The following is a 72,089-nucleotide window of genomic DNA, read 5'->3' on the forward strand; positions in this document are numbered from 1 at the left end:
CTATGTCCCCTCTAGTGTGCCTGATTCTGGAGTCACTCCTGCTTACACATAGGCCTTTATTCTGATTCACTCGCAAAGGAAAATTCCTTCTGAAATGGACAAAACAATGGCCTTTATTGTAGTTGAATCGGACGGTAGTTGAATTGGATGCGTATTCCGGACAGGAACCGAGTGTTCTTAGCCCCGCCTATTGTACGGATCGCTCACACCGTCCGAATGCGGTAAAACGTTGACCGAACGGATACCTCCCCCATCTGTGGGAACCTCCCCCATCCTCCGATGGTCGCCGACCATCGAATGATGGACCGAGTGGTCAGACAGCACCGAGTGCTCCAGACCTCTAGGACATTTCTCCGTATGAAAGCAGGGATATGGGCAGGCAGCAGACTTCCGGCTATTTCAGCTGTCCGCCCCGCCAATGAAACGCGGGGCGTACGCATATCGTAATGAGCCCAAACAGCCCTTCACACCCCTCTCCACGAATGGTTCCATACGATCATTTTCTGCACTGACCTCACGCCGTGTTTGTACGTGTGAGGCGTTCACACATGCATGGATATGCCTCTGCACATGGGCAAACACCAACCATCGGATGTCCGCCCGCACTCAGCGCCATCCGACTCAATCAGAATAAGGGCCAATGTGCTCTGCGGGGGGGGGGGGGGGGGGCAGATATAACATGTGCAGAGAGAGTTAGACTTGGGTGAGTTATTTTGTTTCGGTGCTGGGAAAATACTGACTGCGTTATTTTTGCACTACAATATAAATCTCACTTTGAAGTAAAACCCCACCCAAATCTAATTCTCTCTGCACGTTACATCTGCCCCACCTGCAGTGCACATGGTTTTGTCCATTTAAGAAGGAATTTGCCTTTGAGAATGAATCAGAATAAACCCCATAGTACAATTTGTCCATACTAGAAATAGCTCATACTAGATTGTACACTAGTCAAAACTGAGCTGCCTACAGTCTATTTTTTCTTACTTATATTGACCCTGCGGTGATGCGCATCACAAGCTGTATACACTCGTGTGATGTGTACTATGCTTTCTACCAATATGGACTATATAGTGCATATCAGTAGTTCATATCGCACCATGTGTATGCGAATTAAGGTGGGTGGGTGGGTGGATGAGTGAGAATTTAAGTTTACAAAATTATTAACTTACAAGTAAGGACCTTTTTAGAAAATTACTTAATTGGAAGACAACACTTTGTTCACTATATTTACTGTACAGTATTTGGCATACTGTACCATATAGACCACAGTCTAGCAGCAAAACATGTAGATTAATGTTAAAAATTTTAATAATTGTGCATTTTTCTAACTTGTCTGTTGGTCAACATAAAGCATGACAAAAGTTGATATTTTCCTTAATACTCGACTGATTTTTTTTTATTTTTTATTCTGGGTAAAATTAAACATAATTGATGGAATAAGTTGCTGTTGTGAGTAAGGGACAACAAATATGGGTACTTGTGTATTATCACGGCGCCCATCGCATCGCATACCACTAATTAAGGTATGCGATGAGACCTGATTTTTCGAGTCCAAAGACCCACACTGTACAATAAAATATTGCATCGCATGCCATTAAAATGGCATTGCTAGTGGGGGTGGCGTTAAAAATGGGGGTGCATTTAACATAGTAAATCACCCATCAGGGTGCCTGTACAATTAAAAATTGTGTCAAATCGCATCACATGCAGTGCGATCAATACGATGCCCTACGATGGAAATCTTAGGCGCCGTGATAATACACAAGTACCCAAATATGAATTTGGGTTACAATGATTGTCATGTTAAGAAACATGCTTAATAGGAGCCACTAGTTTTGGGCCCCAGAAGATTTAGCATACACATACTTGGGGTTTTCACTGAACAAAGGATAAACACAATTTTTTTTTTTATTTTTTTTTTAAACATTGCAAACCCAGTATTTTAAATATATATTTGAGAAACATAAAAAAAAATTGATAAAATGGAGTGTGAATAAAAACCAACCAATCAGCTCCTGCCTGATATTTTTCGAGCACAGTCTGTGATATGGCGGTTAGGTCCTGATTGACTGGCTGTTTATCCATCTCCACTTTGTGATGCTTAGTGCATCTGGCCCATAGTATTTTATCCTTAGTCCTTCAGAGTCCTGATATTTATTATCCACACTTAACACCTCTAAACAATCCATTGTGTGGATAAAGCAAAATAGGAGTAAAAAAATGATCCATAATCATATAGGCCCATATACAGTATAAGATTATTTTTCTAATCTGGCTGGTTGGAATGAAAATCTGGAAATGTTTGGGAGCAAAAAATTACAAAAAAATGGTCAGACAAATTGGTTAAATCAATTTATGCAGATAACTGCTTTGGTCTATTTTCCACCTTTTTTGAATAAATGATTGTAATTTGTTCCCAAAAATTTCCAGATTTTAATTCCAACCAGTCAGATTGGAAAGATAATCTTACAGTGTGTGTATGGGCATATACAGAAAATATTATCACCACCATGTAAATGTCTTTATTTTAAGCTATAAAAAATATCTGTAACTTGTCCATTCTGCCCAGATCCTGGAATACTTGTTATGTATACTTTAACCTTAAAGCAGGGCCCTCCTACCTCCATTCCTTTCTGTTGTTACCCACACTATTCTCTCATTATCTACAATTGTAAAGCACAATGGAATTTGCGGCGCTATATAAAGATACTGTAAATAAACGAAGTGATACTTTTAAACTTTATCCTCACCTTAACTAAAGGGTCATTTGTTGTGGACCACAAAATGCATAAACGGTTTGGATGTCATTTGAATATGAAAGGTTTGTGTACTAAAAGGCCTAGCATCCCTGCTCTTACCTACAGTACATTGTGTTCTTCCTTTTTGTGCCACTCACAACAGAAACGCTGCAGCTGGATGCATCCATAGCACCATCTAATACCATTTAACCCCTTTGTGTTGCAGGCTGTCACGGAATTCCATCCAAACTGACTTTAAAGTACAGTTCTTATTTATTGCCCCATTTATATGACACTTTGTTATTGTGTATTGAAAGTTTGCCATTTGTTTAATACTACTTACTGTTTGTATAAAGGCCAAAATGATTATGAAACACAACATACAGAACTGTAATCGAAACATGTATTTGTTTCTGCACTATAGTGATATTTATGTTCAAACTAGAACATGCAGTCTTTGAACGATCTGGTACAATTGTGCAGGAACCAAGCTCATGCAAAAGCGGTATACAAATCAGGGATTTTCCTGGAAATCTGGCACTAAAGGAACACAACTGCTTCTGCAGACACCAAGGTCAGCCTTCGATGACAAATCGTTTCTGAAGCGTCTAAGGGTGAAAAGGGGTGGAGCTTGATACTTTTCTCTGATTGGTGGAACTTAAATCATCCTTGTTTTGAATCTCTTCTACCAGGATGGCTTGTACGAGACAATTAACCTCTTCAGCTGTTTTGCTTGATATAAGTGTATAACATCATAGAACACATCTCTTTAGTGCAGTATATTATAACAGCTTCCTAGTATATTTAAATATATCTTATTAACCCTGTCCTGGCACCAGTGGCATACTTCAACTTGCATAATATATGTTGCAGCAGTAGAAACGTCGATTTATAGACTCCTAATAAAAATGAATGGACAAAAATCATTTGAAAGCCATTAATGTATTTTTTTATACATAAACTATGAAATTATAATCATAATGTTATATAGATAAATACTGGTATATAGAAAAGACAATAAAATAAAAATATGTAAGTTGTGTTCCTTAGTTAAAAATGTGGTGCCTATATTATATACACACACACATGTGAGAAAACTATATATAATATACATACACCCCTTATTGTACATCCATAGTGATTTTTATCGAAGGCGTTATCACTTTACATAAAGGTATTCTTAGAAAATTTCCTAGACAGCAGAACATGCTGTGACATTCACACATTACCTGGAAGAATGGCCTGCCAAGATTTTATTTCCCTACTTGCACTGTACGTGCTCAGAATGGCAGTTACAATGTTATGATTTTTTTTTCCCCCTCTTCCAAATACAAGGACCAATACTGTTAATTTGAGTTCATAGCTCCTCCCCTGCAACAAACCCATCCCTGGGAGAAGACTCAGCAGCTCACACACAATAATGACAAAACCAATCAAATTTAAGGGTTCAGTTCCAGCTGATTTTATTTCCTTTAAAAAAAAAAAAAAAGTTATTTACAGAAGTATATCAACAATCTGACAGGCAGTGAAAGAAACATGGTTAGCTGGCATGAATGAATGCCTCAAATCTTTGTTTTGTGGCTTGATGGTAAGACAAAATTATTCTGTACGGCATATTGCACAGTATGGATTACAAAAAAGGTTTTAAAAAATATGTTAAAACAAAGCTACCTCATTCGGCAGACGTTCTAGTGCCTGTCATGTAATACATAAACACACAATCTTTTTTTTTTTGTCATTTTTTGCTTATTATAGACTTAAATGTACAAAGATGTTTTCACTTTCTTGTTTTTCATCTTAAAACACAATAGCTAGAAACCTGAATACATATGCTATCATCATGCCCAAAAGAGACTAAAACAATCATAGTTTAGCGACAAGTATAAAAAGGATTAAATAGTCAAATACGAGAATGAAAACGCAGTACATAGTGTCGCGAACTCAAATCGGCATTTAGATAGGTCCAGTGGTTTAAACGGCACGGTTTGTTTTTGTATTATAAAAAAAGTGCAAAAATGTGGTCTAGAAGTTAAAGCTACAGGATCCCTTTTTTGCTAATAATGTGCACTGGTTGCTTTAAAGCATTTCAATAAAGACTAGCTTAGTTAACCCTTTCGAGCTAAAAGGGACAACCATATTACAAGTTCCCCAGCAGTAAAAGGGTTATAAAAAGCAAGCATCTGAGAATACAAAAGACCGGGGATTAGCATTATAAAAAAAAATACAAGTGTGTGGCTCAATGTTTTAACCCTGCATTTACCTACTTGGAAATAGGCAACTAACATTGTTCCCCCTTCTCCTTGAGGCATAACAGTGCCAAACACAACGTGCTGCCATTTATTCTATCAGTGACATGGCTGCACAATAAAAAATAAAGGAAAAATCCTTTTAAGGTAAAAAGCGCTATATAAATACTACACAATTAATACAAAAAATTATTTTTTGTAATTTTCAACGAATGTACAGTGTATTAAGAATACTTTGGAGGTGTGATTGCGGAGTGCACTAGGCTGGAAGGGATGCTGTCACTTTAAGAAGCCTGCAGATTGAAATGTGTAAACATGGAGTAATAGGCTGGTTACACTTTTTATTATTATTTGTTTGAGATATCAACCAGCCTCCCTGTTTGTAGTATTGTCAGGAAATTCAAAACTGCATTTGACACCGGTTAAAACACCCCCTTTATAGATTTTTTACAAAAATACACTGAGAAAATAATCAAACGTTTTTATCTCTCTTCTTTCTTTTTAAAAGTGTCAAAAGTCTACATTTAAATATAAAAAATTAAAAGTTAAAACTCTAGCCCTTCAGTGAAGGAGACATAAAAAATGGTGTGGATAGGGAAAGGGGAAGCTACTTAACAAAAGGAAAAAATAAAAAAAGTTTGGCCAGTATAAATATGCCCACATATAAAATGGTATCTGTATACATGTACAAGAGGGGGGTGGGGGCAATATGAATCACCAATGAGAAAGAAAACCCAAAAGAGAAAGTCTTTCCATTTACATCTATTGAGTAATAACGCATACATACTGTACTCTGAGAAAACATTTGGTCCTGAATTATTGGTTTAGTCCAGCACAGATTTGAGTTGCGTTTGAATCCTTAAGAGTTAAGAATGAGAAAAAAGCTGGTGATTTTCTTAGGAATCAAACATAGCGCCATCTATCTGCTTTATATTATCCTAACACTAAAACTGTTCAACAGTCTTACAGAAACCTTAAAAAGATAGACAGGATAACATGCTATATTAACCCACCAGTGAAATAATCCAACACCATCACGATTCTGAGCAAGAGAAACACATTTTTAAAAGAATCGCCCTCCCCCCTCCCCAGGTACCACATATAAATATGTAACTCGGTGCAGTCCAGAAGATCGCTCTTCATCCTCAAAAGTAGTGTCCTTAACTTTTTATTTTTTAATATATAAAAAAGTCCATCTTTTCACGGATGGTTAAAGAAAAAGCTGGGTTACCCCAAAGGGTGCCATCCTTCTCCAAGCGTGCAAATCCATTACATCTATAACGAGCCTCCCCGCATCCACCGACTGCGCTGCTTCCAGGGTACAGAGGGCGTTGGGGAGGTTATTTCGGGGGACTGGTGACCCCTGTAAAAGGTGTAAGTTTGTATATCTTTGTGCTCCTTCCTCTCCTCTCCGTCTGGAAGGTAAAAGCTGCACTGGCGTTGGAAGGGAGAGTCCCATTGCTCCCTACTACAGGGGAATGAGAGGACTGGATCAGAGCACTGCTCTCCCCCATGACTTGGCTGGGAGCTCTCCGCAGATCTCTCCTGTACACAACAGCGTGTGCAGCCGGATAAGTGCCTTCATCACTGGGAGCTGCTGCATTAGAGGCGCCCACACCCCCCTGCCTGCAGTCTGTACAGAGGGGGCTCTCTCCCTGCTGGGGTCAGAGAAGGGCGCTCTCCGCCTGGGCTGCTAAAACAACAATCCCTTATATCAGTCCCTTGTCCCCGGTATGAGCCATAAAGCAGAGGTGCAGTCTCTTTCCGGGTGCTGGGGGCCTCGTATCATCTGGCTGGCTGACTGGCTGGCTGGCGGCGGCTCAGTAGGTGAAGACCAGGTTGGAGATGCTGGACTCCAGCCAGTCCCCGGAAATCATCTCACTCACCTCCGGAGTGCAGTAGTCCGGGAACTCGAAGTGGGAGCCGGAGCCGGGCTCAAAGTTAAAGTCCAGGTCTCTGTCCAGCGCAGAGGAGCTGAAGCTGCCCAGGGACATGCTCTCAAAGCCGGGGGTAGGGCTGAGCTCCAGCAGCTCGTCCTCCAGCTCTTCGTCCGAGGAAGAAGCCGATGAAGAGGAGGAGGATGCAGAGGAGGGGGAGGATGCAGCCGAAGAGGAGGAGTGAGAGGAGGACGGGGCCGGGGAGGACGCCCTCGGGTAGCCGTCGTGCTCGGACGGGGAGTCGGGGGAGTTGTGCATGGAGCCGGCCCCATCGTCATACAAGCTGAGCGGGTCGCTGGCCTCGCCGGAGCTGCTGCTGAGAGTAGGGCTGGCGGGCACGGCCATAGGAGAGGAGCCCTGGTAGCCCGGGGCGCCAAAGATGTACAGCCGGTGCTTGGGCTTCTTGTCCGAGGCGGCCTGCCGGCTGGAGGTGGCCGCGATCCGGGACTTGTACAGAGAGTGGTGGTCCAGGATGCACGGCTGCTCTGGGAAGGCTTTGCCACCCAGGACGAGCTTGGTGTGCGGCTTGCTGCACAACTTGGCACCGCTGCTCTTCTTCACCGGAGGCTTGGAGGAGCTGCTCCCATTACTAGAGTTGCCGCCCCCCGGGCTGCTGCAGCCCTTCTCCCCGGGCTTAGAGGTGCCCGACTTCACCTTCTTCCGCGGCCGGTACTTGTAGTCCGGGTAGTCTGCCATGTGCTTGAGCCGCAGCCGCTCGGCCTCCCGGATGAAGGGGATCTTGTCGCTGTCCTTCAGCTGCTTCCAGCGTTTGCCCAGACGCTTGGAGATCTCGGCGTTGTGCATGTCCGGCGACTGCTCCATGATCTTCCTGCGCTCGATCTGCGACCACACCATGAAGGCGTTCATCGGTCTCTTGATGTGCCCACTGGGCGTCTTGCACCAGCTCGGGTCGTCAGCCTTGCCCCCGGTGGAAGCGGTGGAGCCCGGGGTCGGGGAAGATGCCATATCCAGCTCGATGTCCACCCCGGACTCCGAGCTCTCTCCTGCGAGCAGTGCCTCAGTGTTCTCGGCGTTGCTACTCTGTTGAACCATGGTGATGCGCGGAGCGTCCCGGCTGCGGTGTCCCGGAGTGTTCCAGGCGCTGGAGCATCCAATGCAGCCTGTGCACCGATCAGCCCGGGTCAGGCGCTAGAGCCACGTTGTGCGGTGTTACTGGCGGCTCCAACCACTGGCGGGCATCGCTCTGGCTTTATTACTGTGTGATGGTGATTATTACTGGTGTGATTATTGTACGGCTCCAGTCCAGGAGGCGGCTGCTGGCACCAATCACCAGGAGGATCTGCCGGGCACTGATAGGAAAATGTTCATAAGCAGAGTACAATCCCAGGAAGCAGCGGCGGGCTGCGAGAGGTGTGTGCAGTCCTGAGTGAGAATGCGGGGTGCTTACACACATACAGATGTATAGTAGTATATAGGTATACACAGGAGGTAGGCAGCCGCTGCCGTGCACTACTGCTGCTCATACAACTCAGAGCGCTGCTCAATTCCGCCTCGCGTCCCTTTATCCCTTCCCCGAGCGCGCCTCCACCAATCCCGTGCTGTTTCCAACGCTTCCTCGTGCCAAGCCCCGCCCATCCGACGCCCATTGGTTGGGAACGCGATGCAATAATAATCACCGCGTGCAATGAGAAGCTCCAGCGCTGACCTCATTCCGATTCTCACAGCAAACTTTCCTGCGAGGCGGCCGGGGGAGAGGGAGAGACAGAGCCCCATGCCTGTCTGTGTGTGTGTGTGTGTGTGTGTGTGTGTGTGTGTGTGTGTGTGTGTGTGTGTGTGTGTGTGTGTGTACTGACTGTATGTATGTATGTATGTAGGTGTATATATTTTTGTGAGAGTATACTGATAGATCAGTCTATCCTCTAACATATATATTAATATACGTGCTGTATATATACACCATACATGATTACTGTCTGCATATACATGTCGCTGCATGTGTCCTATACACATACAGCTCCCTAACTGTATATCCAATTCAGCAACCATACAACTGCATATACGCTATCTGCATTGCATCCCCTACACTCCTCTGCCCCTTCACAATATCCGATCCATTCATCAATCCTAGTAGAGGAGAGGGTGTCATACACACAGAAGAATGTGCACACAACAGGACAGTGCTTTCAGCTGTCAAAACAATATAAGCCCAAAACTGTGCTGTACACATACCAGGGTGATCTATGTAGTAATAGGTTACATCAGTAACACAAGGCGATGCATTGCCATAAGTGCCAGCAAACAGAAGACATGCTGCATAGTATGCAATATGCTTCTGTACATAATTGATTTAAAACAGTAAATATGGATAACTCAGCCTCTGTCTGCATACTATCCAAGAATACCTCAGTACCATGGAGACTGCCTGCACCCCCCCTTTGGTGAGTGGTGGTGAGGCACCTTTCCGAGTCAGGTGTACTGTCAGATAACGCATGGCAATGATGATTCCATTCTCGTAGTATGCTGCCTACGCCTTCATTCATAAACACCAGTGTGCCGGGCTTGTTCATGCTGCATGACATCTTGCACAGAAAGCTCACTGGGTGCGTGTGTGATTGTACAATATAGTGTTGAGGTACTGTGTGCAGTGTCTCACCTATGTCACATTATATTCCTGCGGTAATATTCTGCAGCACGGTACAGGAGAAGACACAGCGCGGTGCCAATGCCTGTCACGCCCCCCTCTATATCCTTACTGCACACATGGCAGCAACAGCCTGGCACCGTGTTAAACGATCTGACTATGACTAGAAGGCTCTCGCCCTGTCACACATTTATGCTTGCATAGTGTTGGCTACATTACTGGTTTTATATATATATATATATATATATATATATATATATATATATATATATATATATATATATATATATATATATATATATATATATAGCAATAGGCAGGTGTTTTAGCATTACTGTACGGTGCTCTCTCCGGCTGGATGGGGCACTGGGGGGGTGTGTCTGCCAGGCTGGTGCCCTGGATGTGGCACAGGCACTGTAGAGAGCACAGCGCCTCATGTCTGCTCTATTCTAGGCACAGCCAGCACACGTGTTCCTCCATAGAAGTCTCCCCCAGGCCGAGAGCCGGAGAAGGAGGCGGAGGATGGGGGAGGCGGCACGGAGCGGCAGCTGCAGCACAGAGGAGGCGGGCATAACTACAGTTACAAGCCGGTGAGATAGATAGATAGATGGGCGGGCCTGTCTCCTCCATCAGCCTATGGGCGCCGGGCCGGCCTTGTGTACACAATGAGGAGACACCTCCGGGAGCAGGGGGTGTGTGCCGTCTGGCTGGATGTCTGAGATGGGGGAAGGGCGGCAAGATTGCTGCTGCTGAACCCGAGGCGGCTGAGGTCAGCTGCAGAGTCTGCACTGACTGCGAGGCCTGCTTGTCACTATTCATAGCACGGTGCGTGTCTGGGAGGGAGCACCGAGACATTAACCCCTGCCGCCCGGCTGCTGTCACTCTCCCTCCCAGCTCTGCCCTGCAACAGCCAAGCGCCCCACCGCCAGCGCACAGGGGAGGGCATGCGGCGGCTGCTAGCGAGGCTTCTGTCACTTCACTGTGCATGGTAACAGGCTTTCCAGGATCGTATTACACGCCCACCTCCCAGCACATTACATGAGGGGTAGGCGATGATCAGATCCCTATTCCCAATCCCTGGCTCCTATATACTGGCTGCATGTATGTGTGCGTGACGGCAGCCCCCGTTCCTGCACAGAGACAAGGCTATGATTTGCTGCCGCATGTAACCGGGCAGCTCAGCGCCGAAGGGGTCAGATCTTGTTTGGTGACATCATAGTTACTGCAATATCTATATATATATATATATATATATATATATATATATATATATATATATATATATATATATATAAAATCATGGATTTACACAGGTAGGGCAGATGGTAATGTCAGTGACATCAGCTGCCGGTGTCCCCGGGTGAGTGCCAGGGAGGTGTGACCGGCACTTTGTGGCGGCTGCGGGAGATTGTTATATCTCCGCAGCTGTTTTGTATAGAGGGATTATTGGCCCCTGTTGCCAGTTCTTAAATATAATCAGCAGCATTGCTTGTCAGTGCGGTGGTGTGCTCTGCAAGGGCAGCCCCGCACACTTACAGAGGTCACCGGTCCCTAGGTAGGCACAGTATACGGTGCACGTGATGGGGCAGCAGTATGCAGCACTTATGGGGACGTGCCCGCAGTGACAGAGCCGTCCTCACTCACCGCTGTGTATCTCTGTTCTGATTGCTATTTTAGCAGATTACTGCTGTTTGTCCCGGGCGTGGGTAAGAGTTCACCCGAGGTTGCTCCCAGTCAGTATCCCAGCTCTGGGCGGCTGTGGAAGACATAACGCTCGCTTGGTGGCAGCGGTGAGCTTCCTCCTCCGGCTGCAGGAGCAGCAGCAGTGAGCACACGTGTGGCAGAGGGAAAGGAGACCTACAGAATGGGATGCGATCGACAGTCATTAGGTCGACCAGTATATGTGGACATTCACAAGGTCGACACATGAAATAGGTTTACATGAGTATTTCATGTTTATTTATTTTTTATTTTTTTAAAGGTGGTTTTTCATGCTTTATCTTTTACTATCCAAGTAGGCATAGAGTGAGAATATAATAGTGTCCTTAAAGCAGGGCCGGTGCTAGGGTGTCTGGCGCCCTCCTGCAAACCATACATTTTGCGCCCTTTCACATTGCCATTGCAACAAGTTGCAGCCCGATTGTGGGAGTGTATGCAACATGCGATCCTATGGAGGATCTCGGGTGCATCTCAGTGCTGTGTCCGCAAAATGTTGCAGGTACTAAAGGTGCCCATACACGCTGCGAGAATCGCATATGTTATGGCAGGGGTCTTCAACCTTTACGACAGTGTGGGCCACATTAAAAAATTCAACGAAGCCCGAGGGCCACTAATCTCTACTGTGGTATTTAGCACAGCTCTTCCTAGACAGACATCACAGGCCCCATAAAGCACAGCCCTTTATAGATAGACAGCACAGCCCCCGCATACATAGTTGGCACAGCTGCCCATACACATAAACCCCACCTCCAAAATATAGTCAGCACCAGGGCTATTTCTAGACAATTAGGGTCCCAGTGCGAACAGAAAAATAATGCAGCTCCCCCATACATAATATATTGTAGAAATTGCGCGCCCCAAAAAGGTGTGTCCTAATTCTAAGGGGCATTGTCTAATTATAAGAGTGTGAACTAGCAGGAAAACCATTACCTGACATCTCACTTTTGCAACCTGCATGACCAGACATTGGTTACAGCAGGAATGGTTGTTGTCTTTCCTCGCTTAAGTTGGATGGCTAAAGGCCGCACAGTGACATATAAACATGAAGGCCCACACAGTGACCTAGTACGCCTCACAAATCAAGCCCAAACAATGACAGGCTACTTAAATCAATATACACTGTTTATCCGTAATGCCCATTACACATTATGCCACACACCATGATGCCCATTACACATTATGCCACACACCATGATTCACCTCTGGCGTGTCCCACGTGCAAAGGGGATTGGCGCGGAAGGTTTTTTTTTACATGGCAATGACAGGTGGCGGGCCACTCAAAACAACTCAGCGGGCCACTTGTGGCCCGCGGGCCATGGGTTGAAGACCCCTGTGTTATGGGCTACATCGCATCGCACAGCATGCATGCAATGCGTTCAGATCGGAAAGCAGTACAAAAAGTATGTGCAGCACTCGTGACTGAGGGGGAAATGAGGGGAGAAGGAGGAGATGGAAGAAGAGGGGAGGAGATAGAGTGGGCGGAATGTTGAGGAGTGGCACTGGCACAGCACACTGAGAAGAGGGAAGGAAGGGGAGGCAGCGCTGCTGCCTGTTCGTCATTTGATTGACAGCTGACAGGCACAGGGAGCAATGGGTAGGGGGCGGATCCGGACATGACATCCAGGCATTCGCACACATCGCTACATGCCTCAGCGCATGTGTCCATGAGGAAGAGGGGGCAGGTCGCAGGAGGAGGACAGTGTGTGCGCGGTGCAGGGAGCTGCTCAGCCTCTTCATACTGCCGCCCGCTGTCAGACAGGCACTGCGGGCGGTGTGCAGGAGGCAGTGACAGTGAGGGCTGAGGGAGCTTTACCAGAGCAGTGAGGGAGACAGCGCCTTTTCAGCATGGCGCCTCCCTGCTTTGCAGGAGCTGCTGAGTGGGTAGCGCCGGCCCTGCCTCAAAGCTTGGCGAGTGAAGAGGTATACTTATACGGTTTCCGTGTCAACTTATGTCGACATAGACAACAACAAAAACATGAAAAACCTCATGTCAACCATTTCCATGTCAACCTAATGCTTGTGTCGACCAAATCACCATATCAAACTAATGCATATTGACCTATTTCATGTGTTGACCTAGTGACTGTCGACCCATAGTGGTGGATTTAATGACTATCGACCTAAGTTCTGTCAGCCCTATAATAACCTATACCCTGCAGGATATCCTCCTGATACTATGGTCTTTTAGACAAATCTGTCAAATCAGTTTGGTTCAACAAAATGAATGTATGCAGCAGTGACAGCAGCAGGCATCTCTGATTCCTCTATAGGTTGCTATAGGGGTGCAGAGGTGCCAGTCTGATCAATTTCCAAAAAGCAAAGGTGGTGGTAGCTTGTTGTAGTCTTTGTGCTACACATCGCTGATGTAGGTCCAGAGGGCTCCCCCAGAACCCTCCACCAGAAATGAGCACTATGGATGAGCTCAAAAGCACACTGGGCACATTGCAGCCATGAGCTCCCTTCAGAGCCATGTGCATTAACCCAACCAAAATAGCATATTACAATGCGATCTCATACCTCCCAACTTCTGCCCGGAGGAAATGCGAGCGCCCGAAAAGGGGGCGGGGCATATGCAAATGAGGGCGCGTCTTATGCTAATTAGCCGCAACCTCATTTTCATACGAGAATAGACGCTGTGCGCATGCGCACAGCGTCTATTCTACTAGATTGGGGGGTCTCCCAACTGCCACCCCCCGCAGCGGGACAATGCCTGCCGCGGGTGGGACAGCGGGACAGGACCCGAAAATCGGGACTGTCCCTCTAAAATCGTGACAGTTGGGAGGTATGCGATCTTGGGTGCTAATATAGAGCATCAGTCACACCGAATATGTGATTAATAATAAAGTGTTTAATTTCTAGATAAATATATACAAACAATAGTTATAAACTCATCACAAACATACTTAATATTACTGGTGTATGTGTACCAGTCTTTAATCTAGGAAATAACGAAGTTCATTTAGGGGCCTATTTATCAAGGTTTTGCATTTAGTAAAATTATGTAAAATTATGTAAAAACTGCAGTTTCTGCATAATTTTATGAATAGTTTTTTTTTACTGATAGCTTAATGCAGGAGATTTTACAGCAGAACTTGCACCCTTTTCCCAGCCGATTCACTCCTCTAGTCACTCCAAAGTGCTCATTATTTTATGGGATACTGAAAGCTTTAGGGCTATTTCACACGCTCCGGCTCCTGCCGGGCGTCAAAATCCTGCATGGCCAGGAAGCCGTGCCGCACACAGTAGTTTACAATGGAGGGGATGGCCACAGCGGTGACCGTCCCGTGTGAATGGCCACATTTGTGTCCATTACTAACTACGGTGTGCGGCACGGCTTCCTGGCCGTGCGGGGTTTCGCCATCCGGCAGGAGCCGGAGCCTGTGAAATAGCCCTTAGAGTGAGATCCAGCTTCCTGAAAGTGCAAGGGGTGTCGTGCGGATTTGGCCAAGTGAATCTGTTTGCCATCAATTGAATTTTTTCCTATATATAATACGTATACTTCTTTTGGATGCAGTGCAATAGCTGCTGCTGGTTGCTGATGGGGCGGGCCCTTTTCTGATAATGGCAAGCACCTTGCATTCTTGGGTGTGGTATGATGATTCAACAGTCGGGATTCCGATGGTCAGTATACTGACATCGGATTCCTGACCACCGGTTCTTCCAACGGGTGCAAGCACAACAAAGCCCCTTGCGGTCCGCTGCACTCGCCACAGGTTCTATTCTCCTCGATGGGGGTAGTGGACCCCCCACGAGGGAGAATAGCCTCTGTCAAATGGGATCCTGACTGATGGGCATTTAACAGTCGGGATTCCAATGTTATTATACTGATCATCGTAATCCTGATTATTGGAGTGTCATCCGGCATCCGCATTCTTAGGCTAGGTACAAAGTGCTTGACCGGCTGTTGCGCTGACAGTGGCCGATTAGGTAAGCATACACACTTGCCAATCAGTCAATCAATATGAAGTCACATGTCACAACTGTGTAGGCCTTTAAATTTTCTCTCCCATTTTTGATATCAGTCCCTGCAGTCAGTGTACAGGTGTATCAGTAAGTTGCCCATTCACACAGCCAGCCGTGCGATTATATCTGTAAGATATATTGGCATCAGCTGTCCTGCATGGCTGGTGCCATATGTCTGTAAACAGCGTTCTTCACATAAATACCGGTTCACACCCACTAAGCCACTACCAAAATATTTTTCATTGCTCAAGCGAACAATACATTGAATATTGACATTAGAACCTGCCCATTGCAGCTTACAATCTAAGGGCCTGATTCAGACTGCCCCCACTGACCCCTTAATAGGGTCGACCTAATGACCGTATCCCGATCTGGGACTGTAAAGCATCCCTGGCACATTACATGATATGTTGCCCATTGAAGAGTCTGTCACTTCTCAGAAGGGGGAAGTGGCAGCCGATCCCCTGATCTACCCAGTAGCTTCCTGGGCAGCAGGATCATATGGGATATATTGTATGGGTGCCGGACGGCTACCCGACAGTCGGGATTCCGACAGTCAGTACTCCGACGTCGGAATCCCGACTGCTCCCTCGTGGGGGTCCACGACCCCCATAGAGGGAGAATAATTGCGCTTTCCACGCTGTGCAGTCGGGATTCCGACGTCTGACTAATGACTGTCGGAATCCCGACTGTCGGAGTATTATACCACACCCATATTGTATGCGGTTCGTGCATATGATATATAGCATATGATCCTAGCTGCAGCCCCTGTGATCTAGGGCTTGGATGCACACATGACCGATTTATTGGCCCGATGCGTCAAAATATAATGAAATTGGCTAAAAGTATATGGCCATTTTTTTATATTCTTCTCCTTTTCATGAGATTTGGTCATTGCTGTGTAGGTCAATGATAATTTAAACAGCTCTGATGTTGACAGGCAACATTCTAAAAATTACCACCAGGAGCAGAAAAGTCCCCACTGGGTCACAACAAATATTAGGTTGCCATTCTATTATGTTATCATTTTATCAGTGATGACGATGATTGTCATTATTACCATGTTTACATTCTCTTGTGCACATATCATTCCACACCCCTTTTATGTATACATTTACATACATAAGGGGGAATTCAATTAATCCTCCTTTTTTTTTTTTTTGCAATCCGTGTTCAATTTTAAAGTGAAAACACAGAAATTCATAATTTCGTGGGCATTTCTGTTTTTGTGGCCATGACCACAAAGAGACAGGGCTGTTATCTGGCCCCGGGGAGGGGGAGTGTCAATAAATGACTGTAGTTTATTGAATTCCCCCAATAGCTAGCTAAGTTTATTGACATATTATAGTGACATATATCAATGTTATTCAAATAATCTGATCCATCATAAAGCATCACCCTATGGGCCTAATACAGGTTTGCTTGGAAGGGGCCAAATTCGGCGTCCCCATGAAATTGCTGGGTGTTCCCCCTGGGAACGCAAGCATGGCGTTCCCTGCTTGGGATGGGCAGCACCATCTTCGGCAATCAGCGGCGGAAATAAAAGTCAGTTTTCACTGACTTTTATTTCTGCAGGGGAAAGAAATCATTCGATGGTCGGCGACCATCAAATGATTTCTGTCACCTTCATCTGCATGCAAGGTGATGTGGTTGTGGGAGGCCGGGTGCTTACCCACTCGCTAGGCAGCGAGTGCGTCTGAATCAGACCCGTATACACTATGTATTCACTATTGTATGCACCACTATGGCTCTGATCCCTGGGGAAGAGCACTGGGTCAGAGTGAAAACTGAAACCAGTAGAAAGCAATCTGGTGTTTTCTTTTTTCCAAAAAGTCTATTGCATGCTGTCAGGATCAAAGAACCTGTTGAAGGTTTCAGGTTTATGCTTGTTACTACAGGGTAAGGAGGAGATAGGCCAGATGGCAGGTGGGTGAGTAAGCAGGGAGCTTTCACAGTAGTCGCCTGAGGCACATGCTGCAACAAGAGAGTTTCAAAGCTATGCCTGACTTAACTATTACTGAAGAAGATGTAAGTGATCAAAGATCAGTTAATTTTTCCTTGGTTATTATTACTTTAATTTACTCATTGCTTTTATAGACTTCTACCTTGCTGCCAAAGGGAAAGCTAACACAGCAGTATTCAATAAAATGGAAGTTATGTAACGAAAACATTTAACACATTCATATGTTCATCGGGTTTTCTTTCTTATTTATACATTTTGGAAAAAGAGATTAAGTCATATGTCCTAGGTCATTAAGCAGTTGGCGAAAATTCCTGTATACTTACTATGAAAGTTGTGACACCAGACCCAGATGGGACTACTCTCTCAACGGGAAGAGTAGTTATTGTCCTAGGAGACAGTATAGCACCAACTAGATGCAATGCAATCGAGTTAAAAACACACAGAATTTATCGCTCCATGTATGGGCGGCAGAACAGCATAAGACATGGTTGCTGCAATAGATAAGTCGGCAGCCATAATAAAAGGAACGTAAGTACGTATGTAGGAGCATGCAGAAGAACACAGCAGGTGTACCTGTTATATATTAAAGAGTCCTTAAGCCAGTCATAGGAGCGGAATGTCTGCACATCACTTGACTACTGGAACTTCTGGGGAAGACAAAGAACACATGTGAATGGGAGAGTTTTATAAAAATGAAAGTAGAAAGGCTTTACTAATCATTGCTTGAAATGTAGCAAGCATTCTACACAGTTGAGAAGAGACAACGGGACATCAGCTTCTGTAATTTATTTGGCACAGTCTTTGAGATGGTAAACACGCAGGGCTGGATTATAGATGGGGCAGTCATCCCGGGCATGGAAAGATTAAGGTCTGTGGGAGCTCTGGACAACCAATTTGTTGGGGCCCTCTCAATAAAAGTGATATATACGTAACACACTGTGCCAGCTAGAGCCCCTTAGACACACTGTGCCAGAATTACGCACACCGTAAAGCTCATTACATATGCTACACATTGTATTGCCAATTACATATTATGCCACACACCATAATGCCTATCATACATGATGCCACACATAGTAATGCCCAATACATATATTTTACCACACATTGTAATGCCCATTATATATTATGCCACATAAGTGCTGCTAAATGCTTGTTGCCACAGATGGCTACATTCTCCCACCGGCAACGACCATGTAACCCTCTGCGGCAACAAGCATGAAACCCCTCACAAGGATAATGTAACCCCCTGTCAACGAGCATGTAACCCCCTCGTAATGAGTATGTATCCCCCTGGCAATGAGCATGTAACCCCTGTCAATGAGCATGTAACCCCTGGCATCGGGCATGTAGGTAAACAGCACGGTACTTGTGGAGTATCACGGCTCCCACGATGGCCATCGCACATGAAAAAATCGCATCGTATGCGATCGCATGCGATTTTTAACAGAAAAGCATCCAAATATATTGAAATTAGTATGTTCAATGGCCCCCAAATGGCATTTTTGAGGCTGTACCACCCCCACTATCAACGCAAACCCGAAGCGTGGCGAGCGCAGCGGTACGCGTCCTACGACCTTTTCATACCCCCACTATCCACGTCGGCGTGGAGTTGAGAATAGAAAGTGTGGCGAGCCACCGAGCGCACGCGGATACCTTCACAGGTATCCGCGTCCCCTCGCGGGCTTCACAGGTGTCCGCGTCCCCTCGCCACGCTTCGGGCTCGCTGCGCTCGCCACACTTTCTATTCTCAACTCCACGCCGACGTGGATAGTGGGGGTATGAAAAAGTCGTAGGATGCGTACCGCCGCCGCTCGCCACGCTTCGGGTTAACGTTGATAGTGGGGGTGGTACAGCTTCAAAAATGCCATTTGGGGGCCATTGAACATGTTTCATACTAATTTCAATACATTTGGATGCTTCTCTGTTAAAAATCGCATGCAATCAAATCGCATGCGATGCGATTGCATGCGATTTTGTTAAAAACGGCAAAAATCGCATCCCATCGCATGCCACTATATATGGCATGCGATGGCATGCGATGGGAGCCGTGATAATCCACAAGTACCAACAGCACTTATGTGGCATAATATATAACAGGCATCACAGTGTGTGGTATCGGATGTTATGGGCATTACACTATTTGGTATCAGATGTTATGGGCATTACGGTGTGTGCTAAAATATATGTACTGAGCAATACAGTGTGTGGCATAATGTATAATAGGCCTTACTGTGTGTGGCAGGTGTAATGGGCAGTACAGTGTGTGGCATAATGTGTAATTTGCATTATGGTGTGTGTGGAATAATATATTACATAGGCATTACGCTGTGTGGCATAATATGTAATGGGCATTACACTGTGTGCAATAATATGTAATGGGCATTACAGTGTGTGTAATCCTTGCGCAGTGTGTCTAAGTGGCTCTAGGATCAATCCCACCACCAGCACTTATAGGAAATAAATCTACCATACGTTCCTTTCGAAAGAAGGGCGTCTCCATATCTGCTGAAGGATGTTATTTGGGAGAAGAGAAGACGCCCTTCTTCCCAAAGGAACGTATGGTAGATTTATATCCTATAAGCGCTGGTGGTGGGATTGATCCTATTGGTATCTTGAATACCTGACCTTCAATTCTTGTCATTCTGTCGGTGTGGGGATGCCGTCAATCTTGGACCGAACCTACTATTAGCAGCTCCAAGGAATTTTTTATGTTTGCGCAGGACTGTCACTATTTGAATATTTATTTTTGAATTGTCTAAGGGGCTCTAGCTGGAACACTGTGTCACTTATATCACTTTTATTGATAGGGGCCCCCATGTTTGTTGTCCAGGGCCTCCACAGACCTTAAGCCCCAGAGCTTGATACATTTCCCCTTTTTGAGTTGACAAAGTTTGGAAATAGTGGCCCTTATTCAGATCTGATCGCAGTACAAATTTGTTCTCAAAATGGGCAAAACCATGTGCACTGCAGGTGGGGCAGATGTAACATGTGCAGAGAGAGTTAAATTTGGGTGGGGTGTGTTGAATCTAAAATCTAAATTCCAGTGTAAAATTAAAGCAGCCAGTATATACCCTACACAGAAACAAAAAAACTCCCCTAAATCTAACTCTCTCTGCACATGTTACATCTGCCCCACATGCAGTGGGCATGGTTTTGCCCATTTTGAGAACAAATTTGTACTGCGATCAGATCTGAATAAGGGCCAGTATTAGGTGCGCACAAGTAAATTAAGTGCAGCTTAAGATAGAATGCAGTAAAGTGACATCCCGTCCACTCAGAAACATATACAGCAGAGTTGAAAATGCATAGACCCTATAGACAGTCACCAGTCTCATAGAGCATGTACCCTTGTGGGCTCGCTACACTCATTGCTGTTCCACGGACCTTGCTGCTGCCACTGCATATAGTATTTTCCATCGGTCACGTACTCGAAAGCTACATTCACAGCCTGGGAACTAGCTGCTAAAATAATCATAACTACTATAAATCTGTTGAAGAAGGCTGCCAATCTGTTAAGCAGAGCTGCAAGATTGTCAGTGTAGTGTCAATTTCAAAGTGAAGACAACCTGTCAGGGAAGCAGGGGCTAAGGTCATGTCCAGAAACAACCCAGAGATTCAAAGAGAGCACTGAAGTATTCAAGCTGCCTGTCACTTTAACTGTCTCTTTGCTGTTCCAGGATCGCGTTCGCAGCCGTGCACATAGTGGGGAAATCACTCACCACCTTCTCGCAAGCGCAGAGTAAGTCTAGCCTCACTCTGCACTGCGAAGGCCATGGTGAGGAGAACACAGATTATATCAGTGACCCTCCCAATGGCCGTTAACGCCTGCGTTTTCTGGGACACTCCCAGAGAACGCTCCGTTACTGCCCCCAAATGCCCGCATGTTGTCAATCACCCTGTCAGGCTGTGTTTGGACAGATGGCTCATGCATGCGTACTGCATAGCATGTGTATGAGCGGTCACCCAATAATCGCTTGTGAATAGGTCTGAGTTAGGCCCAAACAGTCTAAGCAACGAAAGGGTTACTCAGAGGTTTGAGATGCTGTCAGTGGTTGTCTCTGTACAAATCCCAGCAGCAGCAGCAGCAGCAGCATCATTACCCGATTTTAAAAGATGTGCTGTGCTGTGCTGCCTATACATTTAAAAATTGAGATGAGATTTGCATCCACCTTTGAATCAGGCTTACTAACCTGATAAAGGGACTGGAATCCTTAAGGCCCATACACACTGGGTGACTTTGAGCTAAAAACCGCTCAAAACAGCAGGTTTGAGCATCTTTCAGCTCAAAGCTGCCCAGTGTGTATGCCCCGGCGATAAGCGGTGAGCGCTGCTGCACGCTCCCGCATCATCGTCTGGAAAGCCGTTCATCTGCTGGTATGAGCGGCTTTGAGAACAGCTTTGCATAGCGCTGCGCGGTCCTCTCCACGCTTACGGCTCTGGGCAGGGAGAAAGCCACTCAGTGTGTATGCACAGCCTAGCGATGAGAGCAATCATCGCTGTCCATACACGCTGGGCATAGTCACCCATTGTGTATGGACCTTTAGTATTGTGTCTACTCATTGCAAGGTACCCTCATTGCTTAAGACTGTCCTGTTTAACTATTGCTATTATTGTAATGTATTCTTTGAAATTGCAACATATTTGCTGCAGCCTACTTTTGCTTATTTGTGTTATTCACAATAAAGTTGTCTGGAGAGTGATAAACCACCAGCCAATCAGCTCCTACCTGCCATGGTATAGGCTTGGTTTGAAAAATAACAGGTAGGAGCTGATTGGCTGGTGGTTTACCACTCTCCATTTAAACAATTTTTTAGGCTTAGGCAGGCTTGCCTACCCTCTCAGAATGCCTGGGAGGCTTCAAAAAATCGCAGGTCCGCAGAGGGTGCAGAGCTCAAATGATGCGACAGCGTCATTTTGCATAATTTAAGCCCCGTCCCCTCTCCACGGCCCACGAATCACAGAGTTTTATGGCATGTGGAGTGGGGCCAATTGATGTCAGCCTTGTGACCCCCCCCCCAACGTGTTGCCTCTCTGGGCCTCTCTCGGGGCCTTATTCTGATCGGTGCGGCCGGATCCGAATATGCGGCCAGGACCGTGCGTGCGAAACCCCGCCTTCCATACGGATCACCAACTCCGTCCGTACGCGGTAAGAAGCTTGCCGAACAGACCGCACGTGTATTTTTCATGGAATACGCCTCCTCCATCTCAGGGAACCTCCCCCATTATTCGATGGTCGCAGACCATTGAATGCAGGACCGAGTGGTCCACCAGCTCCCGCAACCTCAGACCACATTTTTCCGTGCAAAAGCAGGGATCTGGGCGAGCAGCTGACATCCAGCGATGTCATATGTCCACCCCCTACACGTGCGTCACGACTGCATTACCATACCTACGCCCAGCGTTTGCATGGGAACGCCCATGAAACGCGGGGCATATGCATATGGTAATGAGCCCAAATAGACCTTCACTACCCCTCTCCACCCCCTGTTCGGAATGTTCACATTTCATGCGGGATTTGGCCATACGCCCCGCTCGCACATGCGCAGAGACGCCTCTGCACATGCGCAGACACAAAACATCGGCGGCACGTACGCACGCGGATATTACCGCACCAACCAGAATAAGGGCCTCGGAGAGGTGAAAAACGAAGTAGGTAATGTAAGTATGGGCCTAGTACATCTGGCCCTTAGTTCTCACCATAAGTAAATTGTGAGTGGTGTATTAGTGTATGGAATGCACACTAGCCACATTTCTACTTGTGTTGTGGTGTGACAGAAAATGCATTAATATTTCTCTATAAGTCAAATACTATGAATGGTAAATCCATAAAAAATTGAGTGTACTGTAAACCCTCTTCATTATTATGTACTGCAGATTCTAGACTATGGGCCTTCCTTTTCTGTTTCCTGAGCTGAGCACATTGCTATACATAAAAAATTATCTACTCATTGCTACAATTATCTTTATATTGTTGTTATAGCTTTGCTATTATTTTACTACTAGGTTGTATGAGATTACCAATTGTATTTGGGGTAATTGTACTAAGATAGGAGTTCTATTGAAGATGGGATTTACAATGCGATCTGGGTGGAATATTACCACCCAGAATCACATTAAATGTATCACCCCCAGGCACGGGGACAGGGCTCTGAAAATAGCCCGTCACTGCGATGTGCTGAGCCGGAAACCTGAGGGTCTTCGCATGCACGGTTAGCACTGACCCCCCCGCTGACTGCACTGCCCCAGTGGCAGTGCATGTGCAGACCCCGGCAACGAGCGGCTTTGCCGGGTTACACACTTCTGGGCCTTTCATGGCAGGGAGGGAGGGCCAGGAAAGGACAGCAGCGGAAACTGGGATTGCCAATTGGAACGGCCAGCATTTTATGGGCATCCCTATATAAATGCTGGGCATCCCAATGGGAACGCACGTCACAGGACGTCAGCACCAGCCCTGTCTTCTGCGATTTGCAGAGGAAATAAAAGTTAGTTTCTACTGACTTTAATTTCTGAAGGTTGGAGAAATCATTTGATGGTCAAGAAGTATATCTGTAAAAGGTGAGGCAATTATAAAGCTGGCCATACATCAGGAAGACATGCTCACAATTATGACTGTCCAGATTTCCCTTCCACTCCCTGGTAGAATTGGTGTAATCTGTACACAAACCATTGTACAATCCAGCTGCTGCATACAACCAAGGGGTCAGTGATTGTTGCAATGGGTTAATGGTCATTGCCATTGGTTAATGCTCTTTGCCAGGGGTTAATGCCTGTTGCAAGGGATTAATGATCATTGCCAGGGCTTAATGCTCCTTGCCAGGGGTCTCGGAGGAGACAGATGCAAGAGGTCATATTTGACCTCTAGCGTCTGACAGGCAGCATGGCGCTGCAGCGATACCCAGAAGTGCTGGGAGTGCATAGCTCTGTGCTCCCTGTCAGACGCTAGAGTTCAAATAAGATCTCTAGCATCTGTATCCTACAAGGCTGAGGAAGGCAGTGGCAGGCGGAGGAGTGCATCGGAAGGCAACGGCGGGGGAAGGCGGCGGACCCGTTAAACGAATGATTGCATATAATTTTAAGCACATGCAATCTGGTCTCAATCACGACTGATCAGACGTGCAGCACATCTGATCTGAGGACCAACCATTCGACCATGGGAACACGCATTGCACGATTGTGTGCAAACGATGTGAACACAATCTGCATGCAATGCCTGTTACAATCCCTCAGGTGTATGGGGGCCTTAAAGTTTAACACTGTTCTCTCCTCTGGGTTAACACGATGTTACTTTAACTTGCAATACAGATACAATATATTGAAAACTCACATTTGTAATCAAGATACTTCACGCTGAATCTTGGCCTCACTCAACTTTTAAAACAACAAAAACAAAGATTGTGTAGGTCTGCTTAGCACATAGTTGAACATTAACTTGTTTCATTTAGAACACCATACAATGAGTGCTGCCTATAGTCTGCTAAATAAAAAGTAGTTAATCTTCAACTGTGAACTGTAGCCCTATGTACTGTTCTTTGTTACGTCAATAAAGTCACTTTACATATAAATGACATTTCTGTAGTTCATATAAAGTTAAAGTTAATATAGGTTCAGTATGTTTTTTGCATTACTGTATGTTAATGTTTTGAATGTTTTCACCTAAATGACATAGCTGAAAGTTTGGTAAATGGTTGGAATTCCAGACAGAGGTGCTTTAAGAGATTCTACTGCGCATGCGTAGGCCCCCAGGAATGTTGTGCCTTTGCCGCATCCCTGAGAACACCTCAATTGCATACTTGCACATTGCCTAAAAATTGCAGCCATTTCCCGAATGATTATTGCCATTGCGCTGTCAGACCGAGGGAGAGGTGAGTATGATTAAATGGTTGCAGGGTGAACAGTGTGGGACACTCATACAAGTGGAGGCTGTGGAGAGCATGGGATAAATACATTCACACAGTAGGGACACAGGAATCCTTTAAGTGGGATGGATCATCTACCAAACTAGAAAAGTTTGGTTACATGCAATTTATGCATATTTTCTGGTACTTGTTTCCTAGCACGGCACCCATCGCATACCGTATTTAGTGGTGTGCGATGCGATCTTCCCGTAAAATTAACAGGAGTGCTTGTACAATGAAATATCCCATAGCATTGCATGCCAGCAAATGGCATGCGATGCGATGAGATTTTTAATTGTACAAGCACCCTGATGGGGTGCATTTAACAATGTTAAATGCACCCCCACAGTGAGCCCGCGAGGGGCGGCGGTACGCGCCCTCCAACCTTTTCATACCCCCACTTTCCACGTCGGCGTGGAGTTGATTATAGATAGTGTGTCGAGCGCAGTGAGCCACCGAGCCCGAAGTGTTGCGAGGGGACGCGGAATACGAGCTCGAAGCGTGGCGAGCAGACGCGGAATACATGTTAAGTAATCCGTGTGCGCTTGCCACGTTTCGGGCTCGCTGCGCTCGCCACACTATCTAAAATCAACTCCATACCGACGTGGATAGTGGGGGTATGAAAAGGTCGGAAGACGCGTACTGCCGCCCCTCGCGGGCTCGCTGCGCTCTCCACGCTTTGGGTTGGCATTGATAGTGGGGGTGGCGTTGACAATGGGGGTGCATTTAACATTGCTTGTACAATAAAAAAATCGAATCCCATGCATCGCATGCCGCTATATTGCATGCGATGCGATTGCATACGGTGCACTTGGATCAAAATCGTGGGCGCCGTGCTAGGAAACAAGTACCTATTTTCTTTACCAGACATCCTATTATTTGCCATATAAATTAACTCATAATACATAAAAATCAAAAACACTGAACCATATAGTAGTTTGTAGAATTGTTAAGTACATGGATATTCACAATAAGAACAAGGAGTTATGCATAGGAAAAATGATTTATCGTCTGCTAGGAGGAGTTGGCCAGTCCTAGCTAAATTTGAGAAATCTCAATTGGGTATATTCTGCTTTCAATAGGAATGTTTTATTTTTTACGACCTAAAATCTTGTTAGTATCCAACTTAAAACACTATTCACACCCAAGTCATAATAAAGACTGTGCTAATAAAGTTTAGGATGTAATCTCTCACAAGCAGGGCCCTTTTCCCTCATACTGTATGCCCTTTCTTCTCTTACATAAATCATCTACTACTCCATACTGTAGCACCAATGGGGGGATAGCACCAATGGGGTGATTCTGGTTGACTTGGTAAGCTGCAAAGCTTTCAGTTTACTGAGTCCTTGTGACGCCGCCCCACCAAACTCAGCAACCCCCCCCCCACCATTTCTCCTAGCAGCCATGCGAGGGGATGTGTCACAAAAAGACACATCCCCTCCCATATGCCCACAGCTAGAAAAATCATTCGATGGTCGGCAACCATCAAATGATTTCCCCTGCCTTCGCAAATATAAGCCAGTGGAGCCTGACTTATTTTTTGCGGGCAGCATGAAGAAGACAGGGCTAGCGGCTGATGCCACCCCCAGCAAACCTTGTCTCGCCCGCAATCCCATGAAACGCTAGGAGCTCCCATGGGCGACATCCGAGGCCGCCCCCACCGCTCCATGTAAACTGCCCGGAGACAATGTAAATCACTGTGGATGTTCTCAGTCGGGGTTTGCGCCATCGGTGCAGGGTCTGATTTTGGTTCACTGCGAGTGAACCACAATTGGCCCCCAAATCCCTTGGTTTTCTGTCACTATAATACTTATTTCAATATTATTTGCTAATACCATGTACCTGTTAAATACTGACTTAAACAGTTAAGCTGTGTACACACGGTGCAATATATTGCTCAGTGTCCAGTTTTCATCAGCGACCAGAGATGGTCGCTGATGAACAGGAGACTCTGCCAGGGGAGCTGCAGAGGGAAACAGCTGATCGCAGGAGCGAGCACAGTGGTCAATATTTCATAGTGGCCAAAATTACAGAGTGGGGAGATGTACTAAGCCTTGGAGAGATATGAGGTGGAAAGAGATAAAGGGGTCTCTTTATAAAGCAGAGAAAAGTCCTGTCTGCTTTGAGCTATTCACCATGGAAAAATTCCTGACTTCTCCAGTAACCTCATTCCGTGCCTGTGTAATTGTATTACCATACTTTAGCGATTCATGAACAGGACGGGAAGCTCAGCTTTTCACCTCTCCAGGGAGTTCTTCATCTCAGGTTTATCCAGTCAATACGCAGTCAACATGCACAAGGTTGGCATAGACAAAATGTCAACACAAGCAAAAGGTTGACACAACATTAGTAAATAGGAACATAGATGTTATGGTAAAGATACCTTTTGGATATAACTCGGTATGCAGACTTTAGGATGACCGTAAAAAGGTCAACAGTCAATAGGTAAGACGACTATTGGTCAACGTGGTCATAAGGTCGATATTACAATGGTCAACACAGCATGTGGTAGACATGAGTTTTCCACAATTTTTTTTTCATTTATAGAACTTTTGGTACTTGTTTCCTAGCACGACGCCCACGATTTTCAATCATATGGCATCTTATGCATTCTATCGCATTGCATGCCATATAGCCGCATGCAATGCGATTTTGCCCCCCCCCCTATACGATTTTTAATTACAATGTTAAATGCACCCCCACTATGAACGCCAATACCACATGCCGGAATTACATTTGCCACATAAGTTTTGCTTACCTACATTCTCGTTGCTATGGGTTTCATGCTTGATGCCAGGGGTAAACATGCTCTGCCAGGGGTAAATGCTTGTTGCTATGTGGTTACCATGGTCTGCCACTATGGGGTTAACTTGGTGTCCCACTATGTGGTTAACTTGGTGTGCCACTATGTGGTTAACTTGGTGTGCCACTATGGGGTTAACTTGGTGTGCCACTATGAGGTGCCACTATGGGGTTAACTTGGTGTGCCACTATGGGGTTAACTTGGTGTGCCACTATGTCTTTCTCCTGCAGGCAGGAGATGCAGGTTGGGCTGAGTGGGGTGATCATGCTGCTGCGCCGGCGGGACTGCCAGGTGGGGGTGGCCACAATGGCTTTTAGCGAGGTGACAGCGTGAGCTCCTACACAGCGGCGGTTCCAGCAACCGCAGCGCTGAACATAGACCGTGGCTACTAGTATGTTAAAGCCCTGTACAGGAAACGGGAGAGCCGGCACCCGAGTAGTGCACAATGAGGAGCATCGGAGCTGGAGACCAGGGCAGGTGAAGGCCCCTGTTCCTCTTATCACAGCAGGTACGGTGTGGCTATGTTAAACGTCGCGCCAGATCAGAACCAATCAGAAGCCGAGCTACCACTGCCACTCCTAATTGGCTCACCGCGACGGACCTGCTCTTGCCCCTCTCTCTGGCTCTTATACAGCCGGTGGGATTGGGTGTTGACAACCGCACCACAGGACACAAGCCCACCCGGCCAAGACCAGATTCTGCTTCCTCCCGCAAAAAATCTGGTCGCCAGGGAGCAGAATCTGGTCGCCCTGGCAACCAGGGTTTGTCGAGCCCTGGCTTATGGTATACGATGCGATGGGCGTCGTGCTATGAAACAAGTACCAAACTTTTTCATACTTTACCATCCATGAAAAGTACAATCGCGGACAGCAAGCTTTTTACTGTCGACCTAATGAACTAAACTAGGAATGGACATCGATGATTAGAAATCATGGTTTATGGCCGTTGTTGAATAGTTTTGCCATTCACTGAAGACAACCAGATGTTTTCCCATCATCGGTGTCAAGCTGAAACTAATAGTTTTGCGTTTTTCCCCAAGGAGCCAGGACATGAGCATAGCTCTGTCCCCTGACACCAAGGAAGCCCCACCCCCATATTTTGATTAGCCCACAGGCCAGTCAATTAAAGAAAATGGATGACCATCGATATGTAAAAACATTGATGGTCATCCGATATATAGTAATACACTATCGATGGCAACCATTGATGCCCATCCCTAAATTAAACCATACAGATCCACAATATTGGTACTGGACCTAACTGTGCGGAGTTTGTATATTCTCCCTGTGCTTGCGTGGGTTTCCTCCCACATTCCAAAAATATACTGTTAGGCTAATTGGCTCCCAACAAAATTAACCCTAGAATGTATGCGTGTGCGTGTACATGTGGTAGGGAATATAGATTGTAAGCTCCACTGGGGCAGGGACTGATGTGAATGTTCAAAATGATCTCTGTAAAGCGCTGCGTAATCTGTGCGCTATATAAGAAACTGTTAATAAATAAATACTGGACAGCTGATTGGCCATCTCTATTACTAAAGGGCTTTTTCTACTTATTTAATTTACTAAGGATGAGAAAAATTATTTAAATAGAATTGACCTTCAGCCAAAATGTTCTCATTTCACACATTACAGGTGTATAAATCCAATACAGCTTTCAGAGAAACCAGTACTTGTGTGTGCAACTCATAACAACGCCTTTCATTTGGCCAGATGTGATTGTGCAGCACCTCAATGCATTGTCACTCATGCCTGCTGCTGAGGTGACCCGTTGCTATGCAAGTGGGGGTACACTGACCAGCAGCAGCAATTTGCAAAGTTTCTAATACAACAAATACCTCGTCGTAACACATTACAATCTGTGCAATAACGCGCCCACCTCTGTAATGTAGACAGTGACACACCTGCCGGCTGTGACTGTCAGGAGAACCATGTTGTTGTTGTTGGGAACTGAAGGGATATCATCTTCCCAATTGTATAGGGCTGGGGGCAGTAATGGGAGGTATGGGAGGACTGGCGAGGGTTAACACAACAGATGAGGCAATTTCACACCGTTTGCAGCGCACGCTCTGTACGGAATGCCACGCGACAGTTGCCGCGGCAACGGGAGGCGGGCGCGCCACGGCGCGAGACTGGCAGGTGGCTAGGAATGGGTGACGTCAGAATGAGACTGAGCAGAGGACAGCGCGGGAGAATTGGCGGTTGGGGAGGAGACCAGGGTGAAACGAGTTTCCACCTCTTCATGCACGCACACTGCTGCGCCGGGTGCGTCCATCATCATATGCTCGGCAAGCCGTACCTTGCAGCAGTCATCGCTTCTCTCTCTGCGGCTGTCTGTACTGTTATACCCGTGCTATTGCCTCTCCTCCTCCCAGTCTCAGCACATGTCTGCAATGAGCTGGGACCACTCTGTCACCTGAGGTAAAAAATGCATTTAAAGTCCAGAGAAAAGGTTCAGCCTTCTGGATGGGAACTATGTGGTGATAAATAGCTATTTCTACTGTATTGTACTTTCATGACAGATAGTTATTTCATGGTAAATTACCATCAGAATGTGGATAATTCATCAGGAAACCCTTGCCTATAGATTTCCCAAGCTGTGTGCACACGGCAGCGATATATCGGTTAGCGATATATTGCTCAGCAGTAGCGCACGCAAGGGGGGTTTCTGAGTACCCAGAAACCCCCCCAGGAGTCTAAGTGCCCTAGGCTGAAAGCTGAGGGTCCCCTCTTTCCATGGGTGCAACGTTTTTAAAAATCGGCCCTTGGGAACAGGAGATATCTGACTTCAAAGCAGTGGTCCCCATCCAAGCCTGTTAATTGCTTTTCCCTGTCAGATATTTCAGGTTCTGTCTGACCTAGAGTTTTTCTGAGGGTATATTCCAAAAGCAGGGACTCTCCCCCTTTGAATGACACTAGTAACTTGTCTTTACTGTGCCCAGAACCAGAGATATCGGCCCTCCAGCAGCTGGTTACTGCTGCAGCTCCACACACTTGGTATGTAGTTTTATATACTCGTTTGCGGATTGCTCTGTCTCCTGAACTCTGATCCCCTAGTCCCCAATACCATTTGGTAGGTGGGATTCTCTAGTTTTTAATTCCATTAAAATCTAAGAAATCTATTTCCGGGAACTGGATATCTGCAGTCATGCAAGCTGTCCTCCCACCAGAAAATTATGAATAATAAGCCCACTCCACTATATATATTTATTATTATTTATATACATTTGTCTATCTATAATACTTTAACTGACCCGGCTTTGCTCCGCCCCTCTGGAAACCCCCTTCTGAAAATCCTGCGTTTGCCCCTGCTCAGTATTCCGTTTGCATCAGCGACCAGAGATGGTCGCTGATGAAAAATAAACTGCCGGGGGAGCCTGGCAGTGGAAATCAGCTGGTCGCAGGAGCATGTTCCTGCGATCACTACGGGGAAAAAACGGGGTGCGCACCCGGCGACATATATTGCCGGTGCACACTACCATCGCGGGCAATATGGTTGCTTAGCGCGACCATATTGCCTGCGATATTAGCAAAAATCGCCCACATGTGTACACACCATTACACTGCGATGAGGCGTGATCATAAACGCTACACTAGTGTGAGTTACCTACAGCCTACGCTATAGGGATGTCCATCGGCGATAGCATAGCTCTGCCCCCAACACCTGAAAGCCCTGCCCCCACGTTCTGCTTGGATTACGGTTATCCATCACATAGTTTATGACTATCGATGGCTAGTTGCAGAATAGCCATCGGTGGAGACTGCACCGATGGCCATCCCTACTACAATAGCAAATTGTTCTGTATGTAGTTATTGGAAGATGTACTTTAATTAAATGTCCTGAATGTACTTGCCTTGAGACCACTAGACTTTTAAATGTCCTGAATGTACTTGCCTTGAGACCACTAGACTTTATGGAGAGGCATCGTGGATAGTGTGTTTCCTAGTGGGTGAAAGGATCATCATGCTCAAATGGACCCTCACAGGCTCTGGAATGGGTCATTGGGTTAACCAATTTAAGGCCCTCCTGTCCATATCATAGGTCTTGTAATAACTAGACATTTTGGTGCTCCCTCTCCCCTATACTTAATATAGGGACAGTGAGCACTTAAGCCATGTGTCCAAAAATGTAGGGATGTGACTTCATGGGGATGGTGCATGTTCACATAATAACACCAATTCACCTTACACTAAACAGAAGTGTCCATTATTCACTCCGCGGCCTGCGTTCTATCAAACTGATACATTCCTTCACCTTGCAACCTGTGCACTGACACTCTCCCTCACTCCACGACCTAGGTTTTCTATCACACTGATGCAATCCCTCACCCTGCACACTGACTCACTCCCTTACCCCACGGTTTATGCCACCTAACCCCTCCACCCCACAGCCTTACCCAAACCTCGCAGCCTAACCCTAACCTCCCTCAAAGGTCTCTTGACACACAGAAGTTCACACTCACTCTTTACAAACACCCGAAGAGTACAGTCTCACTGGTTGGGCAGGCCCTGGAACTGCAGCAGCATCTCCTCTGCCTCCTGCTCTATTTATTAATTTATTTATTTACAGTTTATTATATATCGCAGTAGATTCCGTTGTGCTTTACAATTGTAAACAGAGATAAAACAAACTGGGTAACAACAGACAGACTTAAGAGGGCCCTGCTGCAAGCTTACAATAGGCTCTAGCAGAAACCTGTCCCATTAGCTCTGCCCCCACTGAAGCTTACAATCAGCTCTAGCAGAAACCTGTGTACTTGTGTACATTCACGGCTCCCATCGCATGCCATGCGATGCGATTTTACCGTGTTTTTATGCATTTTTGTTAAAAATCGCATGCGATCTGATGCGATGCGATGTAATTTTTCACTGAAATTATGGACATCAGTTGAAATCATGTAAAATGCACCCCAAATGTAATTTTTCACACTGTACCACCCCCACTATCAACGCCAACCCGAAGCGTGGCGAGCGCAGCGGTACGCGTCCTACGACCTTTTCATACCCCCACTATCCACGTCGGCGTTGAGTTGAGAATAGAAAGTGTAGCGAGCCACCGAGCCCGAATCGTGGCGAGCGGACGCGGATACCTTAACAGGTATCCGTGTCCACTCGCGGGCTTCACAGGTATCCGCGTCCCCTCGCGGGGCTCGCTGCGCTCGCCACACTTTCTATTCTCAACTCCACGTAAACGTGGATAGTTGGGGTATGAAAAGGTCGTAGGACGCGTACCGCTGCGCTCGCCACGCTTCGGGTTGGCGTTGATAGTGGGGGTGGTACAGTGTGAAAAATGACATTTGGGGTGCATTTTACATGATTTCAACTCATGTCCATAATTTCAGTGAAAAATGACATCGCATTGCATCAGATCGCATGCGATGCGATTTTTCCATATACGATGCCCATCGTGGGAGCCGTGATTGTACACAAGTACCGAAACCTGTCCCATTAGCTCTGCCCCCGCTGAAGCACAGACAAGTCCCTGAAGCAGCAGGATGCAGAGTGGGGAAAGTGAGAGTTACGGCCCTGGTACTTGGGTATAAGATGGTATATATGTTGGTGTCATATTTCTTATTAAGCAGTTCTTTGTGTCAGTTAATGAATTAAATTACAATTAAGGTTACATTCACAGAAGTTTGCGTGTTATGGCTGGCCATTTGTGACAGGCTGTTTGCTTCACATGAACTGGTTGTAACAAACTTTTCCAAGCATTCAATCATGAAGTTAAATTTTAAATCAAAACTTTTTCAAATATTGCTTGACATATTGTATTCTTGTCTTTGCCTCTGTTTTTTAAATGTATCCAACACTCATTCCGGTGTACTGGTCCCAGTAGCGCACGCAAGGGGGGTTTCTGAGTACCCAGAAACCCCCCCAGGAGTCTAAGTGCCCTAGGCTGAAAGCTGAGGGTCCCCTCTTTCCATGGGTGCAACGTTTTTAAAAATCGGCCCTTGGGAACAGGAGATATCTGACTTCAAAGCAGTGGTCCCCATCCAAGCCTGTTAATTGCTTTTCCCTGTCAGATATTTCAGGTTCTGTCTGACCTAGAGTTTTTCTGAGGGTATATTCCAAAAGCAGGGACTCTCCCCCTTTGAATAACACTAGTAACTTGTCTTTACTGTGCCCAGAACCAGAGATATCGGCCCTCCAGCAGCTGGTTACTGCTGCAGCTCCACACACTTGGTATGTAGTTTTATATACTCGTTTGCGGATTGCTCTGTCTCCTGAACTCTGATCCCCTAGTCCCCAATACCATTTGGTAGGTGGGATTCTCTAGTTTTTAATTCCATTAAAATCTAAGAAATCTATTTCCGGGAACTGGATATCTGCAGTCATGCAAGCTGTCCTCCCACCAGAAAATTATGAATAATAAGCCCACTCCACTATATATATTTATTATTATTTATATACATTTGTCTATCTATAATACTTTAACTGACCCGGCTTTGCTCCGCCCCTCTGGAAACCCCCTTCTGAAAATCCTGCGTTTGCCCCTGGGTCCATTGTATATAAGTTTTTTTGTCTTATGACTTTATTTGGCAATATCTGTAATACGTTACAATCTAACCTGTGGATGAACTGGTCGCTGTTGTAAATCTTTGATTTTGAAGCAAGAACGGTGAAAGTTTCTTTCAAGGCTTGAAATTGAGAAACTGCCCAAAAAAGTTTGAAAAAAAGGCAAGAAGCAGGTAAAAGAATCAAGAGGTAGCTTATCTTTTGTTGGAGGAGCTGGAGGTGTATATGACACACACATATAATTTAGTAGCACTGGAATTATATTTAATCTATCATTAAGACATTATTATTATTAAGTTATTTATATAGTACACACATTCCGCAGCGCTTTACAGAGAATATCTGAACATTCACATCAGTCCCTGCCAAATGTACACACACACACATTTATTCATTCTAGGGTTAATTTTGTTGGGAGCCATTTAACCTACCAGTATATTTTAGGATTGTAGGAGGATACTGGAGTAAACCCATGCACGCACACGGAGAATATGCAATACAATACACAGTTTAGGGCTATGGTGGGAATCAAACCCATGACCTCATTGCTGTGAGGTAGTAATGCTAACCATTACATCATCCATACACTATCTTGCTCTTTAAACACAACCTCCTGTCATGATATATTTAAAGGGCAAGATATACTTTCTTTAGGATAGCTTAGATACAGTACACCTCCAGTGCTAATAAATACTTCCTCAGAGTTGCCAAAAGGTTCTGGATTTTGTGTGAGACTGCCCATATTTTTTTAAAGCAGCAATCATTCACAAGGCAATACCAGGTTGGTTTTGCCTTGTAAATGATTGCTGCAAAATCATGACCTTCCAGCAACTCGGATACTATTACATTTATCCCGTGGATGTAAAAAAATGGAATGTATTCCTGTGGCAGTGGAATGTGTCATATACTGTAAATATTTTTAAAAGTTATGTGTTCTTTGTGGGTTTGCAGATGCGAAAAGATGGTGCTGTAGAATAGAGAGTGAATGCAATGATTAAAAATAACTAATAACTGCTACTGTATTTAACGTAAATAAAAAATAACTTCCTGACACAGGTGCTGGAGGTAGCCGGGCGTACAGTACCAAAATTGGCTTCAATGGGGATTAAGGTGCTGCATAGGTGGTGGTAAGCAGGTGAATTTTTGCCATGGTTATTGTATGGTCACATTGATGTTTAATGCTGGGTTCACATTTTTGCAATATATTGTTTATTCAGGCAAAGAATGACATATCGCATAGCACATTTGTCAGTGTGTACAAATGATATGTCTGTGAATGATGTCATGCATGAGCCATGCAGCATGACTATTATCTTTATGCCAATAAATCTGTTGCAGGTTATGTAGCCTACAGGCTGACTGATCTGCTGACCTAGAAACATTTATCTTACCTCGGAGAAACTGGGGTGAAGTTACCCCCAAGTGCAGGGGTGGCCAAACTGGTCCTCGAGATCTACCAATGGTCCATGTTTTCTAGATCACCTAGCTGGAGCACAGCTGTAGTCAATACAAACGGTCACATTTTCAAACCTTCTGCATTCTTTCCTACTATACATCCACAGGTTGCCTCGAAAACATGCACCATTGGTAGATGAACGCCCACCCGCCACCCCCTCGAAGTGCGGGTTTGCCCGCACAGGCTGCGAATGGATGTCTTGCATGAAAATCCATTTGCATGCCTCGGGTAACCTCCCACATCTTTGGATGGTCTCCAACCATTGAATGATGTGTTGCGTTGCCGCATATATAAGTAACTTTTAAGTTACTTACATATGCGTGCACGCTGGTGCCCATATGGTGATGGGGCAGCCCGGCAACCCCCGCACGCCGCCATGGGTGCGTGCACCCAGCGAACCAAAAGTTTGCCGTGGGTGCACGCACCATACGTCTGCATATGCGCAGAAACCCGTCTGACGCGCAATATCGGATGCACGCAGGACCGAACAAACGTGAATAACCCCCATAGATGAAAGAAATAAGAAGGAGCGCACAATGAGTAAATCTTGAAACAATTTACTTAAAAAGTGTAATATCTCACATACATAGTAGAAAGAAGCAATCAGCATAAAGATCACCGTGCGGGCACAGCACACTGCACTCTGGAAGCGGGAGAGCGACTCGGGCAGATGGTGACCAGACAGACTCTTAAACGCCACTTTGCTAAGAACAAAATAGATGAAGTTCATGACGGTATAGACGATACACCTGTTAGTAATGGGCCTACTTTAAAACCCAAGTCTAATTTTTATCCTATAGAGTCACGTGGGAGTAATGTTGAAACTTTTTTCAATCTTATAAAAAATGATTTTGACAAATTATGTGAGGACAACCTTAAACAAACATATAAAGATAACCTGAATAGAAATGAAAGAGCTGCAATTAAACACCTTGAAACTAATCATGAAATTGTTATAAAAACTGCTGACAAGGGGGGTGGGATTGTTGTCCTTAACCGCAGTGACTATCTAGAGGAGGCGTATCGCCTCCTTAATGACGATAAGACTTACTGTAGGTTGACGGCTGATCCCACCCCCCTTGTCATCGATAAGATTAAAACTCTTATGAATGATGGCATTAAAAAGGGATGCATTACTGTTAAAGAAATGAAATATATAGTGAATGAAAATCCACCAGTGGCAATTTTTTACTATATGCCCAAAATTCATAAGCGATTAGTCAAACCACCCGGGCGACCGATAGTCGCCGGGATAAATTCTGCTACTTCCTGTCTATCTGAGTTTGTTGATTTGCAAATCCAAAAATATGTGTGTAAATTGGATTCTTACACTAAAGACTCCACACAGATCCTAATGAAACTTAAAAATACTGAATGGAAAGACTCTTATAGGTGGTGTACCATCGATGTTGAGGCTCTTTATACCTCAATACCCCATGATGGGGGATTACGTGCTATCAGGTATTATCTAGACAAAGATCCCACCATAGATGAGAACTTCAGGGACTTTATAATTGAAAGTATAAAAATCGTCATGACTAATAATTTCTTTGTTTTTCAGGGTGAGTTTTTCGCCCAACTATGTGGGGTAGCTATGGGTACGCCATATGCGCCCAGTCTGGCAAACTTATACCTTGGGCAATGGGAGGAATGTAACCCAGAAATTACCCACCAATATAGGAGTAATATTATCGATTATCATCGATATATCGATGATATTATTATCATCTGGGATGGCGAGGAATCACTTTTCAACCAGTTTGTTCAGAGTATTAATGTTAATGAGTATAATTTGCGTTTTACTTCAAAGACTGACAAAAATAAGATAGAGTTTTTGGATCTATTAATAGATACTTCTAATTGGTCAAATGAAAATAAATCGATTGAAACCAGCACCTTTATTAAACAGGTTGATAGCAACAGCTATGTGCATTATAATAGCTGTCACCACAAGAAATGGGTGAATAATATACCTTACTCCCAATTTGTAAGAGTCCGCAGGAATTGTGCTAGTGTCGACCTTTTTAACAAACAAGCAGACATTTATAGCAATAGATTTTTAGAGAAACAATATCCCTGTGAACTTGTTAATAAATGCAAAGAGAGAGCTCTGAAACGTGACAGAACTGAGTTATTGCAATATAAGATCAAACCCAGTAACCAAAATGTTATGGTTCCATTTGTCACTCAATTTAATAGTGAGAGTAATAAGATTCGTCAAATTCTCACTCGTCACTGGAATATTTTACTCTTGGATCCCCTACTCAAACCTCTACTTCCATCGAAACCACAAGTAATATTTAGAAAAGCTGCCTCTCTAAAGAATTCTCTGGCCCCCAGTATGTTAAAAACCGCGCAAGATAAAAATGAAGGTTGGTTGAAAGTCATTAATGGTTTTTTTCCCTGTAATAAATGTAAAGTATGTCAACATGCCGACAGGGAAAGATCGATGTTTTGGAATTATAACCATACAAAATCGTGGAAAATCAAGAGTCGTATGACTTGCCTGACTACACACGTTATATATATGTTAACGTGCAAATGTGGAAAAAGTTATGTCGGGAAAACTAAAAGAGTTTTAAAACTGCGGATTTTAGAACATATGAGAAGTATATAAAAAATAAGGTTCTGGCACATAGTGTTCCCAGACACTTCTCTACCTGTTGCGCATCCAACCTTGAACATTTTTCTTTTAAAGCTTTAGAACATATTACTTTAGATGAAAGGGGCGGTGACATTCTAACCAAGCTTAGTAGAAGGGAGACGTATTGGATATATACGTTAAATACGCTCTCTCCCGGCGGTTTAAATGAAGGAGTGGATATTGTACCGTTTCTTCACTAAATATGCGTCTGGCGGGGGCTTCTACACTGGCACGGCGTTGATGTTGAGTTAATACTCCTTCTCCGTGCTAATAGTGTTTTGGTCTCATGCAATTCGTATGGTGTTGAGCAATATCCATGTCCTATCATTTGCGTCTCATATTACCGAGTACTATGCGACCTGGGTGTTATAAATAAATATTTATGAGTCTTCTATATCAGGGATTGTCCCTATTTGTTATTGCTGCCTATTTTTTATTTGATGCCTATTGATACTATTTTCTCTCTCTCCCAATTTTTATTCCCATTATTTAGGAACTTCCCGGTGTTTCGTATTTTTGTATATTTTATATAGATTTTTATATGTCTTTTTTATGCATAATTATATCGTATATATTTTCTTTTGATTATTTTTGTTTAAATAAAATCAATGTTTTTATTGTAATTGCTGAAATATATTTTCTTTTATTGATGTGACTCTTACATATGTAACTTCGACGTGTGTTCAGATTTTTTTCCACACGTGTGAATTTGTTAAAAATCTTTTGTTCTTTGTACAAATTCTTGTTCAAATGTCAATCAGACTTCAGTGTGCTTGATTAGAGTGACAGCTGATTGGCGTTGCTGCTAATTGGCCTGCTATATATATGTGGTCATACTTACCTGTCTCCACGCCTCCTGACGAAGTCTCCTATGACGAAACGCGTTGGGGCGGGGTCTTCTGACGTACAGGATTGAGTACGCTGTCCCGTCTAAGCTCTCCCGGTGGAATACGCTGACGCCGCTGTCTGTCTGGTCACCATCTGCCCGAGTCGCTCTCCCGCTTCCAGAGTGCAGTGTGCTGTGCCCGCACGGTGATCTTTATGCTGATTGCTTCTTTCTACTATGTATGTGAGATATTACACTTTTTAAGTAAATTGTTTGGTACTCTTTACCTAGAACGGCGCCCGCGATCAGAATCGCGGGCGTCGGGGGAAAAAAATCGCGGGTAAATCGAGGGTACATCAAAATCGGGTACCCGCGATTACCGCGATTTTCCCATAGGGAACAATGTTAAAAAGCCTGATTGACCGCGATTTTACTGTAAAATGCCTCAATGCCCGCGATTTTCCCATAGGAATCAATGTTAAATGGGCTACAGAGCCCAAATAGCCCCAATTAACCCTTAAATGTCCCCCCAATTTTTGTACGCCACCCCACGATCCACGCCAACCCGAAGCGTGGCGAGCGGCGGCGGTACGCGTCCTCCGACCTTTTCATGCCCTACTATCCACGTCGGCGTGGAGTTGAGAATAGAATAGTGTGGCGAGCGCAGCGAGCCACCGCGCCCGAAGCGTGGCGAGCGCACGCGGATACCTTCACAGGTAAACGCGTCCCTTCGCGGGCTTCACAGGTGTCCGCGTCGCCACGGACACCTGTGAAGTCCGCGAGGGGACGCGTATAACTGTGAAGGTATCCGCGTCCCCTCGCGGGGCTCGCTGCGCTCGCCACGCTTCGGGCTCGGTGGCTCGCTGCGCTCGCCACACTATTCTATTCTCAACTCCACGCCGACGTGGATAGTAGGGCATGAAAAGGTCGGAGGACGCGTACCGCCGCCGCTCGCCACGCTTCGGGTTGGCGTGGATCGTGGGGTGGCGTACAAAAATTGGGGGGACATTTAAGGGTTAATTGGGGCTATTTGGGCTCTGTAGCCCATTTAACATTGATTCCTATGGGAAAATCGCGGGCATTGAGGCATTGAATGCAAAATCGCGGTCAATTAGGCTTTTTAACATTGTTCCCTATGGGAAAATCGCGGTGATCGCGGGCATCGCGTCGCGGCCGTTTATGTGCTGCCCGCGATGTCGCGATCACCGCGATGGGCGCCGTTCTAGGTAAAGAGTACCAATTGTTTCAAGATTTACTCATTGTGCGCTCCTTCTTATTTCTTTCTACATGCACCTTACCCTGAGGCTGAGACAAGCCTTTATTGGAGTGAGCAGCACCATACATCTGATGACGGATATCTCTCCTCTAAATTCATAGTAGCTGACTTTGCGCAGATTGAACTTGTATGTATAACCCCCATAGATTGTTAGATTCAACGGGGCTTGATGTAAACAACTAAATATTCTTCATCAAGTGCAGCAGAATATCTGTGTGCTTTGTAAATGCTAAAATGAAGAGTCCTATTATTATGGTCAGTAACACCAATAGTTTGTACTGCTCGGAAATCCAGTAAGTATATATTACCTAACTATTACTAATTGCAACTCAGAATAGCTTGTCCTTTGGCAGAAATTTAGCAAGATGTTGCTTACATACTGTTTCAGAATCTAGCTGTGCTGGCAACTTTCCCTTGAGTCAGGATTAATATGAGCAATATAGTAGAACAGAACATCCTAATCAAGCAGATCTGCAGAGCCACATGAATGCTGTAATACACTCAGATCTTAGGCACAATTTGTATACTTACGAAGTAATTTTGTACAATTCAACCTAAAATAAAACACAGAATGGTTTTAATTCTTTTTGTCCACTTAAATTATGGGTTTAATTGGGAACACTGAGGAGTAGACACAAGATAGCTAATTATATTTAAGATCAACCTTCCCTCAATCTTAAACCCCTCCTCTACTTGTTACTTTTTATGTAGTGCTTGCAGGAAAGACACAAAGATGTTGGGAGATTTTTTATTGTTTTCTATTTTCTTCTGTTTGTATTTAGCATTTCCTTATGGGATTTTGCACATTTTAAAGACCCACTCCATCACAAAAGCTGCAACTTTAATTTCATACCATCACAGCCTAAATGTAGAATCTAAAGAGGTTAGTCACAAATGATGACTGGAGCCTGCCCCTGTGTGGTCAGGTAATAGGGAACAGATGGTCTTTATGTAACAATTTGTAGACAGTCTCATCTGATAGTTGTCTGTAGATCTCTGATTTATACTGATCGATATTCTGTATCATAAGGCCTCCACCTTTGTCAGTGGGGCGGATGACAATCGACTTGTCTTCACTTAACTTTTTAACAGCCTGCATTTCTGCACGGGATAAATTAGGATGTTCCTCTTTAAATTGTTTACCCAATTGTATGGCTTTGTAATCAAGTATCCTGTGATAACTTTTAAAAGTGGTATTGTTCGAGATTGGATCAAAAGTAGATGGAGCCCTCAAAGTGGGAACCAATGGTGTACTTATCAACTCTTGCTGGGACATTTTCCCAAAGTGCTCCTTCAAGCGCAATTTTCTCTGGAATTTAAAAGAATCAACTTTCCATTGAAACTCATCAAAATGAGTAGTTGGAATAAATGATAAACCACGTTCTAAAACACCTTTCTCAATTGGGGTCAGGGGCTGATTAGACAAATTGAATATCATTATTTTTTTGTTTTCGCCTTTGATTTTGCGGAGCCACTGGTGCCCTCTCCGTGTGTGGCTGCGTCTTTCCCGTTTTTTGTGCCTGGGTTTTCATCCCTAAAGGGGGCTTCCTTTGATGTGTATTGGCCTCTGCTTCACTCTGGGTTGATGTTTCACCACTGGAAGTTCAGTATCGCCTGGAAATTTTCTCTGTTGCCACGGGCGTCTGCGTCCAGTTTGCTTGGGTGCCCATGCGTACACCTTACACTCTGAATAGTCTTTCTGGACCAACTCTAGTTTGTTCCACTTGAATTTCACTAGTTCTTTTTTATATATGTCCACTTGTGTGGTAAGTTTGTCAACCTATGCTGTGTCTGGGTCCCCATTTAATGTTTCCAGGTGTGTTTGTTCAAAAGTATCAATCTTAGATTTGATGCTATCCAATTCTCATACAGATCCAGCAATTACAAGAAGGATTAAATCCAGACTGCATTTGTTAAGTATAGCGACCCACTTTCGGTAAGTTAAACTTGCCGATCGTGGGCGCATTCCTGATCCGGAATCCTCTGGGGATCTGCCCGGGCCGGTGATAATCGGACAGTGTAACCCCATGTAATAGAAAATCAATCTCCGGTACTTATGTATTATCTGGACTCCCATGTTAAATGCACCCCATTTTTTCATACCCCTACTATCCAACTACGCATGGAGTTGATTTTATATAGTGTGGCGAGCGCAGCGAGCCACCGTGCCCGAAGCGTGGTGAGCGCACGCGGTCTCATTGCATGGGAGTCCAGATACCCAATCTCCTTCTTGTGGAGTCGTAGTAGAGTTGCTCATTGGGAACATCACGCTCCGTAAGCTTTAGATTCTGTTTGAACCTTATGGCCTCCGCATCTCAGTAGCTCCACGTCTCTCCGACTGGAAGGGTCATAATCTTAAACCCTGCTGTATTCTGCATATCTGTATGTTATGAATATGCTTCACCAACACCTCCACCAAACACTTGTGAGACAGTTCAGATGTAATCAATCCTACATTGTCTCTACAGTTTTATTTAATATGCTGGATATCATGTATCTATATGGGACTGCTGCTAGCATCCATGATATTCACACGTAATATTTTTTGTATGTGTAGTAACAGACAGAGGCGTAGCGAGGGAGGTGCCGGTGGAGCACCAGCTAAAGTAATAAATTATGGATTATTTCAGTGTTCAGTGTATATATATATATATATATATACATATAAATCACAAGGCTGATCTGTGATTTAAGGAGAGTGCTCTGCTTCCATACCTCCTGGTGTGGAAAACTTTGATTATTTCATTGGGGCATGCTGTTGCATGTACCCTTGCCGGGCACCCCACTGCTGTCTCCATTTGGGTGAGAGTGCGGTCATTTCACTTTCTCTATCTATATATATATATATATATATATATATATATATATATATATATATATATATACAGTGCATGCGCACAGACAAGGACAACTATAGACGGAGCGCGCATGCGCACGGAGTTCCCTAACTACCAGACTGAGAGACTTCACTAACCAGGCGCACATGCGCAGTGAAGCCATACGGACGCCGGATGTGTGGCGGAAGTGGGGCGGATGTGATGTCACGCTCCCTGTAAACGGAGCTGACACACTCCAAACCTCCTTCAGCCAGTTGTACATTTTCAAACACTCGTTTTTAACTCGCTACTATGAGGATTGGTGGTATTAACCCCAGTACCTCTTACATAGTCTTGTATCATGGTTTTTTTCAAACGCAATTTTTGTCTAATTAAGCAGTGTTAACGAGGGGGGCGGCACCTCAGACCCTATCCCTGCTATAAATACAGCCTCAGTCATTCTGTCCCTTACCCCTGACGAAGTCCTGTTGGACGAAACATGTTGGGATACTTCTGACTCCTGCTCCTCACTACACTGCCAATAAGTTAAGCTAACTTATGTTTCTACCTACAACTATTTTTTGATAGCAGCTTGAAACAGCAGTTCACTATATATATATATATATATATATATATTTATTTATTTTTTTATTTATTTTTTATATATTTCTTTGTTCTATTTATCTTTCCTTTTTTTTTTTTTATATATCTTGGTTTACTTAGCTTTGCATATATACCAGGTGGCACATTGACACTTTTTTGAATACAGTTTTTTTAGCTCACTTGCTGTGTTCTATTAGTGCAATCAGTATACTAAACTAACACCATCGCCATCCCAGTCTTTTATTACATATTGTCATTTTAGTATCTATTTTTTATCCCCCCCCCCTTTTTTATTCTGTCTTTGTGGTTTATATCTGATACATTTTATATTATGGTTTTATAACAATTTGTGAATATCCATATGTATTTTTATACTTTTCTCTTCTGTGTTTAAATAAATCACTTTTTTTCATACATTGTCCCATGTGAAATACGTGCACAGTAGTCGCTATCCAAAGTCCAAAACAAAAACTTTCTCTACAAATCTATCTATATATATATATATATATATATATATATATATATATATATATATATCAACAAATGCGTTAACCTCAGTGGTGCGCTATTCCTAATCTAACAGCAGCTCCTCCGATATGGTTCTCCTGTTAGTGAGAACCAAAGAAGTACAGAAATGCAGTACCACCTAGCCAATTAACAACTCTAGTATATTCCACTGATGCCGTTATCAGTTATTCTTTAAAAAACACACATAATTCTTCCATCCACTTTTCAAATCAGGAAACGACTCCTAGTCAGACAAATGGTCCTTTATTCATAAAACCCAACGCGTTTCGTCACAGAGGACTTCGTCAGGGGTATGGCAGAAGAAGTTTATCAACCTCACAACAAGGTTCGTGTGGGTGAGTGTTTTCACACTATTGTATAAAATCTATAGGGCTTTGGGATTATAATTCAGGATTATCCTGTTACTGGTCGGTGTAGGAAGATCTTCATTAGAGTTAGAGGGTTAGAGAACCATGGTTATGATAGTACATGGGTAAACTCTTCCCACTTGGATGATCTCTGTATAAGGCCCGCTGGACCGTGGGTGACTTCACTTCAGACCGGATATTTTTCATTCGCCTTAGCTGTTGTGTTCCTAAAAGGGCACTGACAACAGATATAGACACTGGAGTGTGTCCCCTGTTTGAGCATCCAGATATGCCTGCTATCAGAGGTATCTGGATAACTTTCAATCTCATTCTCTGGTTTGGCAACCAATGTGAGATCCAGGAATTCGACTGAAACTGTATGAAACCTGGACGTGAAACTTAAATTGTACTCCTCATTATGTATGTATTTAACAAATTCAGTAAACTGGTCTTCTGTTCCGCTCCATACTACTAAAATATCATCTATATAGTGCTTATAGAGTGCTATAAAGCAACTATATAGATTATTGGCATAAATAAAAATTTTCGCCCATTCCCCCGGAAATATATTTGCGTACCCTGGTGCGCAAATTGTACCCATCGCCGTCCCGTGGGTCTGAACAAAAGACTCTCCAAAAAAAGTAAAATAATTATGATTAAGCACAAAATGTAAACAGTCTTTGATAAAAAGGGCTTTTTCACTTGTTACGTTGGCATCATTATTCAATGTAATGGATACTGCTTCTATTCCCTTTATATGGGGTATAGACATATAGAGTGAGTTTATATCAATCATATCCCATTTATAATGTGGCAACCATTGTAAATTCTCCACCAATTGCAGCACTGCGGTGGAATCATTTACATACGATTCTAATGCTGGAACATAGTTTTTTAGTTGGCTGTCCACATATTCAGAGACTCTTGATGTTACAGATACCAAAAACAAACAAGATACCGACAGTTCTTTCAGGCGCTCCTTCCTTGTGTCCCTCCTTCACATGTATTTCAAAGGGTTATTCATGAAACATGTAAGGAAAAGACAGGGATATAGTGTAAAACCTTAAAATATAGAAATAAATCTATCCCAAGGTGTATTAAGATGGGAACCGTACCCGATTCAATTGTCCACTAAATAAGTAGACAATCTGCGCATGTGGTTAGTATATAGGCAAACAGGTCTTCAAATGCGGTCCTCCTTATTTCTCCATATTTCTCCCGTGAGTAGAGGATATACAAGAAGATATCTCCATATGGTGAAATACCGTTTTATTGAAGACACACAAAATTTAAAATATACAACATGAAAATGGGATAAATGTTTTGGACTCTCACCAGAATGAGATGTCTACTTAAACAAAAGCAGACTCAAACAGCGTGTGATGGTGATACTTCAGGCGTCCCTGGATACTGCTTGATCTCCCGGTCCTGGTGGTCTGTCCAAAGCACATCAATCCCCTCCGCCAACGCGTTTCAGACTGATTCTGTCCTTTATCAAGGCTTGGAGACATGTTGTCTTGCTAGGGTATTTATACCCAAACATACCACTTAAAAGAATTGGCCTAATTCCAGACATAGACTACTAACCACTATTACATCCTATCTGTTCACATTAAAACAGTTAAAAAATCCAACCCGGTTTTCGTGATTACCGGCATCATGCTGATATAGAAATCAGCTGTAGTTGCGCCGGACTCCGTTCCGGAACTTCCGTGCGTTCCACCAGCAACGGAAGCCGGAAGTTGGCTGTGTTCCATTTACTCTTGGTGACGCAGTGCGTCGCGTGCATCCATACTCCCGGTCTCGCGATGACTTACAGCGCTTGTACGCGCTATGCGTGTCAGTCTGGTCGGAAGTGCTGACCCTCACTGCGTTCCACCTCCATCTCGCGATAATTCAGAGTCCCAGTATTATGATAGCGCTATGCGTGTCATCATAGAGAATAGTCCCGGAAGTCAATGCGTTCCACCACCATTTTTCATGTTGTCATTGACAACAATGACAACATGAAAAATGGTGGTGGAACGCATTGACTTCCGGGACTATTCTCTATGATGACACGCATAGCGCTATCATAATACTGGGACTCTGAATTATCGCGAGATGGAGGTGGAACGCAGTGAGGGTCAGCACTTCCGACCAGACTGACACGCATAGCGCGTACAAGCGCTGTAAGTCATCGCGAGACCGGGAGTATGGATGCACGCGACGCACTGCGTCACCAAGAGTAAATGGAACACAGCCAACTTCCGGCTTCCGTTGCTGGTGGAACGCACGGAAGTTCCGGAACGGAGTCCGGCGCAACTACAGCTGATTTCTATATCAGCATGATGCCGGTAATCACGAAAACCGGGTTGGATTTTTTAACTGTTTTAATGTGAACAGATAGGATGTAATAGTGGTTAGTAGTCTATGTCTGGAATTAGGCCAATTCTTTTAAGTGGTATGTTTGGGTATAAATACCCTAGCAAGACAACATGTCTCCAAGCCTTGATAAAGGACAGAATCAGTCTGAAACGCGTTGGCGGAGGGGATTGATGTGCTTTGGACAGACCACCAGGACCGGGAGATCAAGCAGTATCCAGGGACGCCTGAAGTATCACCATCACACGCTGTTTGAGTCTGCTTTTGTTTAAGTAGACATCTCATTCTGGTGAGAGTCCAAAACATTTATCCCATTTTCATGTTGTATATTTTAAATTTTGTGTGTCTTCAATAAAACGGTATTTCACCATATGGAGATATCTTCTTGTATATCCTCTACTCACGGGAGAAATATGGAGAAATAAGGAGGACCGCATTTGAAGACCTGTTTGCCTATATACTAACCACATGCGCAGATTGTCTACTTATTTAGTGGACAATTGAATCGGGTACGGTTCCCATCTTAATACACCTTGGGATAGATTTATTTCTATATTTTAAGGTTTTACACTATATCCCTGTCTTTTCCTTACATGTTTCATGAATAACCCTTTGAAATACATGTGAAGGAGGGACACAAGGAAGGAGCGCCTGAAAGAACTGTCGGTATCTTGTTTGTTTTTGGTATCTGTTAAGTGTGTTTGGTGACACATTTGCCGTGCAGGTCAGGCTGCTCCACAGCGCAGCATTCTGTCCCAAAAAAACCTATTGTATTTCTTGATGTTACAGAGTCTATGCCCGACACTATTGGGCGTCCTGGGAGGGGTGGTCTGGTTCTTATGTATTTTGGGTAGTTGGTATATGATTGCGATTCTGGGACGTTGGTTCCACATATATTCATATTCTGCCTTGCATAGAATTCTATTCTTTAAACCCATAGACAATAAATTTTTCAGTACAGTTAGATATTCATCAGTCGAATCTTTTAACAGTTTTTTATAAGATACTTCATCATTTAACTGTCTATACATTTTATTTACATAATCAGTTCTATTGAGTATGACCAGACCACCCCCTTTATCAGCTTGTTTGATAACCAAGCTGGGATCATCTACCAGTTCTTTCAGTGCTTTGGTTACTTTCTGATTTAAGTTCTTATTTTTATGGGGTATAACTTCCTCTATTTTATCAAAGTCTCCCTTCACGAGTTGAAAGAATAACTCCAGGTTTGCACCTTTTGATTCAATAGGATAAAATGTGCTTGGTCGTTTTAGACCTGATGAGTTGGATTCTCTCAAGGAATTATTTTGTTCCCAATTTTTTAGGACTGCCCCTGACTTGATTTCATTTTTCATAAAATGGCGCTTCAGCGTCATTTTTCTAATGTACAGGTTGAAATCCATATACGATGCAAATTTATTCACCCCCATGGTAGGTGCAAAAGACAACCCCTTTTGTAGTAGGGAAGTCTGTGCATCTGTTAATTTAACATACGATAGATTAAAAATGCCCTTAACTGTAGTTTTATTTAATTGAGAGTCCGTCGCTTGAAAAACGGGACTCTTTCTCCTACCGCCTCTTTTGCCCCAATTGGTTATGTATTATCCTTCATTTTGCAATGATATTGGAAGATTGGTAAGTGCTCTTATTTGGATACTCTTTATATTTGGCTGTACCCCCTGGAATTTAGCGCCTAAGACATGCAACCCAGCAGTTGGACATGAGGGTCGTGTGTGCCAGCTCCATCTATCTTTATATATTTATATATATATATATATATATATATATATATATATATATATATATATATATATATATATATATATATATATATATATATATATATATACAAATGGAGACCCAGACTGGGCACAGCCACAGTTTCACAGAATAGAAGTGCGTCCTTAATCAGGATGTACTGCAGCTCTCTCCACAAAGCCAGACCGTAGCTTTAGATATCCCAATCACATGTAAAAGAAATTGGAAAAGAAGTGCAAATATGAGCAATAAGTAAAACAAATTTTAGTAAAAGTGCAGACTCACATACATCATAGAAAACAGCAAACAGCTTGCCACAATGAAATCCACCACGGTGCACTAACGACTGGAATAGCCGAGACCAGCTTTTTCACCGCCGCCGAGGCCTCCATGAACGTCAGGAACGTCAAGACACAGCGTCGTAGGTTTAGGCCACGCCCATGGCGTTTCATCATCTAGGGACTTCCAGTCGTTAGTGCACCGTGGTGGATTTCATTGTGGCAAGCTGTTTGCTGTTTTCTATGATGTATGTGAGCATGCACTTTTAGTAAAATTTGTTTTACTTATTGCTCATATTTGCGCTTCTTCTCCAATTTTTTACATATATATATATTTTTATATATATATATATATGTGTATGTATGTCTACTCTCCATTTGTGTGTCTCTGAAACACTGCCATCTGATGCAATCACAAGGCAGCAGACTAACTTTCGAGGCATTTACTTTGAGCAGGCTTACTAGTATTAGTATATAAGGTGTTGCAGTGCAATAAGGCTGGTGATATAACACACAATGTCAGTGCCAAGATAAGAATAAGCATTTAGAATTTGCAAGATATCACATTAAGGGCATACAGTTCACTATTAAATGTTCAATAGACTAGAAGTAATAATTACTGTGAGTTATAATGCTGTTGGCAGAAACAAGTTTCCAAAGAATCAAAGCTTCATGCATTTACAATAAAACTACAGATAACCTATTTGGCAATAACCTCCACAACTGTTTTTGTCCCTAGGTTACTAAATCACATAAATTGAACTACATAATGTTTATAGATGGCCAGGTGCAGACAACCTAATCTTATCTGCCATTTGTTTTAGGGCAGCTGCAACAGTTGTTCTCTGTTAATAAGTTACTATATTCCATTTTATGTTTGATGTTAGTATTAAATATATAGAGAGAGAATATTCCAAAAAGACAGGCACCCTCCTGCAGCTTCATCATCTACCACGGAGCTCAAGCCCAATATAAATATAACACTTCAGTGGGTGCTCGCCACTAGAATGCCATCATTAGCTTTATCTTATAGTAGATATTTACTATTTCGAAGGTGGCAAGAAATCTTTGTATAGGAGCATATGCTTATAATCATTTGAACTGCTTTCTATTTAAAACAAATCTGACATGTACATTGAGCAAATAAAGCCATATATTCCATGTAAATTGGTATTGAAGAAATGTGTTAAATAGGAAGGGTGGCTGTAACTAGAGTGATCAGAATAAATCATTATTATGTAAGTGTAAAGGTCACTAAATCTTTGGTGGATATTATGTGTCTCTGTGCCTCATAGCTTGTGAAGAGTTGAGTTATGGTAGGCAGAATGTGATGCTAATGAAAAGGTCACAGGTGGTGGTCAATTGGCACCAATTCAGGTGATATGAAAGTGCAAGGAGAGATGCCCAATTCAGACCTGATCGCTAGGCAGCATATAGGCAAGCGCACGCCCCCTTGCTGATCGAATCCCCGCATCACGATGCGAGCGGTTGTGTGCACTTACACATACAGTATGCTCGCATGCCCCCACACAGAGGACAAATCATTAGATGGTTACTCACAATTGAATGATTTCTCCTCTCTTCGCAGATAACAGTAAGCCTGTACTTACCTTTATCCTGGACGGTGTTGTTTGATTGGCGGTGGGAGCTCTTGTCATGTGACATCATCCGCCTTCCCCAAGCAGGCAGGGACATGCCTGCGTTCGCATGTGTCCGCCCAGTGTTTCCATGGACACGCCCACCATTTTTGTAAGACTGCCCATAAAACATTGAGTGGACCCCAGCGGCCGCCCCCTGCCTGTCAATCAGTTTGAAAACTCATCAAAGGCGTTAGCTCCAGGGGTTAGCGCATGAGCTACTATGCACATGTACACGCCCCTACCATCAGAGACTGGGATTAATTCACTGCTCAAGGTGCAGGTCTGAATCAGCCCCAAAGTCAAAGCATAATTTCAAGCATTTTTTTTTTTTTAAACTCCACTCCATTTTTTGGGGGGTGGAACTTATCCTCCTCTAAGAACCTTGTTTAGATGAGTTACTAAATTAAATTACATGTACTGTAAAAATTATTTTCCTATAAATTAGGCAAAAAAATTAATTATTTAGCCAGTCACAAGACAAGCAAGTCACTATTCTTAGATGCATTCTCTAAAACCAATTTAACTTTTCACTTGGAGAATCGCAGAGTGGTGACAAGACAGATACATGGCCAGAAGTAGAAGGAACAGATGGTGAAATAATTTGTATACTTTCCCATGGAACTCGACTGAATATTATCAACTGATAACTGTATAGCCCTAATTCTGGTTCACTCGCAAAGGCAAATTCCTTCTCAAATGGCCAGAACCATGTGCACTGCAGATGGGGGCAGATTTAACTTGTGCATAGAGAATTAGATTTGGGTGAGTTATTTTGTTTCTGTGCAGGGAAAATACTGAATGCTTTATTGTTACACTGCAATATTGATCTCACTTTGAAGTAAAACCCCACCCAAATCTAATTCTCTGCACGTGTTACATCTGGCCGCATTCCCCCCCCCCCCTGCAGTGCACATGGTTTTGTACATTTGAGAAGGAATTTTCCTTTGCGAGTGAACAAGTATAAGGGCCTATATGTAGCAAGTAATACTGAAATTCAATTGAACACTTGCTAAAACCTGTGTTTACAGAGGTCCATCTTTTAACATTATTTGTATGTCTTTCTTCATCAAAATGTGTTTGATCCATTCCACAGGATTTGAAACAAAAGTGCACATCTTTCTTTTTCAGTCATAGTATCTAGACATAAATTGCATATTTGTTGTTCGAATATTAAGAAAATCTGTATTTAATGTATGATTTTTTTTTTAACATTAACCTACCCATTAAATATTGTGTTTTCACCATCAAAAATAGTTACTTGTATTCTAGGTATATTTATTTATTTACAGTTTCTTGTATAGCGCAGCAGATTCCGTTGCGCTTTACAATAGTAGACAGTGATAAGACAAACTGGGTAACAACAGACAGACTTGGAGGTAGGAGGGCCCTGCTGCAAGCTTACAATCTATAGGGATATAGGGGGGAAACATAAGGACAGGCACCAGTAATAGCAGTTACAAGTCCAGAAGGGAAGCTATATAATACATAAGTGTCTCAGAGGGTTATGCATGTAGAACTTAAATATGATAGGCTTATATATATATATATAAGAAAAATAAACTTTTAACAGTTACATACTTGACTCTGCAATATTTTTCCCAGAAAAAAAGAGGAATGTTTCATCACTAAATACATATCCAGTACTCATGACAGCCAGAATGGTTTGAGATTTGTTTGGGGATATTTGGAGTAATAGAAGGACAACTTTATATACACCGCTCAAAAAAATAAAGGGAACACTTAAACAACACACTGTAACTCCGTCAATCACACTTCTGTGAAATCAAACTGTCCACTTAGGAAGTAACACTGATTGATAATCAATTTCACAAACTGTTGTGCAAATGGAATAGACAACAGGTGGAAATTATAGGCAATTAGCAAGACACCCCCAATAAAGGAGTTGTTCTGTAGGTGGTGACCACAGACCAATTCTCAGCTTCTATGCTTTCTGGCTGATGTTTTAGTCAATTTTGAAAGCTGGCGGTGCTATCACTCTAGTGGAAGGATGAGACAGAGTCTACAACCTACACAAGTGGCTCAGGTAGTGCAGCTCATCCAGGATGGCACATCAATACGAGCTGTGGCAAGAAGGTTTGCTGTGTCTGTCAGCGTAGTGTCCAGAGCATGGAGGCGCTACCAGGAGACAGGCTAATACATCAGGAGATGTGGAGGAGGCCATAGGAGGGCAAAAATGCAGCAGCAGGCCTTTGTGCAAGGAGGAACAGGAGGAGCACTACAAGAGCCCTGCAAAATGACCTACAGCAGGCCACAAATGTGCATGTGTCTACTCAAATGGTCAGAAACAGACTCCATGAGGGTGGTATGAGGGCCCGATGTCCACAGGTGGGGGTTGTGCTTACAGCCCAACACTGTGCAGGACATTTGGCAGAGAACACCAAGATAGGCAAATTCGCCACTAGCACCCTGTGCTCTTCACAGATGAAAGCAGGTTCACACTGAGCACATGTGACAGACATGAGAGAGTCTGGAGACACCAAGGAGAATGTTCTGCTGCCTGCAAAATCCTCCAGCATGACCGGTTTGGCAGTGGGTCAGTAATGGTGTGGGGTGGCATTTCCGCCGCACAGCCCTTCATGTGCTCGCCAGTGGTAGCCTGACTGCCATTAGGTACCGAGGTGAGATCCTCAGACCCCTTGTGAAGACCATATGCCTGTGCGGTTGGCCCTGGGTTCCTCCTAATGCAAGACAATGCTAGACCTCATGTGGCTGAAGTGTGTCAGCAGTTCCTGCAAGAAGGAGGCATTGACTGGCCCGCCCGTTCCCCAGACATGAATCCAATTGAGCACATCTGGGACATCGTGTCTCGCTCCATCCACCAACGCCACGTTGCACCACAGACTGTCCAGGAGTTGGCGGATGCTTTAGTCCAGGTCTGGGAGGAGATCCCTCAGGAGATCATCAAGCACCTCATCAGGAGTATGCCCAGGCCTTGTAGGGAGGTCATACAGGCATGTGGAGGCCACACACACTACTGAGCCTCATTTTGACTTGTTTTAAGGACATTAATTGTTTTAAGGACATAAGTTGGATCAGCCTGTAGTGTGTTTTTCCATTTTAATTTTGAGTGTGACTCAAATTCCAGACCTCCATGGGTTAATAAATTTGATTTCCATTTATAATTTTTGTGTGATTTTGGGGGTTATTCTGGTTGGTTCGGGCGGACCATGTTCTCACGGTCTGGAGGTTTTTTCTTCTGCGCCTGGGTATCATTCGCTATGCGCATGTGCGGCGTCAGCAAACCGCTGATGAACGGACTGTCCCGAGCAAAAATCCTATCCGCAATCACATGGTGACAGTGGGCGTGATGTGGGCATTTTTAGGGGAGAGCCTAGAAAACTGGGCGTATACCTGGGCGTACACTGGTGTGTGCACTCAAACTGCATGGAGGGACAACCGCCTCGTTCGGCGAGCTTAATGTGCATTTTGGGCCAAAAACAGTCGGACGCCAAAGAGTGCTCAATACCACTCTTAGAGTTTACTCCTGAGTGCGGCCGCTCTGGTCTGCTTATTAACGCCAATTACAATTAAATTGCATACACCGGACTGCAATATTAAGCAATGCTGCAGGCTATTAAGTGAAATGCCTCATTTCAGTACCTGCAAGCCACACAAAGCCCAGAAATACATAGGAAGGTTCTCTTTCTACACTTCTCAGTATTAATGCAAATACACGTTTCAATATGTCCAGGTAGTTATTTTTTAACCATCTACACCCTTAGTGAAAGTGTGTTTTACATCTTTACAAAGCAGAATACACAATTCATCGGAGTGGACATGTGTCAACTTTTTCACTGCAACACAAACATACAAGTCTAATGTATTTTTTAAACACATCTATCACGTCTAACACCAACAATGTGTTTTTGGGTCACCATTTCTACTTGCAATGTTTGTTAAATGTCATATGCTCATGGACACTATTTTGCACACAATCTCACTAATATTTACCTTGGACATAAATTTCACGATCGGGGAGACACGCTGAGTCTCCGAGCGAAAAAGGCTGAGATCCATCCCTTGCACATTGGCGTACGCTCATATGTACGCCAGGTGTCGGTGGGAGAGGGCTGAGATCCATCCGTGCACGGTGGCGTATGCTCAAATGTACGCCACTCCCCTTTGTCGGGGTCTGTGACCGTCCGTGTGCGGCTGTTCTGGGGGCCGACTCACGCTCGCCCGAAAGAATGCGGTATTTGCTCGAAAGGACCGTACGTACGGCGGTCCGCCCGCACCAACCAGAATAAGGCCCTTTGTCCTCAGCACATTCAACTATATAAAGAACAAAGTATTTAATAATAATATTTCATTCATTCAGATCTAGGATGTGCGATTTTAGTGTTCCCTTTATTTTTTTAGCAGTGTATTTTGTAAATACTAATGTAGAGAATATATTAAGGGGTTTGTGATGTTCCCTAGGCTGCTACTTTTTGTTTATTTATTTTATTACTCCCCAGGTGATGATGCATCTCACCCATAGTGATATGTATTAAATCTTCACCTTTATTTGTATATCCACTAAAATATGGAAGAAGGAAAAAAAAATTTTCAATTCAATTAAATGTACATATGTATGAGAACAACACAGTTATACAAGGCTGTGTTTGCAATAAATTAATCAATTGGCAAGTTCATTTCCCAGGCATATGGACATATGTATGGTTATCATGTATATTTATTTTCATGATATGTGAATATTCTTAAATAAATTTAACCGTTTATTTTGGACTCTATTTGGCACATAATTAACATAAAAACATAGAATTTGACGGCAGATAAGAACCACTTGGCCCATCTAGTCTGCCCCTTTTTTTAAACAATTGAAAAGGAATACTCTAAATTAATTTGTTTATTAATGTGCTCCAGTCCATTCTCAATACATATATTCTTCTAATACTACACAAGTTGCTTGGCTAGTTTGCCAGGTATTGTTACAAAATAACAATACCTCAAAAGTCATTATGAGTATGCAACAAATAGTAAGAATTTAGGGCCTAATTCAGAGTTGATCACTGAGGTGCAAATTTGCAGATTGAACGATTATTGAATGACTGCCCATGCCTATGCAAGCGCAAGGCCTAATAGCAACAGAAATTGATTATGGATCGTAAACACAACTTGGCCAGAGGTTGACTGTCCGGAAGTCAGAATCTAGAGGTGGACACCTGCTGTTTTCTGAAAATGTCAGGAAAAAATTCAGAAAAAAAAAACAATGCGTATCTATAGGCGCTGTCTTATCTGCTGCTCAGGAGGGAATTGTGGAAGCCCTCTATAAATATCAAAGTAGTAGAAAGAGGGGGGTTTGAGCAGCACTGGGTTTCACTGAAAGAACCACTGATATCCGAATAAAATTAACAATTTATTTATGTAGATTAATAAAAGCAATGATCAATGCTGAAAAGAATCAGTCTTTATTGAGGCCTCTGGATTCCCCTGTCCCTATTGGTATAGGTTGGGTGACTTAGGTGTTTAGCCTTTAAATAAGTATAGTTCCGGAATAATACCCAGCTGAAAATATTGGTTACCCTTGATCATTGCTTTTATTATTTTATTTTTAATATCACAATACTAATTATTGTACATTTATAATTTGTTTAATTTTATTTGGATATCAGTGGTTCTTTCAGTGAAACCCTGCGCTGCTCAAACCCCACTTTTTCTACGGTCAGGAAAACATGCAGGTGTGCCAAGCCTTTTAAGGAAGGGTCTGTGGCGTCAGCACCGGCCTCGATCAGCCTGTCTCTGTCGCAGATTACCAATAGGTTCAGACTTACTCACATTTGCACGGACTGCAAAAAATATTCAATGGTTCAGGTATTGCGTATGGATTTGCGAGTGGTAGCGATCAACGATAATTAGCAATTCTTTCGCAGATTTACACGGGGCAGGTTTTATTTCTGTCTGGGTGGCGGCTATATACTCAGTCATCTGCAACTTTGCAGATTAGCGATCAGGTCCGAATCAGGCCCTTAGAGCAGTTGACAACTTGATGACAGTACCTACAGTATATGAATATATAATGATTGGGGGTAAATGCAATATACATCATAAACATATAGGGGGACATTTACCAAAATGGATTCGTAGAAAAAAGGTGTATTCGTAGGCAGAAATACACCTTTTTTTTACGAATTTGTATTTTTGGGATTTACAATCCCAAAAATACAACAATTCGTAGTCCTAAAGATGAAACATTCGTTTTTGTATTTACAAATACGAATGTCTACACCATCGATAGGATACGACAGAAATCACCATTCAAAAGAATGGTGGTTTCTGATTTACTAAGCAGCCGTACTGACAATACGGCTGCTTAGTGGTGTGAAACACCCACGCAAATAGAACACCATTTTCCTGTTCTATTTGCGTTTTAGCCTGCACGGATCAGTCAGATCCGTGCAGGCTGCAGTGTAAAAAAATAGAAAAATAAATAAATTAAAAAAAAACCGGCGTGGGGTCCCCCCCACAGCTGAAACCAGCACCAGGCTGAAGGAGCCGGGGCCGGTAATTAAAAATCAGGGAACCCGACAAATAGGGGTTCCCCGATTTTTAACAACCTGCCCCAGGCTCCAGGTCCGGGGCTGGTTCCCAAAATACGGGGGACAAAATGACTAGGGGTCCCCCGTATTTCAAGAACCAGTCCCAGGCACAACCAGCCGGCAGGGTAATGCCACAGCCGGGGGGAGACTTTTTATGCAAGTCCCCCCGGCCAAAGCATTAACCCTACCGACCAGTCAGCCTGGCCAGGGGCCCTGGGGGAGTGGGGACCCCCCCAATGAAGGGGTCCCCCCCCTCCAGGACTTACCTGACCAGGCTGAAGCCTGGTACTGTCCCCGATGCCCCTGGGCGGTGGGCATCGGGCTGATTATGGTGTAAAAATAAGGTTAAACTATTGTTTTTTACTGTGGCACTACAAGTGCCAGCAAGCCTCCCCAGCAAGCTGGGACTTGGAGAACCACAAGTCCCAGCCTGCTGGGCATTAAAGGGCCCGCTGGCACTTGTAGTTCCACAGTTAAAAAAATAGTGCACAAAACACACTGACACACTTTTAAAATAAAATTGTATTACATACAAAGCCCACACATACTAATACTTACCTATCTTCTTCCCATAGGTCGCCCTGGTCCTGTGTCGTCGTGTTCTGGTCCTGTGTCGTCTTCTTCCTCCATGTCGACCGTCGCTGTCGCCGTCCGGATCCGACGAAATCCATTTGGGAAGCTGTGGAAGGAAACCATACTCACCTGTCCCAGCGCGACGTAGTCCAGGTAAGTGTCTTGGCAAAAAAACAAACCGACACCCGAAACCAAGCGGACACGACGGAGACGCACGGTGTGTACATCGTGCGGCTCCGCCTCCCGAATGCCGCTATTGGCTGCCTTGCGGCCTAGCGGCTCCTGATTGGCCGCTAGGCCGCAAGGCGGCCAATAGCGGCATTCGGGAGGCGGAGCCGCACGATGTAAACAAACACCGTGCGTCTCCGTCGTGTCCGCTTGGATTCGGGTGTCGGTTTGTTTTTTTGCCAAGACACTTACCTGGACTACGTCGCGCTGGGACAGGTGAGTATGGTTTCCTTCCACAGCTTCCCAAATGGATTTCGTCGGATCCGGACGGCGACAGCGACGGTCGACATGGAGGAAGAAGACGACACAGGACCAGAAGACGACGACACAGGACCAGGGCGACCTATGGGAAGAAGATAGGTAAGTATTAGTATGTGTGGGCTTTGTATGTAATAAAATTTTATTTTAAAAGTGTGTCAGTGTGTTTTGTGCACTATTTTTTTAACTGTGGAACTACAAGTGCCAGCGGGCCCTTTAATGCCCAGCAGGCTGGGACTTGTGGTTCTCCAAGTCCCAGCTTGCTGGGGAGGCTTGCTGGCACTTGTAGTGCCACAGTAAAAAACAATAGTTTAACCTTATTTTTACACCATAATCAGCCCGATGCCCACCACCCAGGGGCATCGGGGACAGTACCAGGCTTCAGCCTGGTCAGGTAAGTCCTGGAGGGGGGGGACCCCTTCATTGGGGGGGTCCCCACTCCCCCAGGGCCCCTGGCCAGGCTGACTGGTCGGTAGGGTTAATGCTTTGGCCTTGCATAAAAAGTCTCCCCCCGGCTGTGGCATTACCCTGCCGGCTGGTTGTGCCTGGGACTGGTTCTTGAAATACGGGGGACCCCTAGTCATTTTGTCCCCCGTATTTTGGGAACCAGCCCTGGAGCCTGGGGCTGGTTGTTAAAAATCGGGGAACCCCTATTTGTCGGGTTCCCTGATTTTTAATTACCGGCCCCGGCTCCTTCAGCCTGGTGCTGGTTTCAGCTGTGGGGGGGACCCCACGCCGGTTTTTTATTTATTTATTTTTTCTATTTTTTTTTACACCTTGCAGCCTGCACGGATCTGACTGATCCGTGCAGACTGCTAGAAATAATTCGTATTAGCGGCCGTATATACGGCCGCTAATACGAATCATTACACCATCGGAGGGTTACAAAGCAGTCGTATCTGACTGCTTTGTAACTGATCCTCCGGAACACGAGTTTGCATACGACTTAAACAGTCGTATGCAACCGTAGGGAAAATACGAATACGAAAAACATGGTTTTTCATATTGGTAAATTTCCCCCATAATGTATACTTCAAAAACAAGTATTTTAACTAAAAAATTATAAGATATATCTGCATAGTGTGTGGAACATATCATGTTGCCTGAAACTGACAGCAGCAGCTGGGATCATCCGGCTCAAGTCTGACCATGAAGTTTAATAAAGCAAACAAAACATTCTGAACTGGTTTAGTCAAAACAGACACAGTGGTGCAAACATCATGATACAGCAATAACCAATTTCTAGAAAGTTACATATACTGTATATACTACCAGTAACATTAGATTGAGGCAAATTGACTTGGCTGATTTGATTATGAATCAGATAAGCAAGTGGGACACATGGTATGAGCAAGCTACTGGAAACCTATAACACCCTTAAAGGAAGTCAGTTTAACAAAACACATTGGGTAATAAGTGCAGGACTGACCACTACTGGAAACACATGCTGTCAAGAGCACACATGCTGAATGTGGCAGGACAGTATTTAGGCATTTATCAATATTACGGATTGGACTGCAAGGAATGTGTGTCGAGTAAGGACATTTTCTAGATTTATAAATTTGCTATAGAAAACTTTGCACAGTACTGGGAATCTGTTTAGTAACTTTTACAGTTATCTCTGGTATGATTGTCTCATAAGATCCAACAAGTGATTCTGCTATCCCTCCTTATAGATGAGATAAAGGAAATGCATGATAAATAAATGTGTGTACTCTATCAGCCAATCAATGTCCTGCAATTGCTATGTAAGCCTTTCCTGAATGTCATGTGATGGCCAGAGCAATAAGTCCCATCCTGATTTCAAGGCTGCTGTATGCAGTAGGCTATCTTGCTCTCCCAGTTCTGTTTCCCATGGCTCTCTGCATTGCTGGGTATCCTTCATGTGAATCTTTCCTACCTGAGGATCCAGAGCTTAAAACTTGACTATCTTCCTTCAGCCTCATTTAAGACCTTGTGGTAGGTGTGCAATGTCCTGCCACTATTTCTGATGTGGAAAATAGCGGCGGGACCCTATTCAATGCTGTTTTTAGCGACAGCATTGAAAAGGGATCACGGCACAACGAGACCAACTTTAGAAGCTGTCGGGCCTGTTCTGCCGATAATGCCCGTGGATTGTCACGATCCTGGCCACAGATCGCCAATCCACAGCCATTTTCACAGCCACGTCCCCTTTTTGCCGGTCAGCAGGCGGGACATTGAATCCCGCCTGCAGATCTGCTGTCGGTCAAACCGCAAACGTGCCAGGATCACGGCTATCAAGAGGGATCGACAGCCGTGATCCTGGATTGCATACCCCCCTGTGACTGGAGTGGAACACCTGTCCCACTCTAGCAAAGGTGTCCTAAAGTGAGCTCTGTGAGCAGAGAAGGTATCACTGAGCAGAAGGGCAAAAGGCTTGGTTTAGAGGAGGATTATCAATAGATCAAATACTACAGATATGAACAGAATGGATTTAAATGTTTTAAAAAGTTGGATTTTCTAAATAATACAGAATAAACTACACAGGTTAGGGGGTAGATAATATAAATGGTGAGCTATATGTTGTAACAAAAAGGCAGCATTTAAAGCTGGAAGAAAAGGATATGATACAGCGCTCAGGTTTATCTGAATTTATTACAATTTTAAAATTTTAAAGCATGACAATACAATGTATATGAGAATTCTCAAATATAAAAAATGAAAAAATGAGTAAAAATGATTAAAAGGGTCTGCTACAAGCACTCAATATTGGAGCCAATTTGAATGTTCTGAATAAACACTGGGGTGTATAGTTACCATACGTGGTGGATGGCTTTATAGGAATTTGAGAAGTAAAATAGTCCCGGAGATTTCCCAGTGAAGGATTCCTGTGTTTCTCACAATGGAGGCGATGGTATGGCAGTCCTTAAGGTACAGCTGGTACCAAATAAAAACGGCTGCTGGTTCCAGGAAATCCGCAATGATGTGAGACAAAACTGGTCCGGGTAAGACGTCCTCTACGCTTGTAGGGAAATAATATGGAGCTGTATAGTAGCTGGGTGGCTATCCAATATGATGCTGGAGCAAGGATATGGGCTCAACGCGTTTCAGCGTGTTCACACGCCTTCATCAGGAGCTGGAATGATTTGTCACTGTCAGGGTTCACCCTTTTATTCCCTGAGATTGATTAGGGAACTGAATTCAGGTGTGGAAGGGGCTTCATGGGAAATCCCATGAAAACATATAAAAATAAACAAACGTTAAAAAAACCCTAATGAGTTTAATATGAATGCACAGAAGGATTGATTTCTAAACGATTATGAATCGTGTAGATAGCATAAAAACACATTAATGTCAAAACATATGTGAATAAAGTTTTGCAATGGTGTGGTCACGTGACCTCCGTGAGTCACGTGATCCGGAAATGCAAATGCATGATCCGATATACAAGCACAGAATAGCAAGATTTATAATAGGGAGTTTGGATGGAAGCACATGTATAAGTGGTATAGATGGACCAGATCTTAAGACTGAAAACCGCTTGGTTTAAAACTGCTCCGTTCTCTGTAACGGAGTGTTAGCTTAAATGCTCAGTGTGGGCGGAAGTGACGTCGCGCCCTGTATGCGTTTGGGCGGAAGTGACTGGAGGGAGTCACTCAATGTGTTGTACGATCTAAAAGGGGCGGAAGTAGCGTCACGCCCAGTGCTAGTGCTGGCGGATGTGGTAATGGTCCGCCGTTTGGGGACATCTATATGTCGGAAAAACGGACATGACGCCCAAATTCCGATATAACGGAGCTGATCATGGAGGGCGGAACTAAGTGTCTATTATTACATATGGTTGGCAAAATTCATGTGCTTCACATCCAATGTAAATACATTTAGTATTGATTATTCTTAGTACATATGCTGGATCTCAACATGGAGGAGGAAATTGTTATACATATATGAGTAAAAAATAATGATAATAAATAAATAAAAATAGATAAATAAATAAATAAACAAACAAATAAATCAAACAAAGAGGCAATGGAATTGTGGGGATCTAGATCATACATCAATATGCTGGTGTCTCAGTCTCCAAGGAAAATATTGGAGAGAGGTATACAATAGAAATACAAATAACAACAATAACAGCAACATTAGGATGTAAAAGTCTATAGATAGGGTAAGAATTTGTAAATTTTATGAGAGATAAAATTTAAAGATGATAATAATGATTTGACAAAAAATGAGAAGACGTAGAGAAATTGAACTTAGTTATTACTTGATTTTTGTATCTTTAGATTATATCAAAAGGTACTAGCAAAGAATCTACATAACTTGCTGAGGGAGGGTAATTAGCAGAGAATACACATATCATGCTAAAGGAGGTTGGCAAGGACTAGGGAGAGAGTTGATGGTATTGAAGTGATACATTGTAAGATGTTATTTAATACATATTTTCAGGGGAATATATCGGAAAAGAGGAGGGTTATATGTACCAGGGGTTGCCAGAGGGGGGGGGGGGTTATCATAGGACGCTATTAAGCTCTAATGCCTCATTCAATCCCTCCGGATGGAGGCAATTTAGCTTAAAAGTCCAAAAGACTTCTTGTCGGCAGAGTGTTTTGTATCTGTCACCTCCTCTTAGAGAGTGAGGAATATGTTCAAGACCTGTTATTTGAATGTATTTGGGATCCTTTTCGTGGACATGCAGAAAATGTCTGGAGACACTATGACAAATAAGTCCCTTAAGTATGTTTCGGCGATGTTCGAGAAAACGTACTTTTAGTGGGCGCGTGGTGCGTCCCACGTATCTCAAACCACAACTACAAATTAAAAGGTAGATAACATAACTGGTATCGCAGTTGATGAAATTTTTGATCATTATTTGTTCGCCTTCTGCATTAACACTTATGGTCTTCTTTGTGGTGTATTGGCACATAGTGCATCGGTTTTTTCCACATTTGTGGGAGCCAGGAACTGGCACTCAAAGTATTGGAGGGTTCTTCAATTTTTTTCAGATAACTAGGGGCTAAATAGGATTTAAGGGACCGATTCTTTTTGTATATAACTACCGGTTTATTTGGTATCAGGTCTTTAAGAATTTTGTCCTGTCTGAGGATGTTGTAATTTTTATTGATGATCCGTTTAATTTGTACGTGTGCATTATTATATTTACATATAAAGGCCATCTCATATTCTTTATTGTTTGTTTTTTTGGAATTCTGTTTTAACAGTACTTCCCTGTCCATTATTTGTACTTCTCTTAGAGCTTTTTGTAGGAGGGGGTCTGGGTATCCTCTAGATCTAAAGGAGGATATCATATCTGAAGCTTGAAGATTAAAAGTGTCCAGGGAGGAGCAATTGCGGCGTATTCGCATGAGTTGTCCCTTCGGTATATTAACTTTCCAGGACTGATGGTGTGAGCTATTGAAATGCAGATATGACTGCGTATCTACTGTTTTAGTGAAATTTGCTGTGGTGATTTTAGAATCTACTATGTGTAGGGAGATGTCTAAAAAATCAATGTGAGTAGAATCAAAATGGGAAGTGAATGATAAATTAAAAGAATTTTGATTAAGCGTAGTGACAAATTGTTGTGCAGTGAAGTGATCACCATCCCAAATAAAAAAAAAAGGTCATCAATGTAACGACCATAGAACACCAGGTACGCACCAAAGCCGCCGCCCCACACATGGGTGTCTTCAAATTCACCCATGTATAGGTTGGCATAGCTAGGCGCGAACCTGGTGCCCATGGCCGTCCCCATCACCTGAAGATAATGAGTGTTGGAGAACAAAAAATTATTGTGGGTGAGAATAAAGAATATAGAGGAGATAATAAAGGATTGTTGTTCCTGTGTCAGGTCACTATCTCTATTTAATTTGTTGGTGAGATGTTTAATACCCAAATTGTGTGGTATGTTGGTATATAAAGATTTGACATCAAGTGTCATGAAGGCATATGTCTCTTTCCAAGTGATGCCCTCAATTTTCTGAAGGAAATGTGTTGTGTCCTTCAAATGTGACCTGAGCACAGGAACAAGAGGTTGTAAATAAAAATCCACATAATGTGATAGATTAGTGGTAAGTGAACCAATACCAGAAATAATAGGGCGACCGGGAGGTGAAGTGAGTGATTTGTGAATTTTGGGGAGGTGATAATAGGTGGGCGTGATGGGGTGGGGAGTAAACAAAAATTGCCATGTTTCTTTCGAGATTATATTTTTGGTTAAAGCGTCATCAATTAAAGACTTAAATTCAGCTAAAAATGAAGGGGTGGGATCAGATTTGAGTGTTTTGTAGAAAGTGCAATCATTAAGTTGGTTATAAGCTTCACGTAAATACTCCTCTCTGTCCTGGACGACCAGACCCCCCCCTTTGTCAGCCTCTTTGATTATTATAGATGTATCTTTTGTCAATAATTTTAAGGCTCTTTTTTCCGCTCTGGATAAATTGGAAGATCTGCTATGTTTTTGTTTACATAGCTCTCTAAAGTCTTCTAAAGTAACTTTGTAGAATGTTTCGACAATGGCACTTTTAGCTGATATAGGAAAAAATTCCGATTTTCGTTTAAAGGTCCCAGCTGTGATATCATAGATCTTTTTATATTGGGGTGAAATTTGTGCACTTTCTGTTGCAAGTTCCTGTAAGGCTATTAGAGCTGGGTCATCTGATGAGTCTAGTACAATAGGATAATCGGGATCTGTTTGTTCTGTGATACTTTTATTAGCAAAATATCTCTTCCTGCATAGAGTGCGTATGAAGCGATTTAGCTCTACAAACAATTCAAAAATGTTCGGATCATCAGAGGGTACATATTTTAAGCCTTTAGCTAATAGGGATAATTCATTCGTGTCAAGTTTTTTTGATGAAATATTAAACACATTTTTATAACTGTTATTTGTCGGATTGTCCTTTAGTTCGTTCTGGTGGTTTTTCTTTGAGTGTACCCCTCCTCTGGAGCCTCTTGGCTTTTTTCCCTTTGCCTTTTTGGGGTTCCTACATATTGCAGGGGATGTGGGTTTTCCCAATGATTGGGGCGGGGACGGTCCATCTGAAAATCCCGTTGAGGTGATCTATTGCTCCCCCTTCTGTTATAATGCTGTCTCTCTTTGGGTCTTGCTCCTTCCTCTCTAGGGTGGTAACTATTACGAGGAGCTGTATCTCTATGTTGATGTTCCTGTCTATTCTGGAAGAAAACCTTATTATCCCTTGAAGTTTCTCCTAGGTTCTTGTGTCCTATTATTGTTGTTATATTGGTGTCTGGACCTGGATCTTGGGCGTCTGGTGTCAATTCTAGTTTTATTGATGGTTTTATATGTTCGAACTGCATCATTCTGATAATCATCTAAGTCCCTCCTAAATTTCTTCTGTTTTGTTTCTAAAAGTCCTCTCTCATATTTCTCTATACGTTCATTTATCAACATATCCTTTTCTTTATAGTCTTTACGGCTAGAGAACACCTCTAATTTAGTTTTGATTGTCTCTATTTCCTTTTCTAATTGGTTAGTTCTCATAGTTCTATATTTGATGATTAATTTTAACATATTGGTGGAACAGTCATCTAGAAGTTTGTCCCAATCCTTCTGGAAGTCTGAATCTTCCTGAAAGATGGATGGTTTCATGAGTCTTAGACCTCGTGGTATCATCTTTTTATCTACATAATGTTGTAGATTCACACTATCTAGCCAATTCTTTGATTCCTCCCGAAGGAGATCCTCTAAACGGTATAAATCCCGAAACATGTCAGGTTCATTAATTGTATTTGTAGTTTCTCTACTACCATTATCTTCCCATTGGGAAAAATACATTTTCCTTCTGTGCATTCTTTCAGAAAAACCACTCATAGTCACAATCGGGGTAAATTACACAACAAAAGAGAGAAGAAAAGGGTAACCACCGATGTGACTAAAGCTGCTGTATCAGGAGGGTGTAAAGCTCCCAAAAATATACAAAGTATGAAGAAAAGGATATGATACAGCGCTCAGGTTTATCTGAATTTATTACAATTTTAAAATTTTAAAGCATGACAATACAATGTATATGAGAATTCTCAAATATAAAAAATGAAAAAATGAGTAAAAATGATTAAAAGGGTCTGCTACAAGCACTCAATATTGGAGCCAATTTGAATGTTCTGAATAAACACTGGGGTGTATAGTTACCATACGTGGTGGATGGCTTTATAGGAATTTGAGAAGTCAAATAGTCCCGGAGATTTCCCAGTGAAGGATTCCTGTGTTTCTCATAAAATTTACAAATTCTTACCCTATCTATAGACTTTTACATCCTAATGTTGCTGTTATTGTTGTTATTTGTATTTCTATTGTATACCTCTCTCCAATATTTTCCTTGGAGACTGAGACACCAGCATATTGATGTATGATCTAGATCCCCACAATTCCATTGCCTCTTTGTTTGATTTATTTGTTTGTTTATTTATTTATTTATCTATTTTTATTTATTTATTTATTATCATTATTTTTTACTCATATATGTATAACAATTTCCTCCTCCATGTTGAGATCCAGCATATGTACTAAGAATAATCAATACTAAATGTATTTACATTGGATGTGATCGTACAACACATTGAGTGACTCCCTCCAGTCACTTCCGCCCAAACGCATACAGGGCGCGACGTCACTTCCGCCCACACTGAGCATTTAAGCTAACACTCCGTTACAGAGAACGGAGCAGTTTTAAACCAAGCGGTTTTCAGTCTTAAGATCTGGTCCATCTATACCACTTATACATGTGCTTCCATCCAAACTCCCTATTATAAATCTTGCTATTCTGTGCTTGTATATCGGATCATGCATTTGCATTTCCGGATCACGTGACTCACGGAGGTCACGTGACCACACCATTGCAAAACTTTATTCACATATGTTTTGACATTAATGTGTTTTTATGCTATCTACACGATTCATAATCGTTTAGAAATCAATCCTTCTGTGCATTCATATTAAACTCATTAGGGTTTTTTTAATGTTTGTTTATTTTTATATGTTTTCATGGGATTTCCCATGAAGCCCCTTCCACACCTGAATTCAGTTCCCTAATCAATCTCAGGGAATAAAAGGGTGAACCCTGACAGTGACAAATCATTCCAGCTCCTGATGAAGGCGTGTGAACACGCTGAAACGCGTTGAGCCCATATCCTTGCTCCAGCATCATATTGGATAGCCACCCAGCTACTATACAGCTCCATATTATTTCCCTACAAGCGTAGAGGACGTCTTACCCGGACCAGTTTTGTCTCACATCATTGCGGATTTCCTGGAACCAGCAGCCGTTTTTATTTGGTACCAGCTGTACCTTAAGGACTGCCATACCATCGCCTCCATTGTGAGAAACACAGGAATCCTTCACTGGGAAATCTCCGGGACTATTTTACTTCTCAAATTCCTATAAAGCCATCCACCACGTATGGTAACTATACACCCCAGTGTTTATTCAGAACATTCAAATTGGCTCCAATATTGAGTGCTTGTAGCAGACCCTTTTAATCATTTTTACTCATTTTTTCATTTTTTATATTTGAGAATTCTCATATACATTGTATTGTCATGCTTTAAAATTTTAAAATTGTAATAAATTCAGATAAACCTGAGCGCTGTATCATATCCTTTTCTTCATACTTTGTATATTTTTGGGAGCTTTACACCCTCCTGATACAGCAGCTTTAGTCACATCGGTGGTTACCCTTTTCTTCTCTCTTTTGTTGTGTAATTTACCCCCATTGTGACTATGAGTGGTTTTTCTGAAAGAATGCACAGAAGGAAAATGTATTTTTCCCAATGGGAAGATAATGGTAGTAGAGAAACTACAAATACAATTAATGAACCTGACATGTTTCGGGATTTATACCGTTTAGAGGATCTCCTTCGGGAGGAATCAAAGAATTGGCTAGATAGTGTGAATCTACAACATTATGTAGATAAAAAGATGATACCACGAGGTCTAAGACTCATGAAACCATCCATCTTTCAGGAAGATTCAGACTTCCAGAAGGATTGGGACAAACTTCTAGATGACTGTTCCACCAATATGTTAAAATTAATCATCAAATATAGAACTATGAGAACTAACCAATTAGAAAAGGAAATAGAGACAATCAAAACTAAATTAGAGGTGTTCTCTAGCCGTAAAGACTATAAAGAAAAGGATATGTTGATAAATGAACGTATAGAGAAATATGAGAGAGGACTTTTAGAAACAAAACAGAAGAAATTTAGGAGGGACTTAGATGATTATCAGAATGATGCAGTTCGAACATATAAAACCATCAATAAAACTAGAATTGACACCAGACGCCCAAGATCCAGGTCCAGACACCAATATAACAACAATAATAGGACACAAGAACCTAGGAGAAACTTCTCAAGGGATAATAAGGTTTTCTTCCAGAATAGACAGGAACATCAACATAGAGATACAGCTCCTCGTAATAGTTACCACCCTAGAGAGGAAGGAGCAAGACCCAAAGAGAGACAGCATTATAACAGAAGGGGGAGCAATAGATCACCTCAACGGGATTTTCAGATGGACCGTCCCCGCCCCAATCATTGGGAAAACCCACATCCCCTGCAATATGTAGGAACCCCAAAAAGGCAAAGGGAAAAAAGCCAAGAGGCTCCAGAGGAGGGGTACACTCAAAGAAAAACCACCAGAACGAACTAAAGGACAATCCGACAAATAACAGTTATAAAAATGTGTTTAATATTTCATCAAAAAAACTTGACACGAATGAATTATCCCTATTAGCTAAAGGCTTAAAATATGTACCCTCTGATGATCCGAACATTTTTGAATTGTTTGTAGAGCTAAATCGCTTCATACGCACTCTATGCAGGAAGAGATATTTTGCTAATAAAAGTATCACAGAACAAACAGATCCCGATTATCCTATTGTACTAGACTCATCAGATGACCCAGCTCTAATAGCCTTACAGGAACTTGCAACAGAAAGTGCACAAATTTCACCCCAATATAAAAAGATCTATGATATCACAGCTGGGACCTTTAAACGAAAATCGGAATTTTTTCCTATATCAGCTAAAAGTGCCATTGTCGAAACATTCTACAAAGTTACTTTAGAAGACTTTAGAGAGCTATGTAAACAAAAACATAGCAGATCTTCCAATTTATCCAGAGCGGAAAAAAGAGCCTTAAAATTATTGACAAAAGATACATCTATAATAATCAAAGAGGCTGACAAAGGGGGGGGTCTGGTCGTCCAGGACAGAGAGGAGTATTTACGTGAAGCTTATAACCAACTTAATGATTGCACTTTCTACAAAACACTCAAATCTGATCCCACCCCTTCATTTTTAGCTGAATTTAAGTCTTTAATTGATGACGCTTTAACCAAAAATATAATCTCGAAAGAAACATGGCAATTTTTGTTTACTCCCCACCCCATCACGCCCACCTATTATCACCTCCCCAAAATTCACAAATCACTCACTTCACCTCCCGGTCGCCCTATTATTTCTGGTATTGGTTCACTTACCACTAATCTATCACATTATGTGGATTTTTATTTACAACCTCTTGTTCCTGTGCTCAGGTCACATTTGAAGGACACAACACATTTCCTTCAGAAAATTGAGGGCATCACTTGGAAAGAGACATATGCCTTCATGACACTTGATGTCAAATCTTTATATACCAACATACCACACAATTTGGGTATTAAACATCTCACCAACAAATTAAATAGAGATAGTGACCTGACACAGGAACAACAATCCTTTATTATCTCCTCTATATTCTTTATTCTCACCCACAATAATTTTTTGTTCTCCAACACTCATTATCTTCAGGTGATGGGGACGGCCATGGGCACCAGGTTCGCGCCTAGCTATGCCAACCTATACATGGGTGAATTTGAAGACACCCATGTGTGGGGCGGCGGCTTTGGTGCGAACCTGGTGTTCTATGGTCGTTACATTGATGACCTTTTTTTTATTTGGGATGGTGATCACTTCACTGCACAACAATTTGTCACTACGCTTAATCAAAATTCTTTTAATTTATCATTCACTTCCCATTTTGATTCTACTCACATTGATTTTTTAGACATCTCCCTACACATAGTAGATTCTAAAATCACCACAGCAAATTTCACTAAAACAGTAGATACGCAGTCATATCTGCATTTCAATAGCTCACACCATCAGTCCTGGAAAGTTAATATACCGAAGGGACAACTCATGCGAATACGCCGCAATTGCTCCTCCCTGGACACTTTTAATCTTCAAGCTTCAGATATGATATCCTCCTTTAGATCTAGAGGATACCCAGACCCCCTCCTACAAAAAGCTCTAAGAGAAGTACAAATAATGGACAGGGAAGTACTGTTAAAACAGAATTCCAAAAAAACAAACAATAAAGAATATGAGATGGCCTTTATATGTAAATATAATAATGCACACGTACAAATTAAACGGATCATCAATAAAAATTACAACATCCTCAGACAGGGCAAAATTCTTAAAGACCTGATACCAAATAAACCGGTAGTTATATACAAAAAGAATCGGTCCCTTAAATCCTATTTAGCCCCTAGTTATCTGAAAAAAATTGAAGAACCCTCCAATACTTTGAGTGCCAGTTCCTGGCTCCCACAAAGACCTCCAGGATTCCACAAATGTGGAAAAAACCGATGCACTATGTGCCAATACACCACAAAGAAGACCATAAGTGTTAATGCAGAAGGCGAACAAATAATGATCAAAAATTTCATCAACTGCGATACCAGTTATGTTATCTACCTTTTAATTTGTAGTTGTGGTTTGAGATACGTGGGACGCACCACGCGCCCACTAAAAGTACGTTTTCTCGAACATCGCCGAAACATACTTAAGGGACTTATTTGTCATAGTGTCTCCAGACATTTTCTGCATGTCCACGAAAAGGATCCCAAATACATTCAAATAACAGGTCTTGAACATATTCCTCACTCTCTAAGAGGAGGTGACAGATACAAAACACTCTGCCGACAAGAAGTCTTTTGGACTTTTAAGCTAAATTGCCTCCATCCGGAGGGATTGAATGAGGCATTAGAGCTTAATAGCGTCCTATGATAACCCCCCCCCCCCCCCCCCTCTGGCAACCCCTGGTACATATAACCCTCCTCTTTTCCGATATATTCCCCTGAAAATATGTATTAAATAACATCTTACAATGTATCACTTCAATACCATCAACTCTCTCCCTAGTCCTTGCCAACCTCCTTTAGCATGATATGTGTATTCTCTGCTAATTACCCTCCCTCAGCAAGTTATGTAGATTCTTTGCTAGTACCTTTTGATATAATCTAAAGATACAAAAATCAAGTAATAACTAAGTTCAATTTCTCTACGTCTTCTCATTTTTTGTCAAATCATTATTATCATCTTTAAATTTTATCTCTCATAAAATTTACAAATTCTTACCCTATCTATAGACTTTTACATCCTAATGTTGCTGTTATTGTTGTTATTTGTATTTCTATTGTATACCTCTCTCCAATATTTTCCTTGGAGACTGAGACACCAGCATATTGATGTATGATCTAGATCCCCACAATTCCATTGCCTCTTTGTTTGATTT

At 43.1% G+C, this 72,089-nt stretch overlaps 1 protein-coding gene and 1 long non-coding RNA gene across 2 annotated transcripts; both read right to left on the reverse strand.

Annotated features, from left to right (window-relative positions):
• Positions 1-4,171: 4,171 nt before the first annotated feature.
• SOX4 (SRY-box transcription factor 4) lies at positions 4,172-8,431 on the reverse strand. The gene has a single exon (XM_083187846.1). The coding sequence runs from the start codon at positions 7,972-7,974 to the stop codon at positions 6,805-6,807; it is 1,170 nt and encodes a 389-aa protein (XP_083043972.1). The 5' UTR covers positions 7,975-8,431; the 3' UTR covers positions 4,172-6,804.
• A 2,819-nt stretch (positions 8,432-11,250) lies between these two features.
• Positions 11,251-29,938, reverse strand: LOC146079524 (uncharacterized). Its single transcript, XR_014474585.1, has 3 exons — positions 29,748-29,938; positions 17,742-17,815; positions 11,251-11,380 (listed from the first exon to the last, which is right to left on the reverse strand). It is a non-coding gene; the product is annotated as an uncharacterized LOC146079524 (long non-coding RNA).
• Between the last annotated feature and the right edge of the window lie 42,151 nt (positions 29,939-72,089).

This window comes from Crinia signifera, chromosome 5 (assembly GCF_055691185.1).
Source record: "Crinia signifera chromosome 5, ASM5569118v1, whole genome shotgun sequence".
NCBI lineage: Eukaryota > Metazoa > Chordata > Amphibia > Anura > Myobatrachidae > Crinia > Crinia signifera.

Bases quoted from the DNA above. Each gene is read 5' to 3' on its own strand.
- SOX4 (XM_083187846.1), bottom strand. From the start codon at position 7,974: ATGGTTCAACAGAGTAGCAACGCCGAGAACACTGAGGCACTGCTCGCA.